The sequence below is a fragment of the Nuphar pumila genome, chromosome 8, assembly GCF_984573655.1.
Source record: "Nuphar pumila chromosome 8, dmNupPumi1.hap1.1, whole genome shotgun sequence".
Classification (NCBI taxonomy): domain Eukaryota; kingdom Viridiplantae; phylum Streptophyta; class Magnoliopsida; order Nymphaeales; family Nymphaeaceae; genus Nuphar; species Nuphar pumila.
The window spans coordinates 126,642,869-126,714,665 of NC_143256.1; the positions used below are offsets into that span (position 1 = coordinate 126,642,869).

Consider the following 71,797-nt stretch of genomic DNA (forward strand, 5'->3'; position numbering starts at 1 on the left):
AATATCATGTAATTCGTATCAGAACTGGAATAAGAGATTGAAGTTCAATTTGTTTTAATCAGTTTGAGATGTGATTCATTCAAGGAGTTTCATTCGACTAACCGGGCACAGCTCCATGGTGATCTCATTCAAGGATCTGGTTGGCTTCTGAAGGAGAACCTGCATTTATATGAAAAGTGAATTCTTGTTTATCACAAGTTCACCAGAGATTGCCTCGTTCATTTTGAGTTTTAAGACCAATTACCAGGAATGCCACAGCTTGTCTGATGTGATGCAATTCATCCCAAGATGTACCAGAAAGCTGCCAAGTATGGACCATGAATGTTAGATGGGAAAAAGAACCAATGTTGCAAAAGTGTAGAATTCATGCTTTGTCATGAAGAAACAGAAGTAGAATTGAAGAAATTAATTTGTTGGCTGGGGATCTAGTGAGGAGCCACTACCTTTTAAGTTAAACTACTTGCGAGAATTTCTTATTTAGTTGTGCATTTATACGGAACAATTATGATCAATTTACCTCTTCTGTGCCTTTCGAGCACCATTGCTCCAATTCTTGTAGGCCTGCTTTGACATATTCCCCATTGCTGAATGAGCAGCACTCACGTCGTAGTAATAAGCTTCAGGAATAAAACAGGAAAACGAAATGCACAAACATTAACTTTTTATGTATATAAACAAAGAAGCATTCTTTTAGCTTGGAGTATTTATTTGCTGAATTTGACAACAAACATTTTGGATGAAACTTCTAACCTGTTGAAAAGCTGCACATTTATGAAGGAGAAGACCTGATTGAAGGTCTTCCTTATGATCATTGGAGGAACCTGCAGATTGTAAATATAAATAATGATTTTACTCAGTCGGTGACTTTAAGGCCTGTAGTTTCTGAAGACAGAAATGCCCTACATCCTATATGATTTTATTGGAGATTTTTATTTCTTTTCTCAGATGGCATATAAAATTTTGCTGGAACTTCATATTTACAGATGAAAGGAAGAACTGGCACATACGTGGTTCTCACTCATTATGCTCAATGTTCGGTCTAGGCACATCACTATACTTTGCCAGTGTACCATTGATGCTTGTTTTGCTACTGTGTTTGAAAGTATACTTTTAGATGACCCTCTTGCTGGTCTAGCCTTTGAAGATTTAGGTGCCTGCAAATATATAATAAACACAATTTGTAATTTATAACAAGTGGACAGGGTACATTTTTTTTCTGGATTCAACTTGCAAGAATGACTTTGCACCGGCAGCATCTTGAGTCCGCTTTAAAGAGCCAGACTCCTGCATTAGTTTAAGTGCAGCTTTTCCTTAAGAATTATGTTTTTACCTGAATGCACATATTAAGAAATGGTGCTATCTCCTTCTTTAGACTATCGCGGATCATGCCATAGATTTTCTCAACATAAGCTGTAAGTTGCTGCTTAAACAACAGAGCAGGGTACTTTGCCTCTACTCTGGATAAGTTTTCTGGTTCACCTTCAATTCCACTGTACCCATTAGAAAGGCCGATTCCCGTCTGTGTGGATCGGAAGCCCTGAAAACATAATTAGATCGATCATGAATTGTTTCTTATGATTGATGTTCTGGCCAACAGACTTGAATTAGTTTGTTAAATAGCTGACCTGTGCCATCCTGCCAAATAAGGTAGCTGATGCTAGCTTTCCTCTATGTGAAGCCTTGCTGGATGCCTTGTTTGCTTTCAGTGTATTTTGCAGAAGGAATAACAGTGCGGATATCATTGAGAGCCAATAACTGAGTTCACCAATGCTATTCTGACTCTGCAAGTCAAACAGTAATTTATGCCCACACTCATGAACCTTTTGTTTGTTTTTACTTCAATGATGTGAGGTAAAAAAATGAGGAAGGATTGAAAGTTCCTTTCATGATTACCACTTCAACGGATGAACGGATTGTGTGAACAATACGGTCAAATATATTGGTTTTATCAGCTTCAAAAGATCGCCACTGCATCAATGATTTGTAAATGATGCATGCAGCAATTGGTCTGTTCTTGTCAAATCTCTTATCTTCTACGAGGCATTTGATAATCAAGTCATGATTTTCCTGGTTATACAGGTATAGGTTAGCTGTTGAATACGAAAGACTAAATAAAGTTCTCACAAAGAAGCTAGAAAGATTCAGTCACTCTGGTATACACACTTGTTGCCTATCAGTGAGTGACTTCTGTTTGATTAACCGAAGCGATGTAATTGGCAATTCCTGCAAGTGAGGTTCATTGTTAGACATTGTAAAGAATGATCTAAAGCTGACAGATGCACAGATTTCTTGTAAGTCCACAGGTTAGATAGGCCAGATACCTCTTGTACTCTGTAATCTTCTTGGATTTGATGCCCATTTTCTGAACTCTGATCCCTCTTCAGCAAAACAACAAATTAGTTAGAAATTTGTGGTAAGTATGAGATCATCAAGGAAGGACATTGGGAGAAGGACATGATAAATGTACCTTAGTGACAGCCTGTGTGGCTGGTGTCTCCAGCCGTATAGTAGGAAGCATTGTTGGTACAACTACCATTTGCTCGCGAAGCAGTTTATTCTCTTGCTCCAACTTTGTGATCTTTTCCTCAAGGCTAAAAGGAAATTTTCTTATCAGTAGTTTAGCACAGAAATTATGTAATTTTTGACATGAGTTTACGGGCTTCACTTCCAGTAATTTAGGAAAGCATAAGCAGGAAAAATTGTATACATTGAGCTTGCTTATACCAAGAAAGACTAAATACTAACATCTTGATTTCTTCTGAGAGATCTTTGTTTGTTGATGCAACCAAAGCTTCCTGGCGTAGAATTTGGTTTTCAGACTCCATGTTTGACAAGTCAGCTTCAAGTCTGAATGAAGAAAATATTAGACTTGGATATTGTTATCATTAAAGATAAGAAATAAAAATTGAGGTATGCAATTGGTGCCTCTGTATGGTCTCTTGGAATTGATGAACTTTTGACTGTGTTTCATCTATAGTTACAAGCCTTTCTTCGCTTTGCTTTTGGGCTTCACAATATCTCTTCTCAAATTCCTCAGCCTTTGCTTTGACTTTGGCCAATTCATTCTGCAGTTATACTCCAGGATATTAAGAAATAGATGATGACACATATAGCACAAGAAAAAAAATGGTGTATAGATTGCACCAACCATCTTGAGCAATCAATTTAGCAGGAATTTGCATTCCTTGAATTACTTGGTAGGGGCTGAAACCCCCTTAAATTATGGATTAGTGAATGATTTTATAGTATTAGTAGGCCGGCAGTGATTTTAGTTGGATGTAACATATGTACCTCTAGCTCTTCATTGTCATGAGTCAATGCCTCTATCTTAGTGTTGTCCTCAATAGACACTTCTTTAATGACTGGGGGTGCCTGTGCAATTGCTATCTTAGCAGCTTCCTTCTCCCTGATGATTGCAGCATTGGCTTCATCTAGCTGTGCCTGCATTTCACTGAGAGCAGACTGCAGCTTTGCTATCTCTTGTGCCTTTGCCTCTTCAAGGTCAATCTGAATTGAGTCACAAAATTAGTTAACGTTCCAATGCAATCAGCTGAAAGAAACTGCTCATCATGATTTTGAAGGTTAAGGAAGTATACCCTCATGTGTTTTTCAAACTCCAATCTCCATGTGAGCTCCTCTACACGCTTTTCTAGCTTGTCTTTGGCTTCTTTGAGAGCTCCTGTTTCTCTAGCAGCCTATGTGAAATGTGATGCAGATTAAGTACACTCAGCTCGAACCAAATATTAGGATGGAACTAAGTTGCAAAAGCTTATCAGCAGAAGAGATTATTCACCATTCTGAGATTTCTGAGCTCCTTTCTTGCCACTCGTGCTCGCCAGAGACACTGAAGATTAATGGTAGCCTTCTGCTTCTGCTTATAATCTGAAAGAGCTCTGAATCTACGCCAATGAGTCTGTAATAAATACAATAACTGGTCAATTCCTTGAAAATATATGATATCATTGCGTTATCAAAATTTTTGCACTTTGATTTACTTCTCTGTTTTGAAAAATTAAATTCTGAACCGTCTTATGCTTAGTCATTATGAAATCTCAGTCTTCATCAATAATACAACATAAATACCTGCATTATAGTCGATGCCCGTGTTCTCCTCCTGTACCTATATTCATTATGGGCAGCCAGTGCACGCATACCAGTTTGGATTACAATTGCAGATGCATGTAGTTCTTTGTAAGCTTTTCTGGCTTTATGTGCACGTGCATGCTTCTGTATACGAATCGAAGCAGCCTCCTCCCTCATCTGCTGATAAAGCTTTCGAGCAAGCTGTGCTGTAATTGAGTTTCAAGTGGAAAAGTTTGAATTTGAATCTTAGAAAGATGAGTTCAAGACACAGTGGTGAGGGCTGAAAAAAAAAACCTCTCCATAGTTTCTGCAGATTGATTGATGCCTTGCGCAAAGCAATAAATTCTCTCTGCGTAAGATGTGTTCGTATTTGTCTCTGGATTCGCTTGGCAGCATTTGCCAAGACTTCAATTCTTCGGGCATCAAGTTCAGCCATCTGCCCTGCCCTCAGGAACACCTTTGTCTTGCCAATCTGAAATGCATATGATGCAGAATGCTAATTAGAATCATGATTGTATAAATTTTTATATTTGTTGCAGTTCCAAGGAAAAGTTAGCAATTAAAATTAAGACATAAGGCAGATTCTTTTCAGAAACTGGCTAGTTATTGCCTTTTCAATGTTAATTTCAATCTTGATACCAGAATTTGTATTTTCTTTCTTCTAACCTGGTAACCCTTCAATCCCATTCTGTCGCATATGGCTGCACAGGCTGTTTTCTCATCGGAGCTGACATAGAGCAAGGTAAGGCATCAAGTTAGATTACTATTCAACTGCAACTATACCTTATCAATAGACACTCTGTAGATGCATCTCGTATAAAAGCTGATAAATTTCTACATATTAAAAGAATTATACCCATCTAAAACATCAGGAGCGAGCATTCCAAAGCGATCGATGAACTCATCGAATGTTCTTTTAGTTGGGTAGCCTGCACAACTTATCCTGATTGCCTCTAGCACTCCCTGGAATCATGCAAGAGTTATTCTAGTGAGAATTTTTAAGGCCTCGTATATTTTCAGTACAGATGAACTTTAGCATGAGATTCAAAAGCATCAATGTCTGCTTACCCCACATCTCAGTTGGCCTAAAACATTGGAATTTTCAAAGATCCCTGGCTTCAAGACAGTATTTGGTTTGACACATCTGATATAATGAGGCTCTGTGGTACTTAAAGTCTCCATAAGTGCTTGCAGTTGTTGCTGAAAGAGAAGACATCAAAAATCAAGAATAACTACAATACCAAAACATATAGGTAGCATCGTGTTTTTGACTTATGTACCTTGAAGCGGGTACCAATTGAGGAGAATTTGGATGATTTTGAAGTCTCCTCAGGTAGAGGGGGGAAGAGGTTTGCAACAAAAGAACAGTTGGAGGCATCTAGTAAAGCTTGATGTTCTGCTACAACATAATCCTTGTTCTTGTCAAGGAACAGATCTGCTTGGTAGGTGACCTGAAAAGAAAAAATTTGAATGTTTAAGGCTATAAATCTTGACTTTGCTTACATCACCAGCATAACATTCATTCTGCAAGATAGTTGCTACCGTGGAAATTAATTAGAGGAGTTGTATCTGAGGACTTACATCACCAGCATAATGGTTAATTGTGAAGTCAGTGCGGGCAAGTTTTGGCTTGCTGAAGCGTTTATGGGCTTTATATGTTTGGTACATCTTCTGTGCAAATGTTTCATGAGTAGATTTTGGGAACATACTGCAGAAGTATATCATGGTGCTGTGTCAGTTCCAGCAGCCTAGCTTGTAAATCAACATTTCTTGGTCATGCATGTCATAGTTCCTATGGAAGCATTTTATGATCTGTGATAGATTAATGCACTTTAAATTTTGTTAGCTTTGATTTATGTTCTTCCTTGAATATCATCTAATGCACGTTTTATCACAAAAAAGTTGAGAAACAAGTAGAAATTTTAAAGATACATTCATGATCTTAGCAATCTAAATTTTAGGTGGTAAAATTCATGGGCATGCTGCTTATAATTGTGTAGCACTAGAATTTTACAAATGATGTGAGGCACTTGAAAGACATACCATGCTTCATCTAGAAGTGCGATTATTCCTCCTGGTTTCTGCATTTGATACACATAAGATATGAAGATTACGGCACCATCTATTTTGACAGAAGTTTCAGACCAAAATAAATTGATACGCTTCCACTTTCACAAATTACTTATCATAAAAACATCAAAGTTTGACAATCAAATACCTTTTCAATAAGATCCAGGACATCTTGATTGTCCACAAATTCAACATAGCTCCAATTAATCTCTTCTCTTGTATACTCTTCCTGCTCCATCTTGAATACATGCTGCACATGAATCCTTTGTTATTCTCTTAGATTTTAACACATAGTTTGTGCTTTCCATCTGAAGGAAAAGACAACATTACCTGGTTGAAATGCTGCTGTAGTTTCTCATTTGTAAAGTTTATACATAACTGCTCAAAACTGTCACATACACTGGCAATGAATTAGACCAATATGTCGATCGGCATGTAGGTTGTTGAGATGAATTCTTGGAGAATATCTCAGAATCTTTATATGTGGCTCAGCCTACCTGTTCACCTTGAAAGTCTCAAAGCCATAAATGTCAAGTACTCCAATGATGTTAGCCGCACTAGGATCCTGACCTATAGAGCTATTGATCTTGTCCACAATCCTGGCATTGTTTTCCCATGAAAAAATTTATCTTAGCACATTGTGTCAAAATAAATGTAAAATTATGCTCCAGTAAGCTAGAGTGCAGGATGTACATTAGAGGAAATTTAACATGAATAGCTGGAACCAGCAATGAACAGAGTTGCTTGATTGGGACTAAATGGTTCAGCAATTTAATTGAAAGATACACTGATATAGTTGAAAATTTTCTAGTTTGTCGTCATGATTCAGCCACATAAGAAGTTAACTAAAGCTTGACAACCAGGTTTCTTCAACTTCACTGGCAGCAATTCTGAAATATGTTTTACAAAGGTCTGGCTTTATGTTGTGTGCTCCGGCACAACTCAGAAATGAAGTCCAAATTAGCACTTACCAGTCAAATAGCCTAGAATAGACCGTCTTTGCCAAGGCATCACGACTTAGTGCTGCTGAATCTGGATCAAGAAGCTTTGTTATGTTTCCATCCGGTGTCACTATAACACGCTTACATAGGGAGTCCTCAAGAGCCTTGACATCACACCTGATAACATCTTATTTTATTTTCTAGGAAATTAAAACGAAACAATTTGAAATTTTGAACAAAAGAAGATGACAATAAAGTTATCATCATCATACATAAGAAGCTCTGCTGCAGTATGAATGTGGTATATTGCTTTGCCATCTTTCAATTCAGAAGAATCAGCTTCCTTCCCCTTTTTGAAGTCGATATTTCCAAGATGGAGAATTGCTGCCACTACGCGGAATATAGCATCCTGCAACCTAAAACATTATATCTATGCTTGGTGGTTGACAAAATTAGGAAATTCATATTTGAATTGGAAGAATAGAAAGATGTAGTCTTCCTTCCATCTAGAACTCACCTGCTCTTCTTGGCTTATTCCAACCACATCCATGGCATTTCTGGTCTCTAGATACTCCCTAGCATCATTCACATTTGATACTTCATAGCAGTTACTCTGATTGAGATAATGAAATGTTCTTGGATCTGCAACCTTGAATTTCTTGGCATCCTGAAAATAAACTTTAGTTGGTTTGAATGTGTGATTCTTCTATATAGTTTCTGTAAGGTTCACAATATGTGGTGCCTATGGCCGGTCTACTGTTTCAAACAATAAACATATAGCTTTCTGTAGCTCAAGGATCGTAGAATTGACCCAAAAATTAAGTTGGGGAATACATGCCTCAGGTGGTGCAGCACAGAGCATGTAGAAGCAATGGTAATTTCTCTCAGGATCAGACACCTGACAAACACGAGATCGCTCAAGAAGATATGTGCGAACTGCTGCTCCCGAAATCTTTCCACGTTTATCAAATTGTATCTCAACAAATTTACCAAATCGACTGAGAAAAGAGAAGTAGCTCATGAACATCCCAGACTTTTGACATATCCATGTTTTCACTATGACCTTAAAGTTCAAAGAGATTCAATTATTCACCTTGAGTTGTTGTTCTTCACTGTCTTGGCATTGCCAAATGCTTCCAACACAGGATTTGACTGGACACAAAATTTTAAACTTTAAAATCAATACTTGATAATTATATGACGACATTTAATGTTATGGAGAATTGGAAATAAATACTATTGGTGACTCTCACCTCTAGAACTTGTTGTTCTACTGTTCTTCCCTCCATACCGGATCGTCCACCCATGAATGCGAGATATCGCATGAGCATCTTTGTTGTTTCTGTTTTTCCAGCTCCACTTTCACCACTTACCAATATGGACTGGCTTGTTTGTTCATTCAACATTGCTCTGAAAGCAGAGTTAAGAAAACCTGATAAATAACAACTTCATCTACAATATGAATGCAGACATTTCTCTTATTCTGTCAAACCTATACGAAGTGTCTGCAACTGCAAAAAGATGTGGGCTGAGTTCTCCAAATGCTGCGCCTTTGTACTGTTCCATCATGTGGACATCATACAAATGCGGCAATCTTCGGAAAGGATTGACCGCAATTAAAATGTTTCCGGTGTATGTCTGCAGATTACAGCAAAAAGTCTTTCTTAGATTCCTTATTCTTAGCTTAGACAACTGGGATAAAAATCTGAGCAGTCGTATACATAATCATAATTAGCATCGCAATGATTATATAAGCTTATATTCTATCACGCACTCACATAAATCTCATTTAGTGCAAACCGAGATGCGAGATTTCGCAGAACCCCAGGCTCATGAAGATAGGCTAACTTAGTCATGTCATCTACTCCAGCTGGTGGTGCCTCTGTATCTTTGGGATAAATGCTTGATATCTTTGCAACAATCTGAAGTTCATAAAAGACATTTTTTTTTCAGCCGCTTGTTTAATCCTTTAATAAGATCTAAAATTAAATGTAAAGACACTTCAATAATAAATCAACTCATCACTTGTGGAGATACTTGAAATTGCAGAAAATGCATCAGATGAATTGAAACAGTCATCTGTTGTGCTCTTGATTGATTTATCAAGCCAACGGAAACATGGATAAGCACTTAGTTAAGCATCGCAGAAACACCTCAACAGCTGTGGAGCGTTTATGTTGTTAGATAACAGTGTCAACCTTTTATAGAACCACATATTAGCTTAGTTGCAGTAAAGCCAGTTCAGATTTCCCAACTTAGTTGAGCCATAATATTCAAAACGCCAACAAGGAGCAATCCTAGGTTAGCAATGTAGAAAGAATGGACCTAGTGAGACCTTGCTTGAAACTGAAGCAGTTACCATCATCATGGTTCGTATGGTTGGTGGCAACTTATTGAGAAAGAGAAATTTAACACTTCTGATACACTTCTTGGGAGTTTTTATCCTTTCTATTGTGAAACGTTATTGGATATATGGAAACTGATGACCCACCAGATTTCAGTATACACACACACATATTCTGAATACTTTTCAGACCAGCAGCACAGAGGCAGTTTTATTTGTGATCTCCTATGTAACCATATTTGTTTCCCGGAGGAACCAGATCATATACTCATACATGGTTATATGGGATTCACCAGCCAGAAAACTTAAATAAAAAAAAAAATGGAATTTTGCATGAATATTCTCTGCATATTCAATTCAATCTAACGATATTGTGATTGATTGCAAAATGAATTAGATTTGTATAAGATAATCTGTAAATTGACTCGAATAAAATACAGGTATACATAATTTGGTTCTGAAGATTTATGCGAATTCATTACATAATGAAATCACAAGAAAAACAATTTGGTTTGAATATCATAGATGGTGAAACTTCTTTCAAATATGGAATTGTGTTCACGGACTTACAGATTCTACTTACCGTCTTTCCGTTCGTAACGACGATCTTGACGTCGTGGCCTTTGATTTCTATGACTTCTCCGTCGATCCATGCTTCTTCTGGATCCTCTGTCCAGACATGCGATCCTACAATTATGTTAACAGCAGTTCCCTGATACATGACAATATGATCTAGTTAGTTATATGACATCATGCCTGTGCTAACTGTTTCAAGCAGTTGAGAGCTACCATGATCAGAAACCGGCTTCAACGACGGCAAAATCCGGCGATCATCCGGTGAGAACACCAGAAGGAGTGAAAAGATCAACTTGGTGCTGAAGGGAAGGGTGTGGAGATGGAATTTGAGGCGCATGCATTGCTGGAAAGAAACTATAAAGAAGAAGACAGTATTTTAAAGAAAAACAGAGGAAACACAGGTGGTTAATTTAAAAAAAAAACAAAAAAAATGAAGGCAGCGCCAACTTTTTGGCATCCACCTAGGATGCTGACCTGGCACCACAGTATCACAATTTCTATCTAGCCATAATTATTTTATTTCTTTTTCCAACACACTGGATTTAAAAAAAAAAAGAAACTTACAGAAAGGCACCCTATGTTTCCTTAAATGGTTTGGACCACTTCTATTTGAAATACTTTTCCTAAAGTGTTCGAGTGTTAAAATCACCTGCTCCAATTTGAGCCGGGTCGGATCTATTCCACAACCAACTTAAATTTACCCAAACGGGTCCAGACCTAAAACTTCACCTCACCTATTCTAAAACGATGTCACATGTCTTGGTCTCAAGATTTTAGTGAAAGGAGAAATCTTATGATAATTTTTTTAAAAAAAATCGATGAAGAAAGCTGGGGTTAGGCAGACCACCACCATATATACAACTCATACCAATGGGTTTGAACTTGCAACGCCCCCAACACAAAGATGACTTACACTAACTGCTCTTACCAAACAGCGCCCCTGTTGGTTAAATTTTTAAAGAATTGCTTTTTGCGAGATCCAGAATGTGTGTATTGTTGAATACAAAAGGGTTGGATGAAAACGTCAGATGTGCACGGATTGTGAAAGAAAAAGTTTTTAGCGGCGGTAGCGAATGCCACTAAAAGTAAATTTGTTTTTATGTGAGGCAAGCATCTGTGCATCTGAGCATAGTTAAACGATATATATATATATATATGTGTGTGTGTGAAAAAATATATGGTAGTTATGTACCATGATACATTCTTGTTTGTATAGATCTAGCCACCTAATGGGGTATCTAAAGGTATAGATGTGTTTAACATGATTTATTTACTATGTTAAAAGGTTAATACACTACAAGATTCATTCTTAAAATAGTGAAAAATCAATGATTCACAATTAATGAAAATGAAGGTGATTTAGAAATAATATAAAAACATCATCTTTGAGTCAACTTTAACATATGAAAATAATAAATAGAACATGCTAAACATTGTTCAAATGTTAGATTTTGCTTTTAGAGCTTAGAACTATGTAAATCAAGTGTGTACCATCATAGAAACACCGCATGTGAGAGTGTGAAATGTTCAATGATAGCCGGGCGTGCACACCACTAAAGGCCCCCAAGGCATTGGTGGTGGTCAGCCACTACTGCTAATGCCCCTTTTTGGGCAAAAATAGATGTACACATCTGATTTCATTTGAGGAAAATGTTGTTGGACGTTGTCCTCTTTTGATATATATATATATATATATATATATATATATATATATATATATATATATATATATATATATATATATATATATATATATAGTCACTAGAATATGAGAACTACCATGCAAACTGTGACTTTTATGAATTATTGTTTTTTTTTCTTAAGTCTAATAGTATGGATGTAATCTACATGTTTGGTTTTATAATAATCAGCTCTTAAATCATCTGATTATGATGTATAAACAAGTTTTTTTAAAGCTTTAAAATTAACAACTCATAACTTTTATAAATATTCAAGCATTTCATAAATCATATTTTTCATAAAAATACACAATCCAACAGTTGCTTCTTAGCAAATTTATCATGCCTAACATATCAACATGATTGTATTTGCAGAAAAAAATGTTGAAAATGGCCATATTTCTAGTTATGACCCTCTTTTCTTATTTTGCCTGGTTAGGCGCCATAGTTTTGAAGTATTTTATGGTAGATCTGATCTGTTAGATGAGTTTAACATGCTCTATTTAGTGAGAATCTACTCTTGGATCATGTTTTTTTGACAAAAAAAATATATTTTTATGAGCTGGAAAAAATTGATGCCTTCGTGGCCATTGATTTTGGATCACCAGAAAAACCTATATACATGTCAGATTTCGGTGATCCAAAAGCAGATTCCCACTAAACAAAACCTACAGATCACACTTATGATGTTAAATATGAGAAAAAATACTAAAAACTACAATTTTGATGGGCCATAATTGGGCAAAACAAGAAAATGGGACAGAACAAGCGCATTACTCTCTCTCTTTATATATATATATATAATGCCTTCCAATGGTCCTCTTTTTCGTTAGATCTTGTTAGGCCCATTCAAAAATAGTAGTCTAATACTGTAGATGTGATCTATAGGTTTTGTTTAGCGGAAACTGGCTTTTGGATTGCCCAAATCTGACTTGTATACAGGTTTTTTGGATGATTTAAAATCAATGGCTATGAAGGCACTGGTTTTTTTAGGCTGATAAAATTATTTTTTTATCGAAAAAATATGATTTAATAAACAATTTCCACTAAATTAAGCATGTTGAACTTATCTAACTATTTAGATCTATCATAAAACACTTAAAATTTAAGGGGCAGAACAAGAAATGGGGCCAAATATATTCAATAATGTATATATATATATAGTGCGTAGGTGCCTGACCACTTTCAAACATAACCAAAATGAAGCGTCTAGTGCGTGTGATGGATGCTCAGCTGCACTGTTTTCGCCAAAAGACTTTTAGGACAAAAGTCACTGCTAAAGGTGTTATGTGATGCAAATTTAGGCTCAATGCGAGTTCATTCTGGTGATGTTCGAAAGTGATAATATACCTCCAATATATATATATATATATATATATATATATATATATATATATATATATATATATATATATATATATATCAAAAAATGATAATGTTGAAAACACACACAAACATGTAAAGAAGAATACAAAGCATGAACACACACACCAACAGGTGCTCCGCTAGTGCACGTCACCTTGTGTTTTGACGTTGCAAGTTCGAATCCCAATGGTATTGTTGTATAACTGGTAGGGGTCTGCCTAACCCCAGCTTGCCTTTCAAAAAACAAAATACAAGGTATAAAAAAAGTGTTAATGTTCTGTTAATATCCTGATAAAATTAAGGCAATTTCAAACCAGGTGATGTTTTCAACTATTTATTAGGAATTTTATCCGCTTTTGATACTACCATACAAAATTCTGGTATTTGGGGAATGTCGCCAATTTGACCGTGATCAACAACAGATCCATGTCCAGGTCCATCAGCCAATCTGGGTACAGATCCGACCTCCGCTGACACTGGCTAAATAGACCCATTAGACGGGTCTGGATCCTGTGAAAATGGATCATGACAACTCTCTAGGAAAGAAGAATTCTACTACATGCTAGATTTAGTCACCCAGGTGGTCCTCCAGTAGTTTTGGAAAGGTTGTAGGTATGTTTAGGTGATTTATTCTGATATAGGGGCCCAAGATTTTTTCATAAAGTACCCTTTCATTTAATTAAAATAAAATATTAATTATATTCTACACCCCTCGAAAAACCTTCAACTTATAAAACTCAAAGCTGTGGAATCCAAAAGTTCAAATTACATTAATGCCTTCTACTTTTGTCAAAAAGAGGTTTTAGTGACTTGTACTGATTCAAGTCTTGAGGCAAGGTCAACCTTAGCCCGATTGGTCAAGTTTCTTGAAATCGATAGACCGACTTGCCCAATTGGCCTAGTTTTTGGTTGACTCATCGAACATGGTCCGCGCGTACACCGGAGGACTAAGAACCCAAGTAAGGGGTATTTTTGGTTATTTGAAGGGTCAAAGTTGTTTGTGGAACGCAAGTTGGGAAAGCTAGGGTCCCACTGGGCGGTGAAGGTGGACCCACGTCTCATTGCTTTTTCATCTTTCAACTTTGTATCTTTTTCTGGGGCGGTGGGGATGGTGGATGGATCCGATGATTAGTCCCAGGAAAAAGATCCCAGCCACAACTTTTCGGACCCTGTAAGTTCCGGATCAAGGTCAATCACAACCCGATCTTTAATTGAAGAGATTCAGATCCGGTCCAAAATCCCAATTAAATTGTCTGTAGTATTTGGATCTGGAAATAATGAGAAGATAGTTCGAATCTGATAAAAAAACCGATGTTAGAAATCCCGTGCTCGAGATAATCTAGACAAGGGAAAACCTCACAGTATATTGAAAATATTGTTTTTATCTTGGGAAAAGATCAGCACAAGTAGAAACCTAAACAATATACATGATATTAATAAAGTTTCCTTATCACATAATATCACAATAAAAATGAAATATTTCTAACTTATACGATATTTTGAAAATATCATGTTTTAGCATTAGATTGGTTTTTAAAAATATTTTGATAAAACCGTGATATTTTCAAAATATCTTTGGCCATATGATAAAACATTTTAACTAAACGGGTCCATATCCGATCTATAAAAAAACTGGATTGCTGGAATTAAGGAGATGGATCCGTGATCAAAGGAAGATTGTTTTGATCACAGTGTGAAACGCTAAGACCAGCAATTATTTGGTTGTGAATTTCTCACAAGATTTTCAAAGTCTTTTTTTTTCATCAGATCTTTATTTTGAAAATTCTACATGAATTAATAAATAAAAAAATCTAAAACATAAAAAAAAAGTTAAAAATATGTGAAAAATAGACTAGAACAATTTTGATGCCCATAGCATATAATTGAACTAGACTAAAAATTAGGCTGGGTCCCGAACTGGGACATGTTAATTAATTTAGGTTGGTTGGGGTTTAGTTAAGCCATGGCCTAGCCGATCCAGTCCAAACAGACGGCCAGACCCGGCCCACTTGGCCTACCCGGCCCATTTTATAAGGCGTGGGCGGCTGAAAAAGTTAGGCTTGCCGACCACGCATTCTTTATTATTGTATTTTATTTCATATTCCTTTTCTGACCGTGCTTTTTACTTTTGCTTGCTTTGGTTCCCTTTCGATATGGGCCCTACGGCTCTCATGGACCGGGTCCCATTCGAAGTCCCACTTGACACGTGCCGATGTCAAAGTGTCGGGTCGGGTTCGGACACCCATCCAACTGATTACCGTTTGGTCTGTTTTTGGTAGAAATGATTTCTAGTTCAATTAACTAAGCTACTAAACTGTTTTGGATGCTGTATGTATTTTGTCACAGAAATACTCCATTTCACTTTCGTGTCGTGTCCCCTTATGTAATATTCTTAATGAAAAACCATGGCGTGTCCCATGTCCTTTCCACAGTGTGCTTGTAGTAGGAATGTAAACGGTTAGGATTTTGGGTTCGGGTTGGATGTGATCTGCACCAAATCAGATCAATCAGATGTTCGCTAAACGGTTTCGATTTGAATGGTGAAAAGCTCATACCAAACCTGATTTTTTTTTTTACATGTAATCGGGTAGCAGAGAATGAAAACCATATCTGCATCTGATTATAATTGGATGGTTTTTGCTTACTAAATCTGACTAAATTGAGTTGGATTCAGTCAGATATCAGATAAAATCTGATCTATTGACATCCCTATTTCCTTGTAGCATATGTCAGAATCTAGCCTGAATCCTGGATCCAGTTAACATCTGGATGCAGATACATGTAAAGTATGTCCAATGAGCTTAATGTTTACATATTCGTAATAGTTTTTTCCATCCGGATCTGATTTGTGGTCCTATTAAGCTATATCTGATTATATCGGATTCAGTAACACTTACATCCAGGCCGAACCCAGCCCACTTATGTCCCTAGGCCCACCTGACAAATAGATGAATGAGGAGGGGTCTCAAGTGGGTCGATGATGGAGTGAAGCAAAGTGCAGTCCAGGTCCAAGAGATCAGTTTAGATCTAGTTCTAGTTTAGATTTTTATATGGGTTTTATTTAGAATTCAATCTTTTAATGTAATTGATTCATATTAGATCCAAACTAGACTTAGGGTTTCTCATGTTTTCTTATAAATACCCCTTACAGGGGTTTATCAATTAGGATTGAATTATTGTTATTTTTAAAATTTTATGCATTAATTAATTCTTAATTTTAGTGAATTTTGTTTCAGTAGTGTAGTTTCGTAGTAGTAGTAGTAGAAGGTATATTATTTTGTGAATCAAACAACCGATTTGCATCATTTGGTATGGGAACAAGATTTTTGTATCTAGTAATGATCCTGCATATCTGCCAAGTAAAACTCAAATAACAGTATCTATTGATCATGTCTTACGGCTACCTCGATCAACGACAAGCATGGTCATTGACAAGCGAGGGGCCATGGTTGCATAATCCATCACAACATCTACCTATGACGGCCCCTATGCTACATGGTCGTCTGATTCGTCATGACAACAACCAATGGCAGTCTAGGTACACTCACCATCACCTTCTCGTCAGCTTACTCTTTCCCTCTACCATGTCCACCATCTTTTTATGCTTCTCAACCACAGCCACCTCCACTCTCCTACTCTCCTTCACCCACCACCAGTATCAATTGGCTACTAGGGACAGACAACATGTCAGTTGACCCTTATTTTTCTCCTTTTCTTCCTTGTACTTCTCCTTCTTGTTGGGATCTTGTAGCTGCGCATAATACAATCAGAGTGGAGGGGTACCTGAAGAAGCCATTGAGAAAACTGATGATGGCTGGTGGTCGGCGCTGGTTGCTGGAACGGGATGTGCTTCGCTCCTCAACTGAACTGCAACCCTCCAATGAGAGCAGGCTCCTTGTAGCAGTCGGTGAGTAGGATCCCTCTTTCTCTCTTTAGTCGAGAAACTCAAAAAAATAAGTAAATTTCTTTTCTCTCAGTTTTTCTCTTTATGCTCGCTTATATAGGGTCGCTCATGGATACCCTCTTTATAGCTGCAGCAGGGGATCAGTTAGTGTAACCGTTCCCTCCCTGTATGTTTATCAGAAGGAACAACAGAAGGAAAAAATACAAAAAATGTGGGTAACTGTCAGATATCGTGCCTTATCCCAACATTCTTTCACTTGTTCTGACGATAAATCAGTAAACTTTATGAGAATTGTTTGATGAATAGATTAGCCTTTAAAATCTATTTTACATATCCTTAGTTAAATCTCTAATCCTTATGAGATTAACAACAACTACAATGAGAATCAATAAACTGTATGTGATCACTTTATTCATATTCATATGCATATGTCAAAAAGAGTTTAACAAGCTCATCCTCAATACATGTTCGGAATATAATCCCGGTACTAGCCCTTTAGTAAGATGATCAACAATCATCTATTTGGTACCAATATTAACAATATGGACTAAATGGTTCTCTGTCATTTCTTTAACAACAAAATACTTTAACTCCATATGCTTACATGACATAGTACCTTTATTGTTATTCGAAAAGGACACCACAGCTTCATTATCATAGTAAACCTTCAGTGGCTTCTCGATGGAATCGATCACCTTTAACTGTGATATGAAGTTTTTCAACCATATGGCCTGTGAAGTAGTCTCGTACAATGCTATGAATTATGCCTTAATGGTGTGAGCAACAGTGATCGTCTGCTTCCCACTCCTCCAAGACTTTGCGCCCCCTGCAAGTAAGAAGACATACCTAGTAGTAGACTTTCTACTATCAAGGCACCCTTCTAAGTCCGCATCTGAGTAGTCAGTGACTTTGAGGTGATCAACTTTATGATACGTCAACATATAGTATTTTGTTTCTTGTAAATACTGCAAGACTTTCTTAGCAGCCTTTCAATGAGATATGTCTGGGTTAGACTGGAATTTACCAAGCATCCCTACTGTGAATGAAACATCTAGACGTGAACAAGTCTACGCGTATTGCAAACTGCCAACTACTGATGCATATGGATAAGCACTCATCTGTGCTTTGTCAATTTCGTTTTGTAGACAATCCTTTAGGCTCAATTTGTCACCTTTTGATATGGGTGTTGTACCGGATGAATAATTCTCTATCTCATGTCGCTTTAATACCTTATTTATGTAGTATCTTTAGAAGAGGCCTAGAAAGTCTTTTGCTTTGTCTCGACAGATCTCTATGCTAAGTACATAAGCAACATCACCGATATCTTTCATATCAAAATGTGATGCGAGAAACTGTTTTGTCTCTGTAAGTAACTTTATATCGTTGGTTGCCAGTAAAATGACATCCACATACAACATCAATATAATGAACTTACTCCCACTTTCCTTAAGGTATATACATTGATCAATAATATTTTCTGTAAACCTGAAAGTCACAATGACTTGGGAAAATTTAATATACCACTGTCGGGAGACATGTTTAAGTCTATATATTGATTTGTTAAGCTTGCAAACCAAACAATCATCTTTAGAGAAACCAAGAGGTCGTTCCATCTATACCTCTTCATTCAGATCCCCATTGAAGAACAATGTTTTCACATCCATCTGTTATAGCTTTAAGTCATAATGAACTACGAGGGCCAAAATTATCCTCATTGACTCCTTAGTTGAGATTGAAAAAAATGTCTCGTTATAGTCAATGCCCTCCATCTAGGTGAATCCTTTAGCAACCAATCTTGCCTTACGTCTCTCTATGTTACATTTGGAGTTATTTTTGGTCTTAAAGACCCATTTACAACCTATGGGTTTTACTCTTTTAGGTAACTCAATAAGATCCCACACTTTATTCTTAGCCATAGAGTCAAACTCTTCTTTCATGACTTTTATCCAGTGTGAAGATTGTTTGCTTTTAACAGCTTCTATAAAAGTCAACAGGTCATCATCTATATCTATGAAATCATCAGGCTCCTGAAGGTACACCACATAATCACGATGTATGACAGATTTTCTAACTCTTGTGGATCTCCAAATAGGTCGTTCGTCAGGCTCAGATTGAACCTGATCATCCTGTTTGTGCTCTTCTGTATTATCCATAATAGGTTCATTTTGGATTTGTGCATCAACAACCGGGTGATCAACCACATCATTATTAGGGATAATAATATGGTATCTCTTTGTGTTTTCCTTAACAGGTGGTGAGACTGGATCATGTATTTTCTCAAAACCAAGGTTTTGAAGTGCACTTAATCCTACTGAACCATCTTCAAGGAATTTTGCCTTATTTGTTTCAACAATCTGTGGTGAATGAGATGGGCAGTAAAATCTGTATCCTTTTGATCTCTTTGGATAACTAATAAAATATCCATTGGTTGTTCTTGGATCAAAGGCTTTAATGTGGGGGTTATACAACTTAGCCTATGCAGAACATCCCCATATGTGTATATAAGACAATGATGGTTTCCTACCTATCCACAACTCGTAGAAAGTTTTAGGCACAAATTTCATAGGAACCTTATTCAAAATATGGATAACAGTCCTTAAGGCTGGAAAGTGTTGAATAATTCAACATGGCTCAGATCATTTCTTTAAGCATACGATTTTTTCTTTCAGCTACATCATTCTGGTAGGCACTATCAGGCATGATATATTAAGGTACAATGCCTTCCTCTTTAAGAAATTGCGCTAATGATCCTTTCCTTTGCCCCATCTTAGTAAACCTACCATAATATTTGTCACTTCTATCATACCTGACTATCTTAATAACTTTATCGATTTGTTTCTCTACTTTTTTTTTAAATTCTTTAAACATCTGAAAAATATTAGATTTTTTCATAAATTAAGTAGAGATACATATACCGTGAATAATCATCAATAAAAGTGACAAAATATTTTTTGCCTGTGTAACAGGGAGTAAAAGGTCCACATACATTCATATGGACTATCTCTAATATTTCATTACTATGTTTGACACCCTCTTTATATGTGTTTGTATGCTTAGCCTTTATGCAATCAACACACGGGTCATTGTCGGTAAAATAAAAAGATTTTAAGATTTCTTCATTTACAAGTCTCTTTATTATCTTTTCAGATATATGACCCAACATTCGATACCAAAGCATGTAGGATTTATCATTAATCATGCTATGTTTATTCTCAACCAATGTGTATTTAGAAGTCAAAGACTCTTAAGTTTGGATCTTCACGTTCAATTTGTACAAACCATCATAAACTAATTTTTGCAAATGAATAACTTAGAATTTTCAATTTCAAAGCAATATCCAAATTTATCCAATCTTGAAATTGAAATTAAGTTTCTACTATATGATGAAACATAAAAGACATCATGAAGATTTAAATCTATGTATGTATCTAAAGTGATCCTTCATGTCCCAACACCCTTCACATGCGAACACATCTTGTTCCCCGAATAGATGCTCTTCTCATGCATTATTGGTTCCCTTCTGTTCAGGAACGACTGTAGACAGTTGAAAATATGAACAATAGCACCAGAGTCAATCCACCAGCTATTTTCAGGAATTTTTAATCCTTGTAGCAGTCGGTGGGCAGGATCCCTCTTTAGTCGAAAAACTCAAAAAAATAGGTAAATTTCTTTTCTCTCGCTTTTTCTCTTGATGCTCGCTTATATAGGGTCGCTCATGGATACCTGTATTTATCGACCCAAATTGTTTCAAATGCTTATTTATGGCTCCAATCCACCAAATCAGTCACAATACTTCTATTTGAAACTATGTAGCCTTGAATTGGACACATACCCACTTCAACATTCAATTACACTGACCTAATATGATCCAAAGACCTATTATAATACAGAACTTTACTCAAACCAACTAGGTTAGAACCAAACCTAAAATTTTAGTCTTAACACATATTGCCTCACCCAAATTGAAACTTGTTGGACCCAATCGAAGCTCTAGTTTCAATATGAACTAGATCAAGACCAGACCAGACAATATTGTGGGTCTAGATTGAGTTTAACCCAAGCTCATTATTCTCAAACCCCAATCCAAATCCAATCCCAAACAACATGTCAACGGCATATTATTATTCAGATCTGGTTGTGATCCAACCAAATTCCAGTTATACCCATCCACTTAATTGCCCAGTCCAAATAAGCCCTACTCAAACCTTTTTCCCTAACTATTTAAACCAATACCCCAACTTAACCCAAGATAAAAAATTGATCCAAATCTATTCTCACACCCAAGACAACTCACATGCCCCAAGATCCGATCCCATCAAGGTCAAATGTGTATTGGGTCTTGAAGCAAATCTGAGATGGGAAAATGAGGAGCCTTTACATGCACCTAAAAACACACAAACTCAAGTACATAAGATCCAAACAAAACCCTGTTTCATGGAGCCTACCTTAAAACCTCTTCTAAAGCCCACTCCAAGCCTCGACCTAATTAAAGAAGACTTGCATCCAGAACCATGTGATGAATCCAAGTCTATCTTACTGGATCTCCTTAAGTCTAGTTGGAATCCTAATACCCTAAACTATGAAAAAACTAACTTAGATCTAAACCAAAATCAATTAGATCCAACCGAAGACAAGCCTTCTCATACTCAAACCAATGTCCAAACCCAACATCCTAATATCCAAACCCAAATGGATCTATCCCAATATCAACCCTCTCAAGCATGCATTGTAACCAAATCCCAAAGTAACATAATCATATTTACATTGCATGTTGTAGACCTACAACTTGTAGAGTAGAAAGAAATTGAAAGAGGCGCAAGCACATGGTTCAGACTTGAGGGCAAGTCTTTTCCAAATTAAGAAGAATGATGTAAAAGTGAAGCAGCGTGCAGTCCAAGTTCATTTGGATCTAATTCTAGTTTAGATTCTTATTTAAGTTCTATTTAGAATTGAATCTTTTAATGTAATGAATGCATCTTGGATCTAAAATAGAATTAGGGTTTCTCATGTTTTCTTATAAATACTCATCATAAGAGTTTTTCAATTAGAGTTAATTGGATTGAACTATTGTTATTTTTCTGAAAGTTATGCATTAATTCATTCTTATTTTCCATTAATTAATTATGTTTCGATAGCATAGCTTTGTAGGAGTAGCAGTAGAAGGTAGATTTTTTTGGGAATTGGGCAACCGATTTGCATCAGTCAAGCTGCGACCAAGTGTGAACTGGATCCAGACCACAGAGTACAAGATCCTGGTAGTCTATGGCAGATCTGGTACATGTGTTCCAGGTCTTTTTAACTTCCTAGGTATGTAACCTTAAATCCAAGATAGAATCAGATCAAAATTGGTCCATTTTACTTTTATGGTATGAAAAAGGTGCATTTTACTGAATCTGGCACTATAGAGGCTCAGATCAATCCGGATCCAAAGTATATTAGGATACCAAACCAATCCAGTTTCAGAACCAGAACCATTTTGCTTGAAATGATGCCTGTTCCAACCTGTGTCCAGCCCATTTGCAACCCTAGATGGAACCCGTCTATCAAGAGTATCCAGACTCCAGAGGCTGGCACGCTCCTCGGTTCAGTGGGATCTGGAACCACGCCTGACCCAGATTGGTTTCTCCTGTTTCAAACCTGGATCCAATTAGTCTGAGATTTGATGTCAACAATAGGGTCTGTTTACCCTTTTGACTTCCTACTGTATCCAGTCTGGACTCTGGACTGGACCCATAACCCAAGTCTAACCACTTTGCTAACCTGGCTAATTGATAACTTTTGTCACAAAGACACACACGAATCTGACGAGCAAAATTGCAAATTTTGGGGAACAAGGACACGGATCGTTTCATTATTTAATTAATTTTAAAAATGTGTTTGGTATTTTAGCATGTAAAATTAACATTAAAATTATTATTAAAGCAATTAAACATTATTAATAAAGTATAAAATATTGTCACTACGTGTCACGTGCATGTCATGTGATCATGTCCTCGTGGTAGTCCTCATCTGGATGGATCCTTGTCCAGGTACAATTCTAACGGACCCCCACCAAATCTGGTTCTGGATCCAACCAAATGTGATTTAGCCACATTCAGATCCATCTTTGCATTCTAAGTTTCTAACTTATTATGTGCAATCTTTTTATTTTCTTTGCTTCTTTCTTTTTCTTTTTTGGTTTTTTATGGTCTCTCTCTCCTTATTTACAATTCAATGAGCTGGAGTTGGGTTGGATCTCGGATCAAATCAATGTTACTACATACCCAAAGTCCCAAACCATGCCAGATCCAAACTGGGAGATGCCTCCGAGATCCAAGTATATTTGTTTATTCCACTCCAACCTTTGTCCAACTAGACCTGACCGTATTTGCTCTGAATCTGACCGGATTTTGATATATACTTTCCAGATCTTAAAATATGGGTCGGATGTGGTTTGGATCCTGGTAAAAACTCAGATGGATTTGGATCCCTTGTTGTGGTTCTCTTTGGACAGTTGATTTTTCATGATTCCTTTCGGTTATGGGCAACATTTGCCATTGAAGGCTACATTTGAAACTGTTAATGCTAATGATTCCAATATGGTCATCTGTAATGATCTTTGGGTCCCTCTGGACTGCATAATGGGGTCATAAAAAGGTTCGATTCAGGTGGATGTGAAATGCAGAAAAACTTAGTTGGAGATCCTTAAACCAGATCCAGATCCAACAACCTTGGCATTTGGATGCAGCTCTAGATAAATACTAGCCAGGGTCAAATGTCATAATTAACCCTAAATCATAGATAGAATTTAACAAATCTAGAAAAATCTAAATAGTGATAGATAAAATTTATGCATTGGGATTTTCTCGGCAAGGAAATCCCGATATTGACATATATAAAATTTCTAGAGATCCACCATTTTCAAATATGATCTTAATGAGCCCTCCTCCTAGATGTTGGGGTTTAAACAAACATACCGGGTCTCTCCGCAAGTGTGAATCGATGGAAACAATAAAGCAATGACAGTAGAAGAAATAAAACCAAACAAATCAATAGCGGAAACAAAATAGCACACAACGATTTACGTGGTTTCCTCTCAACTAAGGTACGTCTACAACGACCAATAGGTCAGCAACTTCCACTCTCTTCAAACAAAGATTATAGAGTGGCCAAAAGGCATAAACCTTACAAACACACAAAGTGTAACGAAATGAACAAGTGGATATACCTCACTGAGGAACAAATAACGAATGATCTGAAGAACCAGCTTGACGAAGCTGTCCTGAAAGAAGTGTAGCAACACTTCTTACTTTTGTTCACTCCATACCCTTTCGGTGCCCTAAAAGAGTTTCTCACACCTTTTTGCTCTCTTCTGCTTTTTATTTTTTTGCTCTCTCATTCATCCCTTAAATAGATGACAAGACCCGCATTTAATGTGAAAGACTAAACGTTTTGCATAACTTACAATGCGCCTGAAGCGTATTAGCACAAATCACTATTCACCTAAAGCCACAAATCGCTATCCAATGACTACTACAAATCGTTATACAACAATACCGCAAATCACTATACAGCGATACCACAAATCGCTATCCAGCGAATACGAAAATCGTCCTCAAGAAGATCAGGCATCGTGCTTGGAATTCAACAGCGATACTGAATGTGCATCGAACCAATGGATCCCATAAAAGAGGAAAACCCAACAATTCTCCCCCTTCCAGACTTATGTGAAAGCTTCTTCCATTCCTGCTAGGAATCAACACTTCTCATGCTTGTCAATGACTTGGTCAACATATATGATGTATTGTCATCAGTATGCACTTTCTTCAGTTGCAACAATCTTTCATTCAAGACATCTCGAATCCAGTGGTATCGAACATCGATATGTTTTGATCTTGAATGAAACGAGGAATTTTTACTCAAGTGAATTGCACTCTAGCTATCACAGTGAAGAACATACTCTTCTTGCTTCAAGCCCAACTCTTGCAAGAATTTCTTCACCCACAACAATTCCTTACTAGTTTCTGTAATGGTGATGAACTCAACTTCTGTAGTGGAGAGAGCTACACATTTCTGTAATTTTAATTGTCATGCAACTGCTCCCCATGCAAAAGTAATCAAATACCCAGAAGTAGACTTTCTACTGTCCACATCATCAGCCATATCAGAATCTGTGAACCAATCAAGAATAGGTTCACCCTTTCCAAAACACAGGCTCAACTTTGAAGTGCTCTGAAGATACCTCATAATCCATTTCACTGTTGTCGAGTGTTCCTTCCTTGGATTTGACAGAAATCGACTAACAACTCCAACAACATGAGTTATGTCTGGTCGAGTATAGACCATAGCATACATCAAGGAACCTACTGCCAAAACATAGGAAATTTTCTGCATCTCAGTTCTTTCTTTATCATTTGCAGGACATTGACTTGAGCTAAGTTTGAAATGGCCTGCAAGTGGACAATTAACAGGCTTTGCTTTGTTCATGTTGAACCTCTCAAGAACCTTTCTGATATATTTCTCTTGCAATAACCAGATCAACCCATGTGATATGTCATGAACGATTCTCATCCCAAGGATCTGTTTTGCTGGACCTAAATTCTTCATGGCAAAGGTCTCACTCAACTCCAACTTTAACTTGTTTATCCTGCTGATGTCTTGACCTACAATCAACATATTATCCATATAAAGCAAGAGAATGGTAAAATTACCATCTGAAAATTTTTTCACAAACACACAATGATATATAGAGGTTCTTGAATATCTATGCTCAGTCATAAAGGAATCAAACTTCTTATACCACTGCCTTGGTGTTTGCTTCAATCTAAATAAGCTCTTCTTCATCTTGCAGACTAGGTGCTCTTTACCCTTGTCAATGAAGCCCTCAGGTTGCTTCATGTAAATTTCTTCTTCCAAGTCACCATGCAGAAATGCAATCTTCATATCAAGCTGCTCAACTTTCAAATTCATGCTTGCAGCTATACCGAGCACAGTTCGGATGGAGAACATCTTTACAACTGGTGAGAAGATTTCATCAAAATCAACTCCCTTCTTCTGAGCAAAACCTTTCACTACAAGTCGTGCCTTGTATCTAGGTTGAGAGTTGATCCCATCAGTCTTCTGCCTGAAGACCCACTTGTTCTTCAACACCTTCTCCCCTTTAGGTGTCTTTACCAGACCAAATGTGTGATTCTCATGCAATGAATTTATTTTCTCTTTCATTGCCTTAAGCCACTCAATTTGGTTTTCGTCCTTCAAAACTTCTTCAAAAGTTTCTGGCTCACCTTGATCTGTAATTATCACATACTCATTCGATGAGTATTTCTTGTATGATTGTTTCTCTCTGGTAGAACTCCTTATCGAAGTTTGAGGAAGTGACTCTTGGGATGTTGACTCCCCCTCAATTTCTGTCTCATCATATCTTTCATCTGCATCATTGTGAGGAGGTGACATCTCCTCCACGAAATCCTGAATAGCTTGCGCATCAAGGGGATCTAAGTCAACAAGATCACCTTTACTGGACTCTGATAGCTCAGACTTACCAATGTCTTTAATAGTCTGATCTTTCAATTAGACAACATCTCGACTTCTGACCACCTTCTTATCAATAGGGTCATAGAGCCTGTAGCCAAATTCTTCATGTCCATAGCCAAGAAATATGCACTGCTTGGCTTTTGGATCAAGCTTGGACCTCTCTTCCTTCAGAACATGAACAAAAACTCTACAGTCGAACACTCTTAAGTGTCTATAGGAAGGTTCTTTCCCTGTCCAAACTTTCTCTGAAACATCTTCCTTTAAGGGAATAGAAGGAGACAAGTTGATAAGATCAACTGTTGTCCTCATTGCCTCACCCTAAAAAGATCTTGACAATTTAGAGTATGACAACATACATTTGACTCTCTCAATGATGGTCTGATTCATTCTCTTAGCAACCCCATTCTGTTGATGTGTCATCCTCAGAGTCCTTTCATGCTTGATGCCATGCTTGGTGCAATACTGATCAAATAGCCCAATGTATTTGCCACCATTATCCAAGCAAATACACTTCAACTGTCTGCCAGTTTCTCTTTTAGTCATGGCCTGAAAATGCTTGAATACATCTAGAATTTGGTCTTTAGTTCTCAGTGTATAAGCTCAGACTTTCCTAGAGTGATCATCAATAAAAGTCACAAATTACAATGCACCACCAAGTGTCTTAACCTTCAAAGGCCCACAGACATCAGAATGTACAAGATCTAGAACATGAGATTTTCTAGATGCAATACTTCTATGGAAAGAAACTTTGTTTTGTTTACCATGGAAGCAATGAACACAAGGTTTCAAAAATGTACCTGTTGCACCTGCCAAGAGCTCTTTCTTAACTAGGACTTGCAGTCCCTTCTCGCTCATATGCCCGAGCCTTTTATGCCATATTTTTGTGAATGAGTCAGTCTCCACAACACTCTTGCAGGTCTTCGCTTGCAAAGTATAGAGGGAGCAAATCTTAGTTTCTCTTGCTACCACCAAGGAACCCTTGGTTAACTTTCACCTTCCATCACTGAAGGTGTTATTATAGCCCTCATTATCCAACTTTTCGGCAGAAATCAGATTCAGTCGGATGTCTGGTATATATACTTCGATCATTCGTGAGAAGGCGAAAGCTTGATTGTATCTTGGGAGCGTAGTTGCACGAATACCCATTGCATCAAGGACTTGATGCTAAGTGGGACAACTATCGCTAGAAAGACAACACATTTACGTGTGCCTTCGAGCTCACTGTGCAATCTCAGTTGCCTGACCCACTAAGTAAGAAATAATTTCTAACAAATTTCAAGCGATAGATTTGCAAATGGCGACTGTGAAGGTTGGAAACCAGGAGCTGCCCAAGTTATCCCAATTTAATGGCACCAATTTCAAACGATGGTGACACAAGGTATTCATATTCCTCACATTGCAAAAGTGACATACATTCTCACAAAAGACTATCCAGAAAAATAAGAGGATGAAACCATTGCTTAAAATCGTTGGAGATTAAAATGGAAGTAGGATGACTTCGTGTGTTGTGGACGCATACTGAATGCACTCTTCGACACCTTGTTCGACCTCTACTCAAAAGTCAGCACTGCAAAGAAACTGTGAGAAGCTCTTGAAAGCAAGTACAAAATAGAGGATATAGAAAATCATAATTTTTTGGTTAACAAGTATATGCATTTCAAATAATGCGATGATAAGACACTACTACCTCAAGTTCATGAGATGCAGATCTTGACTAATTAGATCAAATTTGAGGGTATGAACATTGATGAATCATTTTAGGTGGATGCAATCATTGAGAGATTGCCCCCATCTTGGAAAGATTATCGAAATGAATTGAAACATAAGAATAACTTCTTCAACATCTTATATTCGAGGTGGAAACTCAATCTTGAGATAATAAAGATGAAGTAAAAGAAGTTCGTATTAAGGTAAACATGGTTGAACTTAAACCAAAGTTCAAACCTGAACTTAAGAACAATAACAAGAAATATAATTTTAATGCTAAAAAGAAAAAGATTATTCTATGCTATACTTATGGAAAACTAGGTCACTATGAGAGAGAATGCCAAGATAAAAAGAAATTTCAAAACAATAAAGCTAGTAAACCTAATATAGATATAGTGGTTGCAGATAGTGAGGTATTCATGATTAATTCAGATAAAGAGTGGTACGTAGATTCAAGATCAACGATCCGCTCATGCAATAATAGAAGTATGTTCAAAACATATAAAATCGTAGGGGAAGACCATATGATATATATGGGAGATAAACGTGAAGTTAAAGTTCATGAAAAAGGGAGTGTGAAACTTCACTTTACCTTCAGAAATGTTTAACCCTCCAAAATGTGTATCACGTACCTACCATTACGAAAAATCATGTATCTGCCTATCTCCTTACAACCCATGGTTTCAAAATTATAATAGAATTCGACAACATTATATTCTTGAAGAACCATAAATTTGTAGGCAAAGGCTACGTCACCAATGGGTTGTTCAAACTTATTTTGAGTAATAAAGTTGATTTTTTGCTATTTATATGCTTGTCTCATATGATTTATGGCATGGCAGATTAAGACATGTAAATTATAAATCTTTGAGAAGCATGGATAACTTAAGACTTATTCCTAAATGCAAAACTGAATATCTTAAAAAATGTGATGTTTGTATTAAAGCAAAGTTTACGAAAAAGTCATTTTAGAGTACTAAAAAAACTTCTAAATTATTAGATTTAATACACAGTGATGTATGTAATTTGAAAAATACTCTAACTCGTAGAGGTAACAATTATTTTATAACCTTTATTGATGATTTCACAAAATATACTTATGTCTATCTCATAAAAAAAAGATGAATCGCTTGAAAATTTTAAAATTTTCAAAGCATTTGTAGTAGCTATGAATGATTGATTATATAAGGTCAGAGATTAATGTTCTCTTCTCCCTTCTCCAAATTAGAACTTTTCTAACAAGTTGATTTCTTCACTTGAGATTCCTACACTTTAAACTTTCCTTTTAAGTTTGGTTTAACATAGCAACACTCATCTTCACTGATATTTTTTAAGTAACTAGTTATAGGGATATGAGATTAAATTTTAAAACATTTCGGCTAGGTTTGATGGTTTTCTCTAAGGCTTGAACTTTGAAAGACTATAGCTTGATGAGAATGCATTCAAGTTCACCTCCTGCCTCTGGGTGAATTCCATGTAGTCTTTGTCATTAGCTCGAAGGGGCTTTATTTCTCACTTTTACTATCCTTTGACCTAAGGCTAGACAACCATGGGTCCCATGACTTTTCAGTTTAGGAAGGATACTCCTATTTATCTAATCTCAGCATCTAAAAGGCCATATGACTAGAGCCTACTACCTTGTCATAAGTCTAGAGGTAAGTATTGTCTTTCTCCTAGTTTCAAATTTTTTTATTCCATTTCAACATCTGCCCCTAAAGCAATTATATGATTGGAGGTTGCCACCACACCATAGATCCAGAGGTAAGTATTGGTTCTCCTTTTTTTTCTTTTTTTACTTTTTCATCAAGAAAAAAAAATACTCCTTAGGGAGACCAACCTATAAAGCAAATTAGCATTGAACGTATTCAACATCCGACCTCCTTCTTGGAGAATTAGTTGTCTATGTGGGTTTCCATTGGATCTACATTCATGCATCAATAATAATCTCATGCTTCTATAATTCATCCTTATAGACTGAAATTATTGGATTAAAATACCTTAGCCTCATTGTATCACTTTCTTATCTTTTTCTAAGACTTGGTTGTCTCATGTAGTAGACTTTCAGATGCAGGAACCTAATTGAGGGAAAGATTGTTTTGAAGAAAGTTAGATCCATTTTGGGACAAGATCTCTGACCTTTAATTATCTTTTAATGTCATACTTTATATAATGATAAAGCTCTATCCTCCTCTTATGACTGTTGGAGTCAATGACCATTATGGGTCTTATTGAACGAGGTCGGATCAGTTCAAGGATAATTGGGATATAAAGACCATTGTGGGTCTCATCAAACAAAGTCGAGCCAGTGTCCAGAGGTAAACCAGACTTTTAAGACTATTTGAGTCTCGTTGAATAAGGTTGAGCCAATTTGAGATTTATATGCTTGGCTGCTAGATGTTCCTTCTTGCCTAAGAGAGTTGAACTTTGAATAACTTTGTGATGCCCTATCCCTAGGTTTTAGATGTGTTCAGACTTCTTTGCCATATTTTTACATGGTTTTGTCAGAAATACATCATTGAAAATAGTCTAAAAATAAAAGAAAGGTTTGACAAAAGCTTTCTTTATCTCGTCAATAGGAATAGCATGCTCCTACAATGAAGAGGATAATTTGGACCCTAGAAGGAAAATTCTTTTTTTTTAATTTTCTTAGTTTTTCTTTTTCTTTTTTTTGGATTTTTTATTTTTTTATTTTGGATTTTTTGAAATATTTTACTTTTTTTCAAAAGACTATTTTACATAATCCAAGTTTTGAAGGCTTACCTACCTGGGGTCGTGGGATGATGACCCATGCATGTCTTTCCTCCTTCATACCATTATGATTCTGCCGTGACGTATAGTTACCTTTTCCTAAGCATGTTGACTCTTTTTAGACAGAGAGGAAGATAAGCTCGAATTGTTGTTTGTTCCTTGTGAATCTAGGTTGAGCTAATGCAATAAAAGTGTCAATCTTGTGACATCGTCTATGACAAGCCTCTCTACTAAGTTGACAATGGTTGACCCCTTTTTAAAATGCTCCTTCAAGACCCACATAAGCTCTTCTCCTTTTCTCCTTTTATATTCAGGTCCTTTATAGCCTAGACCTTGGGTTCTCATTCTGGGAGTGACTGGAAGAGACTCTCTTATGATCTTGAACCTTTTGGAGAGGTTTCTGACTGACACTTGGCCCAAATTGGACGACACCACATTCACGACTGGGTTAGATGATGGAGTCATTTTTTCTTTCAACCAAACAGTTGCCATGTATGTTTGTCCTTTGGGTTTGGACAATATGAGTTGTACAGGGAGGTCATCCTTTTCTATGATGGACGTTGGAAGAGAAACCTTGGTGTAATTATTATCTGGTGGACCCAAATTAGTCACATTTATTTGATTGATTTTCTAGTTCTCTCATGAAATTTCTATTCCTTGTACTCTTCATCCTCCTTGATAATAGATCTTGGGTATTAGATGCATCAAGCAGGAACAATTGCTACAAATGAGGGCTCATGGAGCACAACCATTGTGTTGTCATATGATCATTGTTCCATAACTTTTGTCGGGAACCAGTTCTCTCTTGCTTCACAAGCCCAAACTGCTTTTTCTGTGATGCAGTTGTTGTTTCTCGGTTCTAGTTGTTCTTCATTCACCAACAATTATCCATTGTCTATGTGGTCTTGGATGATGTGCCTAAGGATGAAGCATTCATCAGTGTCATGACCCACAACTCTATGGTATCTGCAATATTCGGCTGGGTCGTTGCCCTTCATTTGTGGTGGATCTAACACCTTAGGTAATTTAACTAGGCCATCTTGTAATAGTAGATCCATGACCTATGCTTAAGGCTGCTTGAACTTGATAAATGTTTGATCTTTGGTCCACTTGGGATTTCCCCCATATTTGTTTTTGTTCAACTTCTTTGGGTGTCCTTCTAGTTACTTGTCTGTCCCTGATTGTTGTTCTTTCGGAAGTTATGTCCTAAAGTTTTCACAGTATTGACTTGACCTTTAGATGGGTATGACTTTCTGTATATATTGTTATCTTTGTTGTTATTCAGGAACTCATCATATATTCCTCTCTTGATGCCTACCTCAAAGGTTGTAGCCTTCTTGGTGAGTTCGGTGTATGTTTTAACCTAAGCCATGCTGATGAGGATCAGAGAAGTTGTCAATAAATATGACCAGAGCATAAAGTCAGAGATCAGAACTTTCATCTTGCTAGCCATAGACCGCTATCAGTTTATAAATTCATGAGAATTTTCATCTCTCTTCTACTTCAGATCATATAACTGGTTGATGGTGGGAAGAGCCTCAACATTAAATCTAAACCGTTCCATGAACATATTTATGATCTGCTCGAATTCTCTTATGTTCTAGAGGTTTAGGGTAGCAAACCATTCTAATGCTTCTCCTTTCAGACTCCTGGAGAACTAATTAATTGACCTCCTATCATTGTTTCAATATTTTGTTATACTTCCCATAAATAGGGACAAGTGAGTCCTTGGGCCCCCTTTCTACTGAACTTTAGAATTTTTAGAGGGGTCACATCATCGTCATCACATCCCTCAGGCAAGAAATCATCCATGAAATATTCTCTCACGTCTATGTTCATGTATCTCGTTCTTGAGGTTAGGTTATGGACCATGTCTTCTAGTGATTTGATCTTTTTATCTGACTCTAACGACATGGTTTGGACTAGACGAGTCAACCTGAATCAATAGACTATCCTCTCCACATCAGACACTTGAGACTCTCCCACTGATTGTACTCACTGTCTTCTTACAACTTCAAAGTTCATCGGGTCCTTTTTATCTCTCTGTCGGACCGTGCCCTCTCACATTCTCACTCGTGAGCTCTTTAGGTTGTTCTTTAAGCTCTTGCCTATTCTCATCCCAATTGTTCTTAGATCTCTCTCATCTTCTCCTCCATCATTTTCATGTTTCGTCTAGCTTGTGATAGAATATCCCTTTCTTTAGACCAGGCTTAGAAATGTGAGGTCTTAAGGGTTCATCTCTTGTGGGCTTACTTGTGCTAAAACTATTCGTTCTGTAACCCGTATAAGGGAATTTATGAGACTGATGGGGGTGTAGACCAAGCTTTAAAATGTGAGGTCTTAAGGATTCATTTTTTGGTAGTTTTATCCATGCTAGAACTACCCATCTCATAACCCGCATGGGGGACTTTACGACACCGCATGGGGAACTACCCATCTCCACATCAGGGCCTTTTTCCTTTTCTGGTCATACATAGACTCATCTGGGATGTCAGTATGGGTCATTTCTTCAGGACCCTCATCGAATATATGCTTTGCATCATATGGGGTGGCATCCAGTACGTGAGATTTTCCATAATATATTAGATTTGGAGTTTTCACGTCTTAAATCGGGTATGCATTATACCCCAAACAATGATTCATACATGCCTAAACAAGTAACAAGAGATTTTTAAAATAATGGGTACCTTAGTTCTCCTTGAAAGTTGTATGTGTGAGGTCTCTTCGAGTTCTAGGGTTTTAGGGTTTTGTTCCGAGTCCATACCAATATACCCAAGCTAACAACTTAAAGGTACTAGTGTGGAATATCCAGCTCCAATGATATTGCTACTGATATACCCAAGCTAACAATTTAATAATACTGGTGGGGGATCCAACGATCCAAATAATAGAACATGAGAATTTGAAAAATTCTAATAAAAGAGGGTTTCCATCCTAAAAGAAGAAGATAAAAATAAAGAGCACACAATAAGATCGAGTAATATCTCAAACAAACTCTAACTTGCTTAAGGTTATGTTTTTCTATTTTCTAAGTGAGCATGTATTTTCTCTAGTAAGTGTCTCTAATGTGTGAGAAAAATTTAAGCCTAATATTTATGCATGCAACTAATGCAAAAGCAACCTATATACGAGATCAACGGCTTAACAAAAAATTAAACAGTAGATCTAGCAAACAAAGCAAAATAATACAGTACGTATGAACGACAAAGATCGACCAGACGACAAAACCTGTAGACGCGAGGGTCCGCAAACAGTACCGTTTGTGAAAAGATGGCAAGACTTGCAAATGAGAGGATCTGTAAATGACAAAACCTACATACATGAGGAACTGTGAACGACACTATCAGTCAGTAGATGACATTGTCAATCAGTGGATGACCAAACATATAGGTGCGAGGGTCTACAAACGGCATTGTCCGACAATGGATGACCAAACGTGCAAATGTGAGGGTCTACAAACAACGTTGTTCAATAGGAGACGACGTTGTCTCTTAGCAGACGGTCAAACGTGCAGACATGAGGGTTTGCAGACAGCGCTATCAATCAACGGATGACCAAATGCGTAGACATGAGGGTCTACAGACGGCGTTGTCTGACAGCGGACAACCAAACATGCAAACATGAGGGTCTACGGATGGCATTGTCCGACAATGGACAGCGCTATCAGTACGTGGGCAACCAAACGTGCAGACATGAGGAACTAAGAACGACTGAACGTAACCGAATGGTAATCAGCGAACGACCAAACCTTAGCGGATGGCAGTTGGCAGACGACCAAAGCTCAGCGAATGACTAAAGCTCAGCGAACGACAGTCAGTAGACGACCAAAGCTCAACAAACAACAAAATATGATTTGTCATTTGAGCAGAGATAAAACTCAAAAAATAGAGATTTTGGGCTCGTTAGGGCTCAAAATCTCCCTGTAATGCATTCTAGGTACGAAATTAAAAAAAATGTATGAAATTAAAAAACTGTTGTCAAAAATATTTGAATTGGGAATGTGAGACTTACTTGGATTTGTAAAATCCTCTTTGAAATCGTCGGGAATGTTGTTGCAAGCTTCGACCGTCCTTCGCTTGATGGGAAGGTAAAGACAGAGCAAGTTTCTCAATTTTCGTAGCTCAAATTACGCCACAATATGCAAATCAAAGGTAAAAATATGTATAAATACTTAATCCAAAGATTAAATAAGTTTGAAATAACCAAATTAGGGATCTGGAAAAATACCTTTTTCAAACTCAGGGGTTTGTTTTATAATTCAAGCTCCTTTTTGTTTGTTAGTGTGTAGATATGAGCATTCTTCAATAGCATCCGAACAACATACCAACTGGGCTTGGAGTAGGCTTGACCTTGCAGGGCCAACACTTGGTTATCTTGTTTTTAGATTTTTTGATAATTTTTAGATATTCAAGGTATAGGAGTGAGTCCCTATTTATAGAGTTTAGCATGAGATATGAATTACTCATCCAAAAAGAGTGTTCTTACCCTGAAAGACGTACATGACAGTTGGGGTGAAATAGGATTAAGCCTTGAAACTTATCCGTGTGTTCAGTATAGAATAGCGAATGATAAAATGACTATGCCATCCAATAGCGAACGGTGTTCTGTATTGTGCCATCCTGTGACAGATGACATTCCTATTCTACCATCCAGTAACAGGCGACGGTCCATTCTATCATCCTGTGATGGACGGTGGTTCATTCTGCCATCCGTGTAAAGGTACCCAAATACTTGTCTTCAAAAGATGTTAGCAATAATGTATTTATTATTTTTACTTTCATGTCATTGAATAATAATGTATTTATTTTTTTTTTGTTATGAATGATAAAGTGACTTATTGAATGATAATGAAAAAAAAAATTTAACATGTTTCTCTGTGTAAACTTTAAAGTATTCTCTCCCGAGGTCCTCGATCGTGGTGTTACAACAAACTACACAAATCTAAAAATCTAAAAAATAAAGAATAAATTTTAAAAAAAATGAAAAATAAAATATACATTTTACCAAGGCAAAATAATGGCTTTCTACTCTTAGATAGTTATTTTCGATAAGCCAGACCAACAAACTTAAAAGCCATCAGAAAAGTTTCAGATATTAGACAACTTACATAATTAGCATAAATCGAACTAATGATCTTCGAAGGACATTGCTTTAAGTAATAAAGCTTTCCAAATGAATCTTTTAGAAGGATTTCTTCTTTCATTAATACTTTCTTTCACAAATTTCACACATATATGCAAATTGTAATTGCTATTTATGATGATTAATGGCTTGATTCAACAAAGATTGGACCAACGTCCATTTTGTGCATGCCTGCCTTGAAATTGAGGAGTACAACAAAAGCATTTTTTCACTGCTTCATCCAAGGCAAAACCAAGCCACTTTCATAGCTTTAGATCCCCTTACATGGGAACCACGTTGTTGTCTAGCAAATACTTTACACTACCATTTCTTTCTTTTTCCTTCTGATATTTTCCTCTCTTACATATATATAACAAGAGAACACCGAACAATTTTGTTAAAAGATCGCCACTGTAACCTCATCAAGCATCAAGTCACACTTCTCCCATAGCATATCGAGGAAATGTAAAGATTCTTTGACCATTTATCCTGGGAGAAACAGAAGAAATTACACGTATGAGCATCAAATAAGAGAGAACAAAAGCATGCAATATGAGTGCACAGACATGCGCATGTACGCAAGCATAGACCTGTGTATCCACTGGAGCATTTGGTTGAAAGATACACACACACACACACACACAACTGGAAATTGCAATTCTTTAGTGCCGATGCCATCATGTCTGCCATTTGGTGTTCAGGAACCAATGGAACTTGCTCCCTTTTCTTTTTCATATTTACAAGATCAAAAGATGGCAGTGAATTTGAAAATTGCATTATATATATATATATATATCATTTATTCAGTTATACCTTAACTGTCCTTTGAATACATGAGACTTTCCTAACAATGCACCTAATAATGGATTTATTTTTTGTTTCACCTTTTCTTTTATGGTTCTACTGTAATATATCCATTAATAGCTAATTATTAAAATTGAGATAATGATTTATCCTAAGAATCAATTAATTAAAAAAATTATAAGATCTTCGAGATTAATTGGCCAACTTTTTTTTTTATCCCTTAAACAAATCCGGAAGAATCTTCTGTTGGAGATTGTTGAGAATTTGTACCTTTACATGAATACTAGGAAATGCAGATGTTCGGAGAGTTTCTTGTGTTTCATCAGACAATCTACGCCTTGGTATGCTTAATATGAAGGCTGCTTGTTCAGTTGTGGCAGCAGTAGAGGTTATCCGATATCCATTCTCCCACCGCCTGTGAATTCCTTCACTTGGATAAAGGAAATCAAGCTCAACAACCTGAATGACAATAACAACCGTATAAGAGACCACAGGAATTTGTAAAACATAAAATCGGCAGAGTTTGAGAGAGTATCAATAATGAAAACATAACAAACAGTTCACTATTGACTTTCTTCTAGCTGGTTTCAAGTTTTTCAGTGGAACCAGTACTTCAATTACGTTCTTCTACTTCTATGGGGAAGACCGAAGAGCACTTTCGTTTTTGCCATGTTTCCGTTGTTATAGTACAACTTCAATTACAGGAGAAACTTGATCAGTAAGAATAACTAATACTATAGGATCAGGCAGTTTCAACTTTAGCCTATCAAGTATATTGTTAGTCAAAGAGAAAGTTGGTTATTCCCCGCCCCACCCTCCCTGGTTGAAGTCAAGCAAAGAGGAGAAACTAGGGACTTCAACCTCTGGTTCCAAATCTCTAATCATTCTCGAATGCATGATACAAGTGACTCCCATGAAAGATAAAATGCAAAAGGGAAAAATACCTGATCAGAAAACCCAGAATTTCGTGACATAACCACACACCATTTGTTGCAGGAGGTAGCCATGGATGTAACATGGAAGCCTTCTTTCCACTTCTTGCTGATCCATTTGAAAGGGAACATGTCACTCACTTTGTAGGACTGCTGGTTATAAGGGGTTCCTTCAACAATAGTCACAGCATAAACATAAGAAAAACATAGTGTATTGGTATCATAACACGGTTAAATGACATAAAGAAAGGTATAAAGTACATCACACCAGATGCAAGACATTCATTTTAGTAATTGTTAATGTTGCAAAGAAAATTGATGGTATGGTTATCAACAGATGATCTTACTAGATCGTGTAATGAAGTATGCAGAATCATAAAACAAGGTGCAAAAGCATACACAAGTCCAAGAAAGGACAATACAAAGGCATGAAGGCACAATACAAGCACAAAAATGCAAAAAAAGACTTCAAAAAGTCTAGAACATAAACACAATCAACATAAAAAATATAACTTTTATTGCACTTAAATGCTTAGGAGAAGCATACATGAATGGGGACTTTAAGTCCCATATTTATAGGGAACACACAAGTAGTGGGAGCTCCCAATGGTCATATTTACGACCGTTGGGATCATCCAACGACTCTATGGTCTTAATGACCATAGAGCCCCTACCCAATGGCATAAATACAAAACAAGGGAAAAAACAAAAAAGTGTCCCTAGTGGACAACTATTACAATGCATGAAAAGACAAAAATACCCCTGGTGAGTATTACTTATTACCTATGTCACATGGGTGCGAGTACGGGTGTGACACTGGTGCGGAGCAATTTCAAAAATTTTGGACACGGGGACACGGCTATATATAACAATAATAAGATTGTAAATTTTAAAGCAATAAGTTTACTGGTCAAAGTTGACAAAATATATATATATATATAACAATAATAACAATAATATATATATATATATATAACAATCATAAATGGACAAAAATAGACTCGGTCAAAGTTGACCGAGTCCAAAATTAATTTTAATAAATGGACAAAATAGACTCAATCAAAGTTGACCGAGTCCAAAATATGGACGGACTCGGCCCCGGTGTGTTGACCGAGTCCGACACTTAGTTGACCGTGTCCGCCCCGTGTCCGAAGCCACACCCGTGTCGGGGCATGTCGACGCGAGTGCGTTGACCTTTTAGCCGAGTCCGTGTGACTTAGCTTATTACATAAATATATATGCATACATATATACATATATATTTTAACAGATCTACCATAAGGATGTAAAGGAAATATCAAAAGAATATACTTCAAAAACATCTAAAGATTAAAGACCAACCCTTGGACATCACCACCAATGAACTCCCATTGGCCGCACCAGCTATGGCACTGATATAATAGTTCTTTTCCCATTGTTCCATTATCCATTCCTGTGGAGAACACAGGTAAACTTCGATTGGGAAGTCATTACCATGAAAACCGTGTGATAACTTCAATATCCAATGAGCAAACCTTGTGCAAGAAGAATGCTGAAATTTCATAAACCTGCGCACTGAACCCAGTTCCTGCATCCATGATAAGAGCCCACAGATTTGCACAGGATGCCACTGAGCTGATGAACAAACCATCTTCATTACCTTTGTGCACATGTTGAAGCAGTCTTGAATCTACAACATTGAAATGATATCTGCAGGTGGTAAACATAAAAAGTTACTACAAGTTCATATACAGACATAGCTTGATCTCTTTGGCGCTTTGATGTATAAAAACAAAATTTACCACAAATGGTAGAAGGATCCCCTACTGCCACATGCAGTAAGAACTCCCAAGAAAACAAAAAAAAGCTAAAGGGGAAAGGTAAAAAGAAAAAACAAACACCTGACAATTCTGTAAAACATGATGATTTTGACAATATTGAAAACTGGCAACTGTCTGCTGAAACATGACATGACAATACTGATGATTCACTCATCCCCTACAGGATGCAGCTGCCAACCTTAGGCTGGGCATTATAGTGATCAGATCTAAATGTGATCTTGAGGGGTGTTTGATCGGGTGGGACCCTGTGCTAACTAAACACTGGACGGGGTGGACATGTGCAACGCACGCCTGCCACCATCCCCCCTCCCCGCCCCCTCGTTGCACTGAGAACAGTAATGAGTGGAACAGCAAATTAAAAAATGTTGGGGGAAGGGGGTCTACCCCTGACACCCCCCCCCCCTCTCTCAACTGTGCAGCGAGAGGCCGGCGACAACACTCTCTCTCACACCCCTGTGCAGCGGCGGGGCAGCAAGAGGCCAGCAACGAGGCCACCGACGAAAGGCCAGCGATGCAACCCTGGTCTCTCCCTCCCTCCTGCTTCTTCTTTTTCTCTCTCTCTTTGATTTGATTAGGGTTTTTTTCTTTGATTTTCATTGATTAGGGCTTTGAATCAATTTCTTTAATTAGGGATTTATATTGATTAGGGATTTTCTTATATTTGATTAGGGTCTTTTCTTTGATTTTTTTATTAGGGTTTGAATTAGAACTTTAATCAAATTTCTTTGATTAGAGCTTTTCATATTTAGTTTAATTAGGGTTTTTCTTTGATTTTCTTTGATTACGGCTTTGAATCAAATATCTATAATTAGAGCTTTTAATATTTAATTTGATTAAGGCTTTTCTTTGCTTTGATTATGCCTTTTTTTCTTTGATTTTTTAATTAAGACTTTGAATTAAAATTCTTTAATTAGTGTCTCTTATAGTTAATTTGATTAGAGCTGTTTTTCTATGATTAGGGTTTGAATTAGGGGTTTTTATATTTTATTTTATGGTTTATTTATGGTTTCTTTGATTTTATGGTTTATTTATGGATTTTTTTCTTGTAGTTTAGGCTTTTTTGGTTATTTTATGATTTATTTTCTTGCAATTTTAGGGTTTTATGATTTATTTATGGTTGTTCATTTGTACATAAAAAATATGAATTTTTATTTTTATCAAATTATCCAAAATTTAAACATTTTTTGTTACTTCGATCTAGTTTGAGATCCATATTCATGACTAAAATCCATAATTTTTTGATAAACTTTCATAAGTAGATCCAATATGACATTGATTAAAGCATTTATATATCAAAAAAATATCAATTCTCATTTTTTCTCAAATTAACCAAATTTTAAACAATTTTTGGTATCCAGATCCATATCTGAAGCTAAAATTCATAATACACATGTTAAAACACTCATATGGTGGGGCAGATCGAGTGGTACGATCCAAAAATAAAGTTATCCGACTCATTATCCACATGTGTTCAAGTTATCCGTACAGTATAAAAATCAAACGCCGAACACAAGGTACATGACTTCTTGTCCAATCGAAATAAACGTTGGACATAGTACAATTGTTATAGAACAGACAGAACATGTGTTCTGTCTATTATGTTCTGCTGTTCAGTTCAATCTTGAACAAGCAATCAAACACACCCTGAAGGACCATCTAGTTTGAATGCCTCCTACATGTGCAAATCATCAAGCTGGGATCTTAACACTTATTAAAGTTGATGTGATGTGTGGGTAATCTGAAAAGAAATTTTGTTGCTTTACAAGTTTAAAAATGACAACAAGATTTATTTGTTCAGTGTCAGAACTCACATGTAATGGTTGTATGATTGTATCTATTCACTAATTAAGTAAAAAACTTCTATATGATGTTTTTCGATCTATAACAGATGTAGAAACAAAAGGAGATCAATCGCTACTTTTAAGGAAAATAACTAATGCTCACCAAAATTGATGAAATAAAAAAAAAGACATTTTCTCAGCATATATGGATATCACCCATACTAAAAAGATCTGGGTGAAAGGAATAGAGATAGACACTTGTGATTAATAAAAAATTAGAAAGAGAACAAACATAGGAGAAGAGGTTGGAAAATTATTCAACCAAAGGGCAGTGATGTAAGCATCCCCACCTTGAGGCGCTCTCAAGGGTTTCTTTGCCAAGCACAACTTAAGGATTGAATTGCTCATAGTGAGACAAATGCCTAAGAATCACCCCAAGTGTCACCCTCAAATTAGAAGATTGTGCTCACTTTGGGTGATAAGCCATATGCCTCAAGGTGGCATTCTAAGCCATGTGTTCACTAGGGATGCACACGAGCTCGGGTTCGAGCCGAGCTTGGACTGGCTAGGTTTGGCTCAGCTCGAGAAGAAAAATAGGCTGTTCAAGCTCGGCTCGAGCTTGATCCAAGCTTGAACAGCCTATGTCCGGGATCGGCTCGAGTCAAGCTGAACACATTTATAAAAAAAAATTCAATGTTTTTTTTAAATTTGTGTCAAAAGCACTTTTTGAAAGAAACGTAAGTGGTGGGATTTGAAGCCAGGCCACTTTCAAAAGATTCCAAAGACTTATCCACTAAGGTAACACCTCTTTTTGTGTTCATGTAAAGAAAGTAATATACATATATAAAATCTAATTTCTTTATATAACTATGTGAACCGAGCTTAATCGGGTTTATCGAGCCTAACTGAGCTAGACTACCTGTCAAGCTCGGCTTGTTTATGTGTACTGAGCCTAAACCTTTGTTCAAGCTTGGCTCATTTATTTTTCGAACACCTCAAGCCCGAGCTAGCTCGGTTCATTGTGCATCCCTAGTGTTTACTGAAGCCTTGATACGAAGGAAATCTGGCAGCTTATTGAAAATAATCATAACTAAATACCATTTCAAAAGGAAAAAAGAGCATATGTATGATTATTAAATAGCAGAATTATAGAATGATTCAAAAGTTATTCTACCTTTGTTTCATGGGTCTTCGTGCATTGTAAACTGAAATCCACTGAGTTGCAGGGGTTCCCAACCGGACTTTCTTTCTAGGTTGATCCTCATCTTCCAGATTAACCAGCAATCTTCCCCGTTTTTTCCCAACCTAAAACATAAAAGACAGACCTGAGGATTCAAGAGCCCACCAAGTAAAAAACACAAGAAAATAGCCAGGACAGAATCATAAAATTAAGCAAGGCACCAAAACATCTATAGCCAAGGTCTTAGTTGTCAAAAGTGATGCCTAGGCACCACCTAGGCGCAGAGCCACCACTTAGGCTTATGGGTCTAAGCGGTAGGGCCCTATTTTTTCACCTAGGCTACCTATGCAGTGCCTATTGTCCTTACCTATGCAGTGCATATTCGACGAAGGCCTAATGATGCTCCAGTTAGAAGGATGGAGAAATGGGAAAATATATTAGTTAAAAGAGGTCGGGGTAGGCCTAGGAAGACATGGATGGAGGTGATAGGAAAGGATATGAATGCTTTGAACCTCACCGAGGACATGGCATTGGATAGAAATGAATGGAGGAGAAGGATTCATGTGGAAGACCCAGAATGATTTTCTTTGTTGGTTCATATCGCCGACCCCAATTGTTTTGGGATGAAGGCGTAGTTGTTGTTGTTGTTGTATTCTTTTCTTTTTCTTCTTCCTCCCGCCCCCAAAAACTTTTTTTGTTCTCTTATTTTCTTCTTTTGCTTTTCTTTTTTATCTTTTTTTTTTCTTCCTCCTCCTTTTACCCTTCTGCCTTTTTTTTTCTTTTTTCCTTCTTTTTTTTGTTTTTGTTGTTTACATATATGCATGTGTTTTTTACACAACACACACATATATAAAATTTCTTTTTCAGTTATATATGAGAACGGGGTTCATCCTGTCCCTTTTTTCTTTGCGTCACCATTAAGACCCTCCAAATATCAAAGTTTTAGGTGTTTTATGCTCAATTTGAACCATTAGATGTGTTTATCAATACTTGTTTATTGAGAAACAAGCTTTGTTTCAAATTGATTTGATGTAAAAATGTGAATATTTCATCATAAAATTTTAGTACGCTATCCAGCGATGATTTTTTTTTCTTTAAAATACACATTTGAGCATAAAGACGCTTAATCAATTACATGATCTCTATTCAGCAACAATCATAAACACATTTAACGGTTCAGATTGAGCATAAAACATCTGAAAACTATGATTTTTGGAGGGTCTTAACAATGACCTCTCTCTCTGTATATATATATATATATATATATATATGGGTGAACAATGGGCTGGGCTGACCCAGTCAAAGCCCAGTTCAGGCCAGCCCATCCGTTAGGCCTGTGGGCCTAATTGGGTCGGGCTTATTATATTATATATAAAATATATTTTATGTTATACATACATTATATATGTATATTATATATATATACACATAAAATATATATACACACAGGGGCCATGGCCCAGCCCATGTCGGCCCGGTTCGGACCATGCTTGGGCCTAATTTGTAGGCCCGACCCATAGACCACCTCTCTCTCTCTCTTTATATATATATATATATATATATATATATATATATATATATATATATATATATTGGATGGTGTGCCCCAAGTTTTGGTGTAGGTTCAATATTGTGCAATTTAATGAATTTTGCGACATATTATGCTGAATTACACACTTTATCCATAGTTATAATCATATGTTTGTTACTAAATTTAACTATTTATTGTAATATTTTGGCTTTTCTTGATGTTATTTTTTTGGTCCTGCCTAGGTCGCAACTAGTCCTTTTAGGAGTCTTCCACCTAGGCTCCGACTAGCGCTTTTGACAACTAAGGCCAAGGTATCCTGTCCAGCTATGTCACAGGGATTCGGCCAACAGGGTACCTCACCCATATTGATGTGATTGGGCTGCGGGTGAGGGTACGGGTGCGGGTGCTGTCAAGCCGACCCTGAGTGCGTTATAAGAGTCTGAATCTGGACTCGAAAAAAAAATCACGATGAAATGGGGGCTGGGCGGGGGAATAGGGCAAAAAATTTTAACCCCTCCCCCCCAACCCCGATGCCTCCCCTTCTCCTCTGAGTCCTCTCCAACCCAGCCCATCTCCTCCGGTGACTCTGCAGGTATATCTCTCTCTCAATCTCTTCTTTAATTTGTCTCTCCCCCCATCTCACTCGCTCTTCTCGGTTAAACCCGTGCCCTGCCTCTCTTTGCGTACCTCTCTCTCTCTCCAACCTCCTCCTCTTCTTTCTGGGAGCCTGAGGCATGCCGAAAGGGGGTGGTTGAGGCCACTTCCCTGCCGTTGCCCTCTTTTCTTCCCCTCTACGTTTGCTGGAGGTAGGGAGGGCACGACGGCACCGCCTACCCCACTGTCACTCTCCCTCCGCATATTTTTTTCGGCCACCCCAACGGTATTGGCCGGTCTTCTCGAACCCAAGTCGGGCTTGGGTTTTGCCTCTCGGCCACGCCACCAGTGGCGGGTAGGGAACTTCGGCCCTACTCCGCCCCTCTCCCCTACTCTTTCGACTGGCCGCGGCAACCACTGCCTCCGACAATAACCTGGTCACTAGCACTCTCCCCTTCCCCTTATTGGTGGACCAAGCCAGCTCAGTCTTATCCAGGTCTGGGACTGGGCACGGCTCAACCAGACTGCCAAGCCATCACCCCGTCCCCTTGTGCTCGAGCAACAACAACTTCTATTGTTGTTGTCTCAAATCGAGCTGGACCCGGCTAAGGCCGAGCTCAGCGTGATTCGGTCCAGCACCCAAGGCCGGCTCGACCTGACTGCCGAGCCATCACCTTCCCCTTGTTGTGCTCGAGCAACAACAACTTTTGTTGTTGCTGTCTCGAGTCGGGCCGAATCGAGCTGGGCCGACTAAGGCCGAGCTCAACCTAATTCGATCCAGCACCCCAGGTCGGCTCGGGTGCGCCGAGTCTAACTCGAGGTAGGGCCAGCTCGGTCGGACCCTGTCAGCCCTCCCTCTGCTTGCTCTGTCAGGCACAGTTGAACTGAGCTCGGCTAGCACCAAGCCCAACTCGGTTCTCCTTGCCCCGACCCGACTAGCCGTCGAGATCGGCTCGGTTGAACCCAGTCCTATTAGGTTGGGTTCAGCTCCCAGCACCCTGGGCTATCGAACCCAGCCCTTCTGATATGAATTTTATTTTAATATAATATTTTTTTGTTTTAAGATAAAAAATGATGGATAAAAGAAATGGACTTGCGGCATCATCATCCTCACATATGTTGCTGGTAGTGGTAGTGGGAGTGCTGATTTAAGTTTGTTAGCGACATCATATGATGATGAGGGGCACTATGGACACATGTGGATAAACCACGGTTGCCAGTTGAGGAAGCGAGAGCGGGAAGCGAGGTACTTTCAAAATTTTAGGAAGCGGATAGCGTGGGACCACTTAGGAGCGAATCAGGAATTGTCTCGGAAGTGGCCTAGGAAGCGAACCGGAAGCGACCTAGGAAGCGAGGGGGAAGCAAAAAAAAATAAAGAGAAAAAGCCTTTAAAGAGTGTCGTTCTTGAAAAACGTGAAATTAAGGTTCTTGATGATGAATAGAGAGAAAAAGCCTTTAAAGAGTACAACAAAAGGCATGAAGAATAGGAAATGAAAAACTGCAAGATTCTTTCATGGTTCTTCTCTACCGTTGAAACAAAGATAAATGCAAATATATTAAAATTCAAGAAAGTTTTTCAAGTATGGGAGTACCTTGAGAGAATGTACACCTCAAGAGACTTATCTCACAGGTATTATCTCCAAAAGAAGGCATTAACCCTCCAACAAGAGGAAATGTCTATTAGAGAATACTTTGCCGAATTATCCACCATTTGGGATGAACTTGCTCTTCAAAAACCCAAATGGAGCGGAGAGGCGATTGAGTTAAGACATAAACAACTAGAAGAGGATCATTTTTTTAATTTTTTTAATGGGCTTAGACCCAAGTTCGAGCAAACTAGATCCTTTCTTTTGTCTTCCTTCTCTTCCCCACCTCTAGAAGATTGCTTACCAAATTGAGTGGAGAAGAAACTAGATTGGGAATGAATAAAACCAATCAAAGTGTGTTGGTCGTTCCTTCTAAAGAAGAAGATGAGGGAGCCTATGTTGTTTCTAGACCGGAGAATAATGTGAAAACTTATAGGCCCCCCATTTCAACAAAAATCGAGGAAGAGAAAATGGTAGGCAATATGGTAGAAGAGACTATAGCAAAATCATGTCACTTTTGCAAAGAACCGAGTCATATTAAACTGGTATGTCCAAAGTGAAAAAAGATGGTGGCTATGTCTACAACATTCCAATCATCCAAAGAGGAGGGATCATCAACTTCCAACAATGCTACTTTATCTGTAAATCAAATCATGGAAGCTCTTCAACCTCTCCTCAAGGGATCCGTTTCAGAGGCCGCCATGTCAACCTTCTCTCCTCCTGGTAAGACTCTTTGGCTTTTGGATTCGGGTGCCTCCTTTCATATGACTCCAAACATTTTTGCTTTTTCTAAATACACAAAAATTTTATCATCTTCCTTTGTCTCTACTACAAATGGTGCTTCTCTTGAAATCAAAGGAATTGAAGATTTTGAAAAACAAGGTTTTTTTATCCCTAAAGTTAGATTTATTCCAAAGTTAAATTTAAATTTGTTTTTCATCTCTCAACTATCGGATCATGAGTGTGATATCAAATTCTCATCAAATAAATGTTGGATACAAGATCGTCGGTCCGGAAAGTTGATTGGGGAAGGCTCTACGAAAGGAGATCTATATTATATGAAATTTCTCCAAATTCCAAAACACTCTTTTTTGTAATACTACCCAACATAAAGATATAAATGTTTGGCATAAGCGCCTTAGGCATCCAAATATTGTTAAGCTTTCTTATTTACATTTTGCTAAAATTTTATGTAAAGACAACTTCAATTGTAATGATTGTATTCTTGAAAAAATTAGAAGCTTACCTTTTGGACAAAGAACCATGTTTTCGACTAAGCCTTTTAAAATTGTGCATTCGGATGTATGGGGACCGGCACCCGTTATATCCAAGGGAGGTTTTTCCTATTATGTTATTTATGTTGATGATTATACAAGATATTGTTTGATATATTTTCTCAAATATAAACATGAAGTTTTTTCAACCTTTAAGGTTTATCATATGATGATACAAAATCAATTCAATGGTAAACTACAAATTCTTAGGACCGATTCCGAAGGAGAATACCTCTCAAATGAATTTAATAGTTATATTGAAAACAATAGAATTATCCATCAAAGATCGTGCCCTAAAACACCTCAACAAAATGGTTTGGCCGAACGAAAACATAGACATATAATTGAAACCACTAGGACCTTACTTATCTCTCAAAACATACCAAAAAGATTTTGGGCCGAAGCGGTTCTTGCATCGGTTTATCTCATAAACCGTCTTCCATCGAAAAATTTGAATAAAATATCTCCTTTTGAAACTCTACATAAAAAGAAACCCGACTACAAAAGATTAAGGATCTTTGGTTGTAAATGTTTTGTCCTCACTGACAAAAATGATAAATTATCTCCCAAAGTCATCCCTTGTGCATTCCTTGGGTATTCGAAAACACAAAAGGGATTTATGTGTTATGATATTCAAAATGACAAACTATATGTTTCAAGAAATGTAACTTTTTTAAAAAATACGAGTGAATTTGAAGAACATAGATCTCTTGAAGATGATGTCGATTACTCCTTGTTTAAATTATTATCTAGAAATGAAGATATTTTTAGTGACGATGAAGAGATTGATGACAGACAAATGAATGAAATTATTCCACTACCTATTCAATGTGAAGAAGAAACGATTAATGAACCAATTACATACACACATAGAGATAGAAATACATTTAGAAGTGCAATTGAAAAGTATAGTGAACCAAATGAACCTATCTTAAACCACTCCCGAAGCACCGAAAGATCTAGGAGAAATCTTTCTAGATTTATATCATATGAATCTTTTTCTCCAAAACATAGGGCATGTCTTAGTGCCATTCATTCCTATGAAGAACCTAGGAATTTTGAAGAAGCAAAAAAATTAATAGAGTGGAGAGATGCAATGGATAATGAACTTAGAGCTCTCAAGAAAGCCAAAACTTAGGTTTTTTAATCTCTACCAAATGGAAAGAAAACAATAGGTTGTAGGTGGATTTTTAAGGTAAAAACTAAGAGTGACGGGAGTCTTGAAAGATATAAAGCACGACTTGTTGCAAAAGGCTATAGCCAGGAATATGGTATCGATTACGATGAGACTTTTGCTCCTGTTGCACGAATGGTTACCGTATGATGTTTGATCACTATTGCATCCATTAAAAAATGGAACATATATCAAATGGATGTAAAAAATGCATTCCTAAATGGAGATCTAAATGAAGAAGTTTACATGGATGCTCCTCCGGGCATGGATGTACCCAAAGGTAAAGTCCTTCGTCTACAAAAAACACTCTATGGCTTAAAGCAAACCCCAAGGCTTGGTATGATCGATTTAACAAAATAATGGTACAAAATGGTTTTATTTCATGCTATACTGACACTGCCTTGTTTGTGAAAAAGTTTGATGCAGGAATTGTAATTTTATTGTTATATGTTGACGATATGTTGATTACAAGTAGTGATATCAAGAGGATCAAAAGTATCAAAAATACACTAAAGAAAGATTTGAGATGTCAGACTTAGGGTATCTGACATATTTTTTAGGCATTGAAGTTGCATATTCTCACAAGGGTTATTTTTTATCACAAACTAAACTTGTGTGCGAAGTTATTGACAGATCCGGCATCACAGACGATAAGGTTTGTGAGACTCCTGAAGTTGTAGGATCCAAAATGAAGAATGATGACGGAGTACCCTTGGATGATCCTACTCCTTACCGGCAACTCGTGGGATCATTAATGTACCTTAGCATTATAAGGCCTGACATCTCACATGCCGTACACACTGCAAGTCAATTTCAACATGCCCCTACATCCGTCTATATGGGCGTTGTTCTCCAAGTTATCAGATACATAAGGGGAACCATAAATAAGGGAGTGTTTCTTTCTTCATCTTCGAAATTAAATTTAATTGCTTATACTGACTCTGATTGAGGAGATGATCCAAATAATCGTCACTCCACCACAGGTTTTTTTATTTTTTTAGGAGAATCATTGGTCTCATGAAGATGCAAGAAACAACAGAAGGTGTCTTTATCATCCACTGAAGCAGAATATCGAGTCATGGCTTCTACAACTATGGAGATTGTCTGGATTCATCAGTTGCAGCAAGACATGGGAATTCAAATCCAAGGACCCACAAAGTTGTGTTGTGATAATAAGAGTGCAATCTATATTGCTAAAAATCACACTTTTCATGAGCGGACAAAGCATATTGAGATGGATTGTCATTATGTTAGAAAAGCATATCTACAAAAAGTCATCGATCTTCCTTATGTGACTTCAGAATATCAGTTGGCAGATTTCTTCACCAAGGCGCTTTGCTCACCCAAATTCAACTTTCTCCTTGGCAAACTTTCGATCATTGCGCCCTAAGTTTGAGGGAGGATGTTAAAATGTATCTCTCTTTTATATATATATTTACATATATCTAAAGAGAGATACATACACACACACACACACACACACACACACATATATATATATATATATATATATATATATTATATGTATATTATATATGTATCCATCTTTAGATACATGTAAATATATATTTCTCTTTCTTCTTGTAAAACCCACAAGGGTATTATAGTCATTTTCCCTCTTTTGCGCATATTCATAATTATGAATATGTTATAATATTTTTTATTTGTTTTCTTTTCTTCTTTTCTTTTCTTTTCTTTTCTTTTCTTTTTCATTTTCTTTTTTCTTTTTATTTTTGCTGACTAAGGTCAACTTGGAGGGGGCTCAACACTAACTGTTGGGCCCCTCCAACGGTTAGAATTCTAACCGTTGGAGGGGCTCCAACAGCTAGTGGAGCCCCTCCAAGGCTCCTTACTTCTTATAAATAGGGGAGATCCCCCTTTGTATTTTTCACTCCATGGAGCTTATGTTCTCCATTCTTCTCAAATAAAGATTCTTTATTTTTATGTGCCTTTGTGCATTTGTGTTTCTCTATTGTACCTTTGTGTATATTTGTTCTAAAGTATTCTTGTGCCTTTGTGCACATACCCCCTTGCACTTTATCTCTTTTTGAGATATTTTTACAATATATACCCTCTTGCACCCTCGCACCCAAGTTTTTTTAAAGTGCCGCATCGCCGCACCCGCACCTATGTGACAGCTAGCCAGCATTACCAACACACAAATCTTCAACCAACCTTCAAAGCTCCATCAATTCTGATGGGTCTCATCAATGTGCATTGTTCAATGAGACAATCAAATAGGCTAATGAGTTTAGCGTAATTTGGCTCTTCATCAAACTTCATACTAGTTACAATATCAAGAAACTGCTTAAATGGGAGTGGGCAAAAACAACAAAGCATTTCTGTAGAAGTTGCCATCTTCTTTTTGCAGACAAGAAATGACTTGTTGTCTCCCTGCAGCAACATAATAAAACATCAGTATCTAAGCAAAAAGCCTGAATAACAAAATTTAAAAAATAAACTATCACCATAACGAAATACCTGATACCCTTGCCAAGGCAGTCTTCCTTTCACAAGAAATATCAGAGTGTAGGCCAATGACTCCAGATCATCCCTTCTACTTCCTGTCCTGCCTAGATGTGCATGGACACTTGCATACCGAATTGTTCCCCTGAAAAAGCAGGAAAAATCAGAAGTGTGACATGCACAGAAGGCTAAAAGTAATCACGATGAAGATATTGCAGTTCCCAAACCTGAACACATCAGGCCTTTGATCGTAGTCAACATGATTACCACTTGATGCATTCTTCCATCTAGATGCTGAAAAGAGCACATATCATTTGCACTAGAAACATCAATGAGAGAGACTGGAATTTAACCATAATACAAACAGTCAATCAGTCTGAAACTATTACACTTCCTTCCAGTTAAATATGGACCTAATCAATTGAAATGAAAACATCCCTTGCAGTGTTTCTCTCTTTGAATGCATAGTGTGAACAAAAGTTGCCAAAGAGGGAAGTGGAATCAAGTGATGCGGGAAGTGGAAGTGAGAAACGAGGAGTTCAAAAGTACATAGAAAGCAGGAAACGAGAAGTTAATAGGAAGCATTTGAGAAGTAAAAAACTTTTTTAAAAATTGCATACCATTTTAAGAAATTATAAAAAATATATTGTTATTTAACGTTTATTCTTCAATCTAATGAAAATAGGTCAACTATGGCAGTGTTATTATAGGAATCACAACTTATTAATTATGTAAAGTGAAGATTCAATTCTCATACTGAAAAAATGTTGTCCTTGGATATGTGCCTCGTATAATAAGGGAATCGAGTTTCAGGAATGCTCAGTTTCCAGCTTCTTAAGTGGCTTCATAGGAAGCGAACTTCCCAACATAGAAGCTTCCAGTGACCATGGTGTGAACTAAGGTGAAACGATAAACCAAAACTTACCCAAACCAAGATCAATAAGATATAGTTTCTTCTCATTTGGTGTTCCAGGTTGACCAAGGAGGAAGTTCTCTGGTTTAACATCTCCATGCACAAAACTGAAGCAATAATAGATACTTTTCAAGTCAGTGACAATGTCGTAAAGATTGAATACACCATATACCTAAACATCATCAAGGTTCAATTGACAGAAAGTTTATAGAATCAATACCCTCTTAGATGAAGCTTCTCAAGAATTGATATTGCCTCCACAGCAATGCAAGCAACCATATTTGCAGACATCCTGATTGAAGTAAGTGAATTTTAGAAACAGAAAATAACAAACAAATAGCAGAAGAAGACAAAGAAGAGTATCCACCATACGTCTGGCCTATGTTGTTCCAAAGGTCCCATAGACTTGGTCCAAGCATGTCCATGACCTGAAAATTAATGTTTTGGCTTCATTCAGCAACCGTAAACAAGGCATATCATATCTATTGAAAACCAAAACTCACCATGATGTAATAGTCTCCGTGTCTGCCCTTATGATGAACCAAAGGCAGTCCATAGCAGCCATTGAGAGTGCTTGGAGATGACAAGCCAGACATTAAAAACATTAGAATTCCAAACCAAACAAATAACATGTTTCCTAATTCCAATTATATAGATGCAGGCATCAATTGCAGTATCCTTACTTGTAAACTTGCCACTCATAAGGAGGGCCAAAATTACAACCTTTATTGCTGCGATGCTCAAATTTCAAGGCCACCTATCACATAAATAGGCAATATATAGTCATTTTTTATCTTCACATAAATACCAGATATCAAACATTACCTCCACTGCATCAGGTCCAACACGCTCTGAACCACCATTTAGCCGCCTACCAACGAAGACCTGGCCAAAACCGCCTTTTCCTAGCTTCCTCTCTATCTTGTAAATAGGGGAGTTGCCAATTTGAACCTGGATATCAGAGAGAAGGACAACAAGGTTCAAAGAGGTAAACAATAAAGATATGATGCTGCTATCCAATAGCCAGTTGGAAAAGATCAAAATCATGGATTGAAAATTATTATTATTATCATTATTATTATTAGTAGTAGTAGTAGTAGTAGATTGTCTAACAGATTTCCAATTAATTTGGCCTGGGTTAACTCATCCCTTATATAGAAATGATAGTGCTCTTGGTCAAGAGCAGAAGCAACCAGTATTTGTCAGTCACCATTGGCATTCTCCTCAGAAATTGCTTCCCAGATAGTTTTCCGATCTGAACTCTTGCTCTGTCGGAAGAAATATAGTATCTTATCAAGAGGCAATACTCCCAACTCCAAGATTTGTATCATGATTGATGAAGAAATAAAGGAACTATCTGAAATATAGGAAGGTTCAAAACTGTATTTGTTACCTTCACAAAAGGAGGAGACGACAGTTCGGAGTTTTGTCAAAACTAATGTTCTACTTGTCAGGAAGTTTTTTTTTTCAGATAATCCCAGAGAAACCCTTCTCTACCCCCCCCCCCCCCACACACACACACTCACACACACACACACACACCACCACCACCACCACCCAAATCACTGACCACACATTGGCTGGCCTCCAGTTGGTAAGACCCTTGAGGTTCTCCCACCCACCGGGGAGTACACCCAGCTTTGACCTTGCAGCAAGGGACGCCACACATGGGTTTCACACTTGTGACGTCCCGTCAACTTGGTGACATTCACAAGTTGCCCCTATCAGATGAGTGGAGCCCTTGTAGGCTGTCAGGAATGTATTTAATAATACCTTACGGTAGCAATAAAAGGTCTCTTTAGCCATATCTACAGCCAAAAAAGTAATAAATATGTCAGATCTTCCTCCTAATCAAAAACATGAAATGGAATATATTTTATTGGCACACAACTAAGTATATATACATGCTCATGCCCAAACAATTCCACGTACATATATTTGCACATGTGCACATCCAATTCATCTAAAACCATATGGAATCCAAAGTTAACCATCAATGTATAGAAATGCAAGCTGGGATCAATCACTAATTCTATCCTATTCTAGATGGCTTTCTAAAAACCAAGGAACCATGAATCCCAGAAACCATATAACCAGGTTTCAAACTTCTAACTGCCTCTGCACGGTTATTCAGGTAGTTGTTCAATACTTGGAGAATGACTAAAATTGGTCTACAAAGACAAATTATACATCAATTTCATTAACAAGAAAGGAATTCCAGTCAGAATAACAATTGTTCAACCATGGCTCAATCACATAAAAGGCCACAGAGAGACAGGCAAGGAGGAAAAGACAGAATTGGAAAATCTATCTAAGGCCCACAAAATAAAGCATCCACTTACGCTTGACATATCAAAGAACACGGTAGAAATGAGAAGATATCTTTCAAATATGATGGAAGAATAAAGTTTTCTCTGGTTCACATAAGCATCAGAATTGCTCCACTAGGATGTGGCACAGTACTTATCCCGCTTCCGCGGACCAAATAAACTTAAAATCAAGCATCGTTTATGGAAAACTCATGGCATTACTGATCATACTAAACATGGATAATTCAAATACCAAGATTCTATGTGGCCACATCAAAATTCAATGCAAGTTACCATTTCGGGAATCGGAGCTGTGCTCCCTTCTTCTTCAGCAGCCCCTGCCAATTTATCACCACTTGCTATCTCGATTGGCATGTTTTTATCAGCACCCTCTTGAAAAGCAGGAGCAGCCTGTTTGAAACCCAGGTCTGCTGCACCCCTTAGAGCAACAGGAGTATAATCACAAGGGTGCTCCGGATCAATCTCTATCAATACGATTCCCGGACCTTTACCACCACCAGAGGGCCTACTGTTCACCATTTGCTGGTTCATGTCAGCTGCAGCATTGCAGAGCTTCCCCCTCCCTGCACCACCTTTGGCAGCTCTAGTCATCGGAACAGGTATTGCAGCATTAGGGTCTGTCAAATCAATAGGTGGAGAAGCTGCGTGAAGTTCATCCAACCTCCTTGATCTCAGTCGAGGTTGCCGGGCTCGAGGGCGGGGCTCTAGCATCCTTTCCCCATGTAATTCAAACTCACAATGATATCTCACCTCTCCCTCTCACACCATCAATACTCTGATGGGCTAGGCACATCATGAAACCCTTCCCACACTGATCCACCAGTAAAGGAAGAAGATAGTATTTCAGTATTTTTGTTGGTCGATCTCCAATGTTGCTATAAATTAAACAGTTTATCCAATGCATACAGATGACCAATAAAATCTAAAGTAACTAATTTTACTTTGTAATCTCATCATTCTTGAAGGAATTTTTATGCAATCATTCAGACTAAGCCGATTAAGATCGATGATATTATACCTTGCAGAATGGACGATCATCATCAAATTACACTTTTTTTACCTAATAAAGAAAACAATGAGAATGAGATTTAAAAGAAAATCTTAAAAAAAAAAACTTCAATTTCTGAAACCACATAAAAAGAGAGGAAAAGAGCCCGATAATCAAACAAATTCCACAAGTATTAAAAAAAGGAACAATTCAATAAAAAAAAGATCAGATCAACAATCAAGATACAAACTCCACAAAATAACCACAATCAGAGTTCAAAAAAAAATTAAAAACAGAATCAGCAGGACCTGAATACGACCAACTAAATGAAAAAGCAATCAAAGACAGTCAAATCCCCAAAAATCCACGCCACACACTACCAGAAACGATAAAAACCAGTATTTGAGTCTCCAAGAACCAATCGATGATCGATCATCAATCTTCAACTCAAAATTCAACGAAAAACCCTAAAAATGTCTCATTACGGACAAACAGACAAACCAAAAGCAAAAAAAAAAAATCCTCACGATGATCGGACGATCAGAACGAAAAACTCACCGTCTCACACATCCAGACGACGATCGGATTCATCAGGAGAGCGACTTTTTCCACCGACATTGCACGATTTACTAAGATGAATAAAAAAAGTATTTCTTCTTTCCTCTTCTGATTGAGCAAGGTGGAGGAGAAGGATGATTTAGGTTGTAAAGGAAATAATGCATAGGTGATGAATAATCAAAAAATACAAATAAAGAAAAAATAGGTGAGAAGAGAAAGAGAGCATGGAGATGTAATCCGCAAGAGAAGGGTGTGTGCTGTAGCAGAAAGACTCTCTCATATGCAAATGTAAGTGTACAATTACCATCGCATACATTACTATTTTAGTTAATTACCAATCCAGCCTTTGGTTTTTGAAAGATTTGCTTTGGACCTCACCGTATCAAAACATCGGCAACACTTTGAAATTATCAAGAAAAACTGGGACATTTTAGTCACCGTAAAAATGGGCAAAATATCATGAAAATTTCGAGGTATTGCAATATTCTCACCTATCCAAAGCACGATATTTATGTTTATATCGGCATATTATTATTATTACGATCAAAACTATTTTTTTGTAATTTTATATTTCTAATTTATTTATTTATTGTTAAATTTTTTTCGACAATAAGTTTTTCCATTCACGTTCTTTGTTAAAATCACGAGTTCCAAACGGATCGGTATGAGCCGGATTGAATTTGGTTTAAAATGCATACACTATATCCAAGTCCAGGATTGGATTTGGATGATATCCGATTAGGTGTGAATATGATGAAATCCAGATCCTCCAAAATATATATGATAATGTTGAATCCAGTAAAAATGACTTGATTGCATGTAAAAAATACAATTAGGTTGGATTTGATCGGAATTGGAACATCAAATTAAGACCTTGACGTAAATAGACCAGACTATTTTGGTCTGGATCTGAACTGGATATGGATACACTGGATTGGATAAATGGTCAAAACCGGGTTCGATCCAGGCTGGATATCTCACAGATTTGCACCGCTCGTAACAAGGGAACATTATCACATATAACAGATGGGTGAAACCACACCACCTAAGTAGAGATGCGAATGGGTTGGATCCAGAATGGAGGTTTTGCAATTTTTGGCTTTATGGATCTGACACGTTTGCATCCCTACATCCAAGTCCATATGTAACCCTTACATTTAGAAAATAAATAATTATTCAAACTTGAATGTAAATGTAAGGGTTATATAAGTCAAGACTTTGGATATGATACATGTGGATCCAAGTCTCATTCCAATGTGGTGCACTGTACCTTAACCAGGCCCACCTTGGAGGGGGATGGATCTTGATGGTTACATTTGATCGTAGGTCCACGTGATTTGTCTATGGGGAGTAGGTGATATCTGAAGCCAAAAGGACGGGTACAGTCAAAATTTCAAGTAGGAGTGGAAATGGATCTGATATGGACTAGATCTTGACGGATATAAATCCAAATCTAAAATCTATGAAATAGATCTTCCAGATATAAATCCTAATAAGATCTGATGAAGTAGAGTTGAATTGGGACCTCAGTTCTAAACGTTCTAGTTGGATGAATCTGAATCCAATCTGATTACACGTTCAGATCCTATTTTGAGATCTATATTGGAGATTCCAGGGGCCATATTCGGATCAGAGGTTCAAATGAACCCAATCCGCTTGCACCTCTAGTTATGTGAACTTTACAAAAAATGGATTGGATCAAGGTCGGCCCGAACCAAAGTAAAGCCCTAGGACCTTTAACCAGAAGCAAGATTCATCCACTCTTTACTTGCAAGGGTTGCAGGGTGGCTGGTTATTACAAGCATGGATCCTGAGCCAGGTCCAAAAAAAAGGCTAGGCCATAGGTCCAACCAGGCGTAGATCCAAAGTGGAGTCATAGTTAGCGCTGTGAATGTGCTGGATCCACTCTGGGCTTTGGTATGGCCCTCTCAGGTTCGGGCCTTAAGCACACCTTGTCGGGTATGACCCAGGTCTTGTCAGGTGTAACATTACTGGATCCCTTTCCAAGCAGGTAAGTTCTGACTGGTACTAACCAAACCACACTCTATTTGGTAAAATTGTCATTTATGAAATAGAAAAAGGGTAAAGGGTAGCTGGATTGGGATCTAAGCTACAATCCAAATCAGGTAAATTTGTTGGTCCCTACTGACTCGACCCAATGAATTTACCTGGCATGCTTGAGTAAGGTTGTAATCTGTTTCCCATTGGGTTGGAATCGGGTCAGGTTGGGTAAAACCAGACTGGTTGAAAACATATCCAAGGTGCAAAATGATAAAAGTAAATCACGGGTTTTCTAAAGAAATACACCTGAGATTGGACCCGAACTGCAACCTATTCGCAATAACACCTATGGGATTTATTCGGATCAGCACAGGTGAGTCTGGGCATGTCTGGTTGGGTCCAGTTCTCAACATGGGCCGAGTCAAGTCAACCTATAAAGCTGTGGGTCTGCTCAGGCATTTTGCGAGCCAATTTGGAGCTACTGGATCGGGCTTGCAGAAAACCCATTTTGGCAAAACCTTGCACGCTAATGAAGTTAATTTTAAGATCCATACCAGACAGACCGGCCCAACAGATCTAATGGACTCATTTTGGAGTTGGTTCAAACCCAATATTTTGGCCCAATTTCCCCATGCTGCTAGACCTAACCTTCATGTCTGTTTAGTGAATGGGATGCTGTTCGTGAAACACCTACGTCAATTTATAAATCTTCCATATCCATCTAGAAGAATCCATATCTAACCCATTCATATTTTGTGATATAATACAATATTAGATAGTAAGAGTTGGGTATGGATTCCGTTCAGATTTGAATTGCTCTTATGAGAACCATATCCGTTTTCTTACAAAACCAATTATAACATTGCAAATCAAAGCCACTTTTTTTTTATATTTACACAGAGAAACCACTCCCAGGATCAGAGACCTAGCTGCGCTGGCTTCGGTCACTGGCAGCATAAAACTCCATGAACTTATCCCTTGCCCCACCCTTAAGTTTTCCCAACTTTCAGAAACCTTCCAATCTTTTGCCACCTTTAAACAAACACCACCATTTTTCTAACACCCTTGGTTTAATCATGTATTAATGGTTGATTATAAAGTCAAAAGTACACTCAATGTTGTCCCAAGACATGCAAATGGATGGGATCAAGATCAGCTAAATATATAGGAAAGTAGGATCCGAATTGGGTTTAAACAACCAAAAAATCATAAAAGTGGCATACTGGATCTAGTCCGTAGGCGTCTGCCTGTCCCATATTTTAGATGGGCCAGCCTGGCCCCGTGAGACAATTTGATGAGCCAACGGGTCGTTGACCGGGTTGAACATTGCTGGATAATGAGTTGAAAGGTTGGAACTAGTAAGCCAGTAAGTTGCTCAGAATTGGGTTGGAACCAAAAATCATAAAAGCGGCATACTGGATCTGGTCCGTTTGCGTCTACTTGTCCCATATTTTAGATGGGACAGCCTGGCCCGGTGAGTCAATTTGATGGGCCAACAGGCCATTGACCGGGCTGAACATTGTTGGATAATGAGTTGAAAGGTTGGAACTAGTAAACCGGTAAGTTGCTCAATAATGCATTTCTATTTGCCATCAACCACTTGGTAGACGAACAAACTTTTCAACAGAAAGGAGGATGTTTTAGCAATTAATAATGCTACAAATAATTGTTACAAAAGAATCATTATATAATAAAGTAGAAACAGGGAGCAAAGAAGCTGAAGCATTAATTTAGGATCACTTGGACAGCCACAAACAGGAATCTGCAGGCAGTGATAAAAAGAAAATGGTGTATGAACCTCTTTGGGCTTTCTAGTCCAAGCCCTCGCTCTCTTCTTAAATCAATCCACAGACATGATGCTTTGGATGACTCGCCTGAAATCGGTTTGCTCATTGTTGACGAGCTTCGCATTGCGAGAGTTTTGCAAACTTGTGATGGAAACTCTGCTGGAATATCATGTTGGTGTGAAGAGTTTTCATTTCTTGCCAAATATGCCAAAGAGTGACTTAATGGCCTTGATTGCACTCTCATTGATGAAGGATTCATCAAACTTTTCCATTAGCTGTTCAAACTCTTCTGAACCTCTTAAATTTGCAAGATCAGGGTCTGAACGGATGGTCTGTAAAAGAACAAAAACTGACAAGGTTAGGGATGAAGGTGATGGCCATGTTATCTTGGAGGTTTACTTCATACATCAGCAATAATTAACAGCATTAGCTTAAGATTAATATTCAGATTCTAACCAACAGTTGGCCTTTCATGCAACAAATTTGGCTCTATATTTAGCCTAAAACCAAATATATTGTCATGCTTAAATTTAATTGGTATCAAATAAGGGAATACATATAATTTACTGCATACCATTAACAACCAAGATTGATTGCAAGTGATTAATTTTGTACCTTGAAATCTTCATAGCCTGCCCGCATGGCATCCTCAAGTGCAGATAGACCAGCTTGCACCTGTAGAAGATTACAAAGAAAGTACCATTTGTTATGAATGATGGACTTCTCATGATAAATACAATCTACTTGGAACATCTTTTCATACTTCATATAGAATCATGCTAGAATGTTTCTATTACACACATTTCATTTATGTAACCAGAGTAGCACCTTGATACAACTCTCTCATGGGTTCCCTCTTGTGCGCTTGTGCTTGTATCATTGAAATTTTAACCTTCTCACGCACCTTTGGATTCAGCAGGGCATTGAAGAACCAGATAGGAACCAAACATGACTATCAGATTCTATCCTACAGCTTCAAGACCATATTGACCTAATGGTGACAGCAGCATTTGAAATAGAAAACCAGACCAACCAAAACGTATAGATGACACAGTTAGTCAGAATCAGCTGCATGGGCTGATTCCTATAGGCTATAGCTTGACCCGGAACAAGTACCCCTGATTGGAATAAGGTGGTGCAAACATATGTTATGATTCCTTATTCAGGATTATGTTGCTTTCAGCTATGTCACATGGATACTCCATTTTTACTTCAGTACCATAACGACTTGTGTATTGGTTGTATCGAAAAATTTCATAAAAAGCCTAATCTACAGCCACATCCATGTAATATAGGCTTTCAGATGTACAAATATTCAACCATTGAATATTTCACTATTTCATTCTGTTGTGCTCTACTAAGTGATCTTTATGCAGCATACAGGATACTGTTACTATAACAACCCATATTTTGAAAAAGAACAAGATTAAGCTGATGCAAGCATAGGCCCCGGGGGTAGGGGTCCTAGCCTCGGAGTTTTACGCTGCCGACATGACGACCGTAGGTATGGCAGGTTGAGCCAGCACGACCAGGTCTTCGTGCCAGGTGTGGTTTCTTCGGGTTATAAATCCAAAAAAAAAAAAAGCTGATGCAGGCAAGCTGTTCAGGGTTATGAAGTGGCTAGCAAAATGGGGAGACAAAAAGAAAAAGAAAAAGAAACTGCACAATCCTATCAAAAGAATATTCCTCATACAATGGAAGCAATTTCACATTTCTTTTTGAACATACCTGATTAAGTTTAGAATAACAGCAGGCAACATTGTAACTTGCTATAGAAGATTCATTGGCTTCAGGTTTGGACCCCAAAACAGACTCAAACTTTTCCAATGCTGCTTCATATTTCCCATCCCTGTTTTAAATAATTCATGTTCATTAATAGAACTTCTGAGATTCATAAATTTCAATCTCATACATTAATGTTAGCACGAAAATGAACTCCATCAAGGCTGTCATTTTGAAAATTCAGAAAATTATGTTGCCTTCTTGCTCCAATACTGAACCAAACAACAAGAATTTGATAATAAATATTTCATGCATAAATGCAGCGGTGAAGCTTTTCATTGCATGATATCAGTGTGGAACCCAAGGCCCTCAAACAGCTTGTAGCACAAACAGTGCAGCCAAAGCTGAGTCCTCATTGGGCCTGGGCAAGCTTCTGATGACTCTGACCAGCCTGGTCCACTGAAGCATCAGTTGTGCCCACCACTGAAACCAAACTAAATTAGTTACAACTGCCAACCCATTAGTTATAAAGCAGACATGTAACAAAAACTAAAATGCTTCCACTTGTTATGAAAATCATTCCTGTAGTGAAGACACAGTGAAAACACAAATTTGCATTAATCAGTCATTTATCTAAGCCTTAATTTTAAAGGATCTGCAGACACTAGAATCAGAGAAGAGTTACCTGCAGGTCCAGTCTGAAACTTCTGAATGGATTGCAGAGTAGATTCTATAAGTCAGGCATGCCTTGAAGAGAGAGGGTCCTTACCACATGTCTTGGTTTATTAGATGTATTACCGAATGCATAACCATAGAAGAAACCAATTAAACAAGCAATGGTGCATCTAGAAGCCTATACTTCATGCATATGCTGCATAATTCAGTGATCTTTTACTAACATACAAGCTTCCTAACTATCATACCGCCTTAAAAATAAATGGAGAAACCTTTAGTTAAAACATACACTCTCCACGTGTGTATGCAGGATTGTAAAGCTAAAGTTTAGATAAATAGCTAAATTTTGGAACTGAAAGTAAAACTGTAAAAAGCTACAAGTACAACTATAGTTACAGACGAGCAACTATAAGGCAAGAACACAGGTCAGGATTTACTTGTAAAGTTTTAGACCCTCTCGAAGTTCCCTTTCTCTGCGCTCATTTTGCTCCATCCTCTTTAGGTAGTTTTGCATCTGCAAAATTATTCAAGATTCACAAATTGAATGAGTAAATACTGGACAATGGAAATTACACAGAATACCTTTAAAAAAAAGAAGAAAAACAATCTATATACATATACACACATACAAGAAAAATAAAAATATGCCGCATGAGGCAAAAGCTTATAGATATTAGCTAGAAAGGGGAGAAAAAACAAGTGGTGCTTTGTCCTTTTTTTGGGATAGGCAAGCTGGGAGATACCCCCCATGGTCTTCAAACCCAAGACACAAAGAGGCTAATGTACTAAAAATAGAAAAAGATACGATAGAAACTTGAAACTGCAGAATCGCACCAAAATAAGTGATTAAAAGGAGATGAATAGACAATAGAAAGGAAACTGAAAGTTCGCCATACCACCTACTTGGATTTCCCTAACCCTGTCGCTGATAACACCTGAGTTTCTTTCGGCTCTGATGATCTCTTTCTCCGTAAGCTCAGCAAATTCAACCTTCCCTAGGAACATGTAAGCACAATGAAAATGATAAGTGCAAATCACAAAAATCATGAAGTACATAGATTTTTTACACATCATGCGCATGGAATTTTGGTTTAGGAAGAGGGAGTCTCACCTAGTAACATTTAAAAGTGGGGTTAATACGAGTCAGATAGATTTTTTCCTACTTAGAAAGAGAGATAGGGGTTGTTGCATCGATTGTAAGGTTATACCAGGAGAAAGTGTAGCTACACAACATAGAGTCTTAATTTTAGATCTTAGAATTAGACAATGCCGCAAAAGGGATAGACATAGGATAGATCCTAGAATTAAGTGGTGGGCACTGAAAGGAGCTAAACAAGGAATGTTTGTAGAGCAGGTAGTTAAGGAAGTTGATTGGTGTCTCGAGGAGGATTCAGAATCAATGTGGAATAAGATAGCGGGTGGTATGAGAAAAGTAGCTAAGGAGGTATTGGGTGAGTCTAAAGGCGGTGCACCACTAGGTAAGGATACATCATGGTGGAACGAGGATGTCAAATTAGCTATTAAGGTTAAAAGAGAGTGTTATAGAAATCTAAGTAAGAGTCGTGATAATGAGAATTTGGAGAAGTATATGATAGCAAAGAAGGAAGCTAAAAAAGTTGTTCGAAACGCGAGGGCTAAGGTATATAAGGAGGTTTATGACAAGTTGGATACCAAAGAAGGCGAGAAGGATATTTATAGGCTTGCAAAGATGAGAGATAGGAAATCGAAGGATTTGGGTATGGTTAGATGTATCAAAGATGAAACGCAAAGGGTTTTAGTCAAAGATGAGGAGATTAAGGAGAGATGGAAAGATTATTTTGATAAGCTATTTAATGATAGTCATGCTCAAGATCTTGGAGACTTCTCCATTCCTTTTCATGAGATAAATCGTGACTTCATGCGCAAGATTCAAAAGAAAGAAATTGCAGAGGCTTTGAAGAAAATGAAATCAAGAAGGGCAGTTGGCCCAGATGGTATACCTATCGAGGCTTGGAAATGCTTGGGAGAGAAAGGTTTAGAATGGTTGACAAATCTTTTTAACTTGATTTGGCGAACAAATAAGATGCCTAATGAGTGGAGGAAGAGTACTTTGGTGCCTTTATATAAGAATAAGGGTGATATACAAGATTGCACAAACTATCGTGGTATAAAACTCATGAGTCATACTATGAAACTTTGGGAGAGGGTGATTGAGTCTAGGTTGAGGAAGGTTGTCATGATATCGGAGAATCAATTTGGTTTTATGCCTGGAAGATCAACTATGGAAGCTATACATCTTCTTAGACAACTTATTGAAAGATATAGAGAGAGGAACAAAGATTTGCATATGGTTTTTATTGATTTAGAGAAGGCATACGATAGAGTACCTAGGGACGTTCTCTGGTGGACAATGATGAAGAAAGGTGTTTCTCTCAAGTACATTAGTATAATTAAAGATATGTATGAAGGAGTAGTAACCAATGTCCGCACTTGTGGAGGGGTGACAACCAATTTTCCGATAACGGTTGGGTTACATCAAGGATCTGCTTTAAGCCCTTTCCTATTTGCGATAGTGATGGATGAGCTTACGAGATCAATTCAAGAAAATGTACCGTGGTGTATGTTGTTTGCTGATGATATTGTTTTGATTGATGAGTCTAGAGCTGGGGTTAATGCTAAGTTAGAATTATGGAGACAGACATTGGAAGCTAGAGGTTTTAAGTTGAGTAAGAGTAAGACTGAATATATGGAATGTCGGTTTAGTAAGCAATGAAGTAGTGATGGGAGTGTAGTGAAGCTTGGTGAGCAAGATATACCGGTGAATGATTATTTCAAATATTTGGGATCCATCATTCAAAAGTATGGAGAAATTGATGGAGATGTAAATCATAGGATAAAGGTTGGGTGGATGAAATGGAAAAGTGCTACTGGAGTGCTGTGCGATCGTAGAATGCCATCGCGGTTGAAGGGAAAGTTTTATAGGACGACTATTAGACCCGCTTTACTATATGGTACGGAATGTTGGGCTGCCAAGAGACATCATATTCAAAAAATGAGTGTAGCTGAGATGCAGATGCTTAGATGGATGTGTGGAAATACAATAAAAGATAAGATTCGGAACGAAGAGATACGTAAGAAGGTAGGTGTTGCACCCATTGAAAATAAGATGCGAGAGAATCGTTTACGGTGGTTTGGACATATTCGGCGAAGGCCTAATGATGCTCCAGTTAGAAGGTTGGAGAAATGGGAAAATATATTAGTTAAAAGAGGTCGGGGTAGGCCTAGGAAGACTTGGATGGAGATGATAGGAAAGGATATGAATGCTTTGAACCTCACCGAGGACATGGCGTTGGATAGAAATGATTGGAGGAAAAGGATTCATGTGGAAGACCCAAAATGAATTTCTTTTTTGGTTCATATCGCTGACCCCAATTGTTTTGGGATGAAGGCGTAGTTGTTGTTGTTGTTGTATGCGCATGGAATTTTGGCAGAAAAAATAACCAATAAAACAGACATATGAGAGAGTGATTCTGAATCTGAACCTTAAATATGATTTTTCACATCAAGAATTAGTGAATAAAGATTTTTAAGGACACTAATTTCTTTTAAGGATGGTACCAAGTTGAGAAAACAAATAAACAGATATCAACGAAAAAAAAGGGCTGCAAGCCTTACATAGCAAAAATCAGAAATTAGTGAATAAGATTTTTATGGGCATTGGAAAGATTTTAAGGGAGATACCAATTCGGGGTAACATTACAACCATCAGATAAGATCATGCATAAACACTAAAATCAGATGGACGGTATCTGTATACTAACCATATCTTTTTTGCATTTTCATCAGCAAAGGTCCAATTCTCTGACGGATTGTGTACATTGTACGCCCATATTCAGCGGCGGGCCATATTTCAGTACCAAATACAGCGCTGGAGAATACATTTGAATACTAGTTAGAAGTAGAAACACAACCACCATAGGCTGCTAGGCATGAGTGCATGTGCCTTTCTTTCTTTCCAAATATGAAACACATCCAAGAGACACTAGACATCTATTTTATATTCTCAACAAGTATATGTAAGCATGAATGGTGATACCTACGCCTTACACAACCACGACCCAAGTAACGTTTTTGCGTCCTAATACATAAATATTGAGAAAATTTGATACTGATATATACCTGAATGCTGAATTCCACACTACCATTCATCATTTTCAAGTTTTAGAAGTGGAAAACTACCACTCTACGAAGAAATCAACACCCAAAATTGAGATATTTGAGTGCACCGCGCAAAAGTGAAAAACTATACACCAAAATTGGAGAAGTATGTGAAATTCACACAACCTTTTGACACCAACTGTATGGAGAGAGGGAATTGCGAGCGGACCTGGTAGCAAGCACCTTGTCCCCGACGGTGAACAACCCCGACTTATCGGCGGAGCCACCGGGCGCGATAGCATCGATGTAGGTTCCACCATCCGAACCTTTGACGAACTTCAACCCGTAGGGCTTCTCCAATTCGACCTCGTACTCTTCGAATTCCTCCTCCGTGGAAGGTTCGGCGTCGGTGGCCGCGGCGCGAGCCGTGAGATTCGGACATTGGGCGAGATGGGTGAGGGAGGAATGGGTTGAGAATCGAAGTGGGGAGGAGAATCTGATGGAGGGGCGTTGGCTATTGAAGGGGAGAGATGGGTGGTGATTGTTGGGCCTGGTAACGGTGGAGGGGGAAGAAGGGGAGCAGAGGGAGGGGGCGGTGAGGGAGAGAGACATGGTGGCGTGTGGAGCGCGAGATGAGGGGATCGAAGGGCTAGGAATCGGAAGAGTCCATTTGGTGGTGGGATGGAGGGAGGGAGGTGATGGTGATGTTGATGATGGGTGGTGGGGAGGAGGGAGGCATCTCTCCCGGCAGATGACATCTTTGTGGATCCTTGTGGCTATGGTTTGCCGTGGGATCCTCTCTCTCTCATTCTCTTTCCATGTATATATAGGGAGGGCATTGTCAGTGGCTCGGGCCGATCTTTAGGAACAGGCGCAGAGCTCCACTAAGTGAAAAATGCATCGATTCTAAAAACTTATGGTATGCGTTAGTTTGATCGGTGATGTGGATGATATCACAATATGTGATAAGCATAGTACAAATATGAAGCATTTGGTTAAGAAGTGTCACCGATCAGAGGATGTTGTTTTTGGGACCTCTTAACTTACAAGAGTTTCTCAACTTGCAAGAGTTTTCTCATGCATAGCGGTGGGATGCACGAGAGTGAATATGGGTTAGGGCTAATTTCTTTAAGAATCACCTTGGGTGGTTTCAACCCAGTATGGTGACTCAGGGTTAGGCGAGTGAATGCTTAGGTACCAGCGAATGAGTCTAAATGATGCTCTTCGCTATGATATTCAATCATCGGCTAGTCTTTGGACTGAGGGCCACAAGGTCTTGTTCTTTCGGTGACAAAGTTTTGGTGTGTCGTGTGCATGAAGTCACAATACGCTTCATGGCACGCAAAGCTAAGGCAAAGTTTGTGTCGCTTTCGAAAGTGATAACTGGTATGAGACGACTATGAACTAAACGACATGAATTACATGGAATGTGCATCTGAAAATGCGCTTGATCAACTTTTGCTAAGCAGTTGTGCACGGGGTATACACAGGGCCAATGAAAATGATTCAGTACATGGAAGGTGTTGGTACGCGGCCTTTGGCCATTAGGCTGGCCAGCTTAGACAGCTTGGCGCATCGCGGGTTTACGAAACATTCGATGCCCGTGACAGAGCGATAGATAGGCTTGTGGCGGTAAGGAATGACCATTGTGTCGCACTGACTTATTGAAAAAAGTAAGGATGTGACAAATTGATATCAGAGCAGAAAGATTTATGAAAACCGTGTTCTTCATTGTGTGCGACACTGAAGAGGATAGTGATGGTTTATCTTGGTTACGTAATTTTGCACAGTTGAAGTGTGATTGACCGAGCACAGAAGCAAGATATTGACATGATGGTATAAGACATTTTGTCGATGATAAGCATAAGTGTAAGGTTGTTGTTCAGTTGGCTAAGAAAACGTAGATAAACCAAAGATTTCTACCAATTGTGTGTTAAGCTCACAGGTAGAACGTGATGTTTGCCTTGTACATGCAGAGAATGCACGTTGAATTCGGCTAGATGGATTTGCACCTTTGGGCATGAGAAACTCAACCAAACTTCTAGATTCTCTCCCAAGATTATGGGTTAGCGGAGTGCCCACGTTGAGCAAAATGCTCATTGTTTTGGTCCCTTGAGTTGGCAGATCTTTAATGAATTGTGTGTGTAAAAAAAGTTGTTGTTCGTGGCTCGTTGGTTGCTATGAAAATGTTTTGCCGACTCTGAGAGAGAGTACAGCGTGCTAACTTCGGGAGGGGAGTGCAGCATTGGGGCAAAGTGGCATTGTGAGGATGAATGCACAGGAAGACACTTTGAATGACCGCATTGAGGTGATACGTAAGCAGGTGTCCCCCACTTGAGGACTAGTTTGAACCATTGGAAAATCGCAAGTTGATGCTTAAGGGAGTTAATATCCCTGTAGCACGAATTGGTGGTCGTTTTTCTCTATGAAGACCACAAAGGGCTTGGACTTGCACTTGCTAGGGTTGGAAGGCATCCCAACCAAGCACATAAGACGACAAGTTTGTCATGCGGGCGAGGATGACCCGTTTGTGTTTGAGACTGCACTGGGGTCTCACTAGCAAAGAATGCTCGATGTTGATAAAGCATAAGACCGTTGTCTAAGTGAATTGACGTATTAAATGTTGCGGCGATGGTGGATGTAAACCAGAACAAGTTGAGTAGGCTAAGAAAAAAAGAGTAAACCAAAGATAAGTACATAGGGAAACTGACATATCAGTGAAGATGATGTTTTTACCTGCACCAGCATTATCGATGGCGACAATGATTTTGGGTGGGAGAGAATGTCCTGGGCCGATCTTTCGGAATAGGCATGTGTAGTGCAGAGCTCTGCTGAGTAGAAAATGCATCGAGTGTAGGAATGCGTGGTATGAATTCGCATGATCGGTGACGTGTGGTGGTAGCACGACATGTGATAGGCATCAGTGTCATTGTTAGTGCATCGTTGTGTGGCGGCACAAACGTGGAGCGTTGTTTGGTTAAGCAGTGCCAACGGATAAGAGGATGTTGCCTTCGAAAATTTGGTTAAGGACCTCTCAACTTGCAAGAGTTTTTTCATGCATAGCGGTTGGATGCACAGGGGTGCGTGTGGGTTAGGGCTAATTACCCCAAGAATCACCTTAGGTGGTTCCAACCAAGTATGGTGACTCGGGGCTAGGCGAGTGAATGCCTAGGCACCGACAAATGAGTCTGGGTGGTGCTCTTCACTATGGTGTTCAATCATCAATTGGTCTTCGGACTAGGGAACGAAAGGTCTTGTTCCTTCGGTGGCGAGGTTTGCTCTGTCATGCGCATGGAGTCGTAATACGCTCCATGACACGCAAGGCTAAGGCAAAGTTTATGCCTCTTTCAGAAGTGATAGCTGATATGCAACAGATATGCACTAAGCGGCATGGATTATATGGAATGTGCATTTGGAAATGCGTTTAATCAGCTTTTGCTAGGCAACTGCGCACAGGGTGGTGCGCAGGGCCAATAAAAATGATTCAGCATACGAAAAGGTGTTGGTACACGACTTTTAGCCGTTAGGCTGGCCAACTTGGACAGCTTGGCGCGTCGCGGGTTTGTGAAGTATGCGATGCCCATGACAGGGCGATAGATAGGCTTGCAGTGGTAAGGAAGGACCGTCGTGCCACACTGGCTTATTAAGAAAAGTAAGCCCATGACAGTTACAATGCACCACCTAATCCCTATAAATCATAATTGTAGGTTGTAGTTTTTCAATTAGACCTAATGATGCACCCAACATAGTTTATTTGAAAGGAATTATGCTTTGAATCATAATTTTTTATATAAAAATAAAAAAATTTAAAATAATAAAATTTTGATACATTGTGGGCTATTTATTTTTAAAGGTCTTAAATATACCTATATGTAGGCTATAATCACATGATCCAAAACTTGTTTTAAAATGAATAATGCTTATAGATCATATTTATAAGGTCTCATCAACAAAAAAAAGTTACAGATATTTGAAAATCTAAAGTTTCTATTAGGTGAAAGTAGGTATTTTTGGAGCATTCTATCATTAGTAATATATATAGTTACTAGAATATTAAATTAGAAATATGAGCATTTTCAACGGTCTTTTGCAAATCCAACCATTTGAATGTGATAGGCAATGTGAATTTGCTAGTAACAAACGATTATACTAAAAAATATAATTTTTAATTACTTAAATATTTATGAAGATTATGAGTCATTGATTTTAAAGTCTTAAAATAATTTTATTTATGCATCAAAATCGAATCATTAAAGAGCAGGTAAAATACATATGTATGGCTATATTCACTAGAAAATAACAAAAAATCCATAAAAATCAAAGTTCACAAATTAGTTCTTGTGTTTTTGGCTCTCATATTCTAGTGACTATATATATATATATATATATATATATATATATATATATATCCAAATGCACAAAATAAAAGGCAGTATTTTTATAGTCTTTAGAATATGAGAACCAAGAAATATAAGAACCAATATGAACTGACCTTCACCATCCAATTGAATGCAATCGGATGGCTGAGAATTGTCTAACTTACAAGTTCCCGGCCAATACAAATAACACATTTCAAAAACACAATTTTCTCTCTCCCTCTCTCCTAAAGTATGATGGCAACCCAGTTTGTCGGAACCCCAATCGTTGAACCTAGAGAGCATCATCGAAATGCCATCTCTCTCTCTCTCTCTCTCTCTCTCTCTCTCTCTCACACACACACACACACACACACACACACACACACACGGGGTTCCTTGCTCACAAGAGCACATGATGTAAATAAAGAGGGTTCGATTTACGCAAAGGTGCTCTGATATCAACTGATGTAAATTGAGAGGATTCGATTTATGAGGGAACTCTATGATAGTAATTTGATATAAATTGAGAGTGATCGATTTATGAGAAAACTATATTACTCTACTCCTATGCACGAAATTAAAAAAAAAGAAAAAAATAGAAATTTTATAAAACTCAAGAAAATAATAATTTTTAATCATTTAACTCTGATCTCCCTGCCTACGTAATAAGTATTTATACAAAAATAAAATCCTAATCTTATTTTTGGATCTTGGATAGATCCAATATCTGAATACAAAAAGTCTAAAATCTAAAATAGATCCAAGTGGATCTTTATGGACTCGATTCTTCTGCTCCGCTCCTGTATCATTCTCTCTGGATTAGAGAAGACTTGCCCTCAAGTCTGGATCCTGTTTGCGCTTTTTTCCAATCTTGTTTCACCTTGGGGTTATGGGCCTACAATTCAGAACTGAATCTTGGTGCTGAACAAACTAAGCAGGATTTGCTCCACTTGAAACATTCCTCTCGAACCAACCAAAGTCACCCAAGACACCACCAATATAAAATGGGTCAAATAGATTTGGAGCATATGCCTGAGGCAAATTTCGGTTCCACTCTGAAGGAACCATATTTGCAGCTTCTTGTAGCAGCCCATACTGATATGGTTTGAGCAAGTACAAGGACGTCAATGGGTTT

General features: G+C 37.8%; 3 protein-coding genes across 6 annotated transcripts in view; all 3 read right to left on the minus strand.

The window, feature by feature from the left end:
- The window catches only part of LOC149830678 (myosin-12-like), a 9,180-nt gene extending 755 nt beyond the window's left edge, over positions 1 to 8,425 (minus strand). Inside the window, exons 1-33 of the mRNA XM_090015514.1 lie at positions 8,348 to 8,425; positions 8,188 to 8,246; positions 7,933 to 8,092; positions 7,612 to 7,761; positions 7,367 to 7,503; positions 7,125 to 7,271; positions 6,651 to 6,752; positions 6,484 to 6,541; positions 6,302 to 6,403; positions 6,127 to 6,164; positions 5,665 to 5,791; positions 5,364 to 5,534; positions 5,152 to 5,283; positions 4,940 to 5,046; positions 4,750 to 4,810; positions 4,378 to 4,555; positions 4,084 to 4,289; positions 3,794 to 3,913; positions 3,597 to 3,695; positions 3,292 to 3,507; positions 2,926 to 3,065; positions 2,746 to 2,847; positions 2,468 to 2,591; positions 2,322 to 2,378; positions 2,164 to 2,223; positions 1,894 to 2,067; positions 1,626 to 1,781; positions 1,331 to 1,537; positions 1,008 to 1,154; positions 751 to 821; positions 518 to 617; positions 245 to 301; positions 103 to 159 (exon numbers count right to left, since the gene is read on the minus strand). Coding sequence (XP_089871640.1) covers positions 103 to 159; positions 245 to 301; positions 518 to 617; positions 751 to 821; positions 1,008 to 1,154; positions 1,331 to 1,537; positions 1,626 to 1,781; positions 1,894 to 2,067; positions 2,164 to 2,223; positions 2,322 to 2,378; positions 2,468 to 2,591; positions 2,746 to 2,847; positions 2,926 to 3,065; positions 3,292 to 3,507; positions 3,597 to 3,695; positions 3,794 to 3,913; positions 4,084 to 4,289; positions 4,378 to 4,555; positions 4,750 to 4,810; positions 4,940 to 5,046; positions 5,152 to 5,283; positions 5,364 to 5,534; positions 5,665 to 5,791; positions 6,127 to 6,164; positions 6,302 to 6,403; positions 6,484 to 6,541; positions 6,651 to 6,752; positions 7,125 to 7,271; positions 7,367 to 7,503; positions 7,612 to 7,761; positions 7,933 to 8,092; positions 8,188 to 8,246; positions 8,348 to 8,425 — 3,900 coding nt within the window. The remainder of the gene's footprint in view (positions 1 to 102; positions 160 to 244; positions 302 to 517; positions 618 to 750; positions 822 to 1,007; positions 1,155 to 1,330; positions 1,538 to 1,625; positions 1,782 to 1,893; positions 2,068 to 2,163; positions 2,224 to 2,321; positions 2,379 to 2,467; positions 2,592 to 2,745; positions 2,848 to 2,925; positions 3,066 to 3,291; positions 3,508 to 3,596; positions 3,696 to 3,793; positions 3,914 to 4,083; positions 4,290 to 4,377; positions 4,556 to 4,749; positions 4,811 to 4,939; positions 5,047 to 5,151; positions 5,284 to 5,363; positions 5,535 to 5,664; positions 5,792 to 6,126; positions 6,165 to 6,301; positions 6,404 to 6,483; positions 6,542 to 6,650; positions 6,753 to 7,124; positions 7,272 to 7,366; positions 7,504 to 7,611; positions 7,762 to 7,932; positions 8,093 to 8,187; positions 8,247 to 8,347) is intronic.
- A 27,684-nt stretch (positions 8,426 to 36,109) lies between these two features.
- LOC149830679 (casein kinase 1-like protein HD16) lies at positions 36,110 to 56,239 on the minus strand. 4 transcript variants are annotated; one of them, XM_090016695.1, is made up of 19 exons: positions 55,983 to 56,115; positions 55,455 to 55,496; positions 55,098 to 55,247; positions 54,710 to 55,019; positions 52,932 to 53,057; positions 52,790 to 52,863; positions 52,610 to 52,679; positions 52,479 to 52,534; positions 52,327 to 52,398; positions 52,119 to 52,213; positions 51,421 to 51,487; positions 51,209 to 51,338; positions 50,903 to 51,121; positions 42,563 to 42,693; positions 39,302 to 39,476; positions 39,129 to 39,219; positions 37,800 to 37,957; positions 37,126 to 37,314; positions 36,110 to 36,540 (listed from the first exon to the last, which is right to left on the minus strand). In XM_090016695.1, exons 3-19 carry the CDS (start codon positions 55,145 to 55,147, stop codon positions 36,481 to 36,483), a joined length of 2,073 nt encoding a protein of 690 aa, XP_089872821.1. In that variant the 5' UTR covers positions 55,148 to 55,247; positions 55,455 to 55,496; positions 55,983 to 56,115; the 3' UTR covers positions 36,110 to 36,480. The 4 variants fall into 4 exon arrangements, with proteins under 4 accessions (XP_089872821.1, XP_089872820.1, XP_089872822.1 ...); XM_090016694.1 differs by having other exon boundaries at positions 54,710 to 55,247; positions 55,983 to 56,239; XM_090016696.1 differs by lacking the exon at positions 55,455 to 55,496 and having other exon boundaries at positions 55,983 to 56,214.
- A 3,308-nt stretch (positions 56,240 to 59,547) lies between these two features.
- LOC149830680 (protein MET1, chloroplastic-like) lies at positions 59,548 to 67,109 on the minus strand. Its single transcript, XM_090016697.1, has 7 exons — positions 66,534 to 67,109; positions 65,968 to 66,074; positions 63,071 to 63,162; positions 62,605 to 62,681; positions 61,499 to 61,619; positions 60,386 to 60,445; positions 59,548 to 60,102 (listed from the first exon to the last, which is right to left on the minus strand). The coding sequence occupies exons 1-7, from the start codon at positions 66,914 to 66,916 to the stop codon at positions 59,959 to 59,961; spliced, it is 984 nt and encodes a 327-aa protein (XP_089872823.1). The 5' UTR covers positions 66,917 to 67,109; the 3' UTR covers positions 59,548 to 59,958.
- Between the last annotated feature and the right edge of the window lie 4,688 nt (positions 67,110 to 71,797).

What these genes read in the sequence shown, in the direction of transcription:
- LOC149830680 (XM_090016697.1), bottom strand. Translation starts at nt 66,916, where the DNA reads ATGTCTCTCTCCCTCACCGCCCCCTCCCTCTGCTCCCCTTCTTCCCCC. An exon ending in ACAGGGTTAGGGAAATCCAA is followed by an intron (nt 62,682 to 63,070) that starts GTAGGTGGTATG and finishes ATAATTTTGCAG; the next exon opens with ATGCAAAACTACCTAAAGAG. An exon ending in CAGGCTATGAAGATTTCAAG is followed by an intron (nt 60,103 to 60,385) that starts GTACAAAATTAA and finishes GTTCTTTTACAG; the next exon opens with ACCATCCGTTCAGACCCTGA.
- LOC149830679 (XM_090016694.1), bottom strand. Translation starts at nt 55,147, where the DNA reads ATGCTAGAGCCCCGCCCTCGAGCCCGGCAACCTCGACTGAGATCAAGG. An exon ending in TCTTATTGATCTTGGTTTGG is followed by an intron (nt 51,488 to 52,118) that starts GTAAGTTTTGGT and finishes TGCTCTTTTCAG; the next exon opens with CATCTAGATGGAAGAATGCA. An exon ending in TTCCTAGTATTCATGTAAAG is followed by an intron (nt 36,541 to 37,125) that starts GTACAAATTCTC and finishes TGTTTCTCCCAG; the next exon opens with GATAAATGGTCAAAGAATCT.